This window comes from Coenobita brevimanus, chromosome 18, assembly GCF_032717465.1.
Source record: "Coenobita brevimanus isolate Jiangsu-jjx chromosome 18, ASM3271746v2, whole genome shotgun sequence".
Lineage (NCBI taxonomy): Eukaryota > Metazoa > Arthropoda > Malacostraca > Decapoda > Coenobitidae > Coenobita > Coenobita brevimanus.
In genome coordinates this window covers 40,645,066-40,717,154 of record NC_136971.1, presented here as the reverse complement: position 1 = coordinate 40,717,154, position 72,089 = coordinate 40,645,066, and the positions used below count along the sequence as shown (strand labels likewise).

The 72,089-nt window shown below is 43.9% G+C and overlaps 1 pseudogene; it reads left to right on the top strand.

Annotated features, from left to right (window-relative positions):
* The first annotated feature begins 12,935 nt into the window (after positions 1-12,935).
* On the top strand, positions 12,936-39,068 carry LOC145391487 (uridine-cytidine kinase-like 1; annotated as a pseudogene).
* Positions 39,069-72,089: the final 33,021 nt, after the last annotated feature.

Genomic DNA, 72,089 nt, shown 5'->3' with positions numbered 1-72,089 from the left:
CAGGTTAAAATCTCATACCAATCTTACGCCAGCAGGTTCTTACGCCAATTTTACATCCCTAGCGTTGAGACAGTTTAGATCTTATGCAAATCTCACCCTGACAGCTTTAAATCTCACACCGATCTTACGCCAATTTTACATCCCCAGGGTTCTACAAGGAGGGTTTGGGAGATGGAGTGGGAGGAAGGGGAGAGTCACACCCCTACTGGAAGCACGTACACTGTCAGAGAACGGCAAAGCAGGAGGTGGTGGCAGTCGTGTCCAGGTTTAGGCAGATATGGTGGGTGTGATAGGAAGTGTTAGGAGAAACACACTGAGGTGGTTTGGCCATGTGTAGAGGATGGAGAGTGAGAGACTGATGAGGAGAGTGTATGTGAGTGAGATGGAGGGGGGGAGAGGGAGGGGAGGCCAAGGATGAGATGGAGGGATGGAGTGGAGAGGTATATGAGAGAGGGGGGTGTGAGCTGGAAGCAGGGCAGTGAAATGGCGAGGGAGAGGACGACGTGGAGGCGATTTGTTTCTGGTCACCCTGTATGGGATTAAGGCATCTGGCACTAGATAGATAGATAGACATAAACCACACAGACCTTACACCTCTTACTATACTCCTTTCACATTAACTTGGCCCAGATTTTCATACTTATGTAGCTCAGTGGCAGAAAAAGTCATTGGTTTCTTGGCTAGCACTTCTTTGTGACTAGCACCATATTTGTATTGTATTGTTTATAAAGACTTCAACTGTCTATCCATCTATCTGTCTATCTGTGGAAGGGGAGAGGAGAGGGAGACCAAGGATGAGGTGGAGGGCTGGAGTGGGGATTTATGAGAGAGGGGGATGTCAGTTGGAGGGAGTGCAGCTAAATGACAGAGGATAAGGTGACGTGGAGGCGATTTATTTGTGGCTGCTCCTTACAGTATTAAGGTGTCTGGCAATAGATAGATAAATAGATAGATAGATAGTGGAATGTGTGGTATTTGCATTGGTCATCATTGTATTGTGAAGAAATAATGATGATGATGATGATGATGATGATGATGAAGATAACAATGATGATGATGATTTATTTTATTTTTGCCGCTCTCAAATTTTCTCTCTCTCTGGCCAGTGGTGTTGTGGTGGAGGCAGACACAAGAGCTGCTACAACTACCTTCTGTCAACAGTTGGGTGTGGGAAGAGCCGGAGATGTTACTGATGCTGCAACACAGCTGAGAAAGAGAGAGAGAGAGAGAGAGAGAGAGGCAGGAAGGAGTGAGGAAGGAAGAGAATGGGAAGGGAAAGGAAGAGAGAAAATGAATTGGAAGGAATGAGAGAGAGAGAGAGAGAGAGGGTGGGAAGGAGTGAGGAAGAGGATGAGAAGGAAAAGGTAGAGAAAATGAATTGGAAGGAATGACAGAGAGAGAGGCAGGAAGGAGTGAGGAAGGAAGAGGATGGGAAGAGAGAAAATTAATTGGAAAGAATGAGAGAGAGAGAGAGAGGCAGGAAGGAAGAGGATGGAAAGGGAAGGTAAGAGAGAAAACAAATTGGAAGAAATGAGAGAGAGAGAGAGGAGTGGTGAAGAAGGAAGAGGATAGGAAGGGAGAGAAAATGTGAGTTTGAGACAAAATTGAATTGGAAGGACTGAGAGAGAGAGAGAGAGTATACAAGAACTGTACTGTGTTTATATATTGCTGTTGATTCTGGTTGAACTAAACTTACAGAGTGAGAGACTAACTAGGAGAGTGTATGTGAATGAGGTGGAGGGGGGAGAGAGGGAGAGGAAGACTGGGGATGAGATTGAGTGATGGAGTAGAGAGGTATATGTGAGAGGGGGAGGTGTAGGTTGGGGGGATGGAGAGTGAGAGACTAACTAGGAGAGTATGTGAATGAGGTGGAGGGGGGGAGAGAGGCAGAGGAAGACTGAGGATGAGATTGAGTGATGTAGTAGAGAGGTATATGAGAGAGGGGGAGGTGTAGGTTGGGGGGATGGAGAGTGAGAGACTAACTAGGAGAGTGTATGTCAGAGACGTGGAGGGAGGGGAAGACTGAGGATGGGATGGAGTGATGGAGTAGAGAGGTATATGAGAGAGGGGTGTAAGTTGGGGGGAGGGCTGGGAAATAGCAGGGGACAGGGTGACATGGAGGACCAATTGTGGCCACCCCTTATGGAATTAAGACGTCTGGCTATAGGTAGGTGATAGACAGATAGATAGGTAGATAGACATACATGGATAGACAGATATGTAGATAGATAGGTAGATAGACAAACATGGATAGATAGATAGATAGATAAATACTTACCAATGTCTCACCTCCACAGGTATACAGATCTAGGCCTGCCGTCCAAGTTGGTTATAGAGACGGAACTGCTGTGTAATTTTCTGTGTCGCGTCACCACTGTTACAAGCAGGTCCCTTTTAACAACTTCCAACATGCCTTCTGTGTTACCCAGATGGTAAGTGGCTCCTAGCCTTGTCCTAGATTTTTATTGTTGTTATTTATTATTATTATTATTATTATTATCATCATATATTGTTATATATTATTATTATTATTTTTTTATTATTATTATTATATATTATTATTATATATTATTATTATTATTATTATTATTATATTATTCTTATACAGTGGAACCTCGGTCCTCAAACGTCTCACATGTCGAACAAATTGGACCTCGACCAAAAAAGTTAAGAAATTTTTGCTCCAGAGGTCGACCAAAATATCGGACCTCGACCAACCTGAACGTAGCTGAACGAAGGGAAGCTGGCCGACCGACAGTCACGCGTCCACCTTTGTTGTTCGTCAACGTGGTTGTCCTGCTGTGCTTCACATATTTTCTTGATTCAGTGCAGTATTAGCCCCTAATAATGGCTCCAAAGAAAGCAAGTTCATCCAGTACGGCTACTGGCAGTGAAAAGAGGAAAGTAGTGCCGAAAATAATTGAAGAAGTGGAAAAATTATTGCTTATCTTCATCAATGAGAAACAGTTAGCAGGAGACAGTGTTAGTGAGTATATAATTTGTGAAAAGGCAAGAGAAATATACAGTCACCTCGTAAAGGAAAGCACTGGTACCAGTGCTGAAACTTACAGTAAATAGGTAAGCATCTGGGGTCTTGGAACGGATTAAAATGATTTACATTATTTCTTATGGGGAAAATTAGTTCAGTCCTCGACCAATTCGGTCCTGGAACAGCCTTCCAGAACGGATTGTGTTCGAGGACCGAGGTTCTACTGTATATTATTATTATTGGTGGTAGGTGGGGACATCCACCATCCACTCACTCGATGTAGTGCTGCTTTTGGGTGTCTGCTTTTTCCTCTCCTCCATCCTTGTTTCCTTCCATCCCCTTTTGTCTTTCCTTCATTCTTTCCTTGTCCTTCTGCCTATGGGTGACTTTACACTCCCTCTTCTGTCTTTCTTTCCTTCATTCTTTCCTTGTCCTTCTGCCTGTGGGTCACTTTACACTCCCTCTTCTGTCTTTCTTTCCTTCATTCTTTCCTTGTCCTTCTGCCTATGGGTGACTTTACACTCCCTCTTCTGTCTTTCTTTCCTTCATTCTTTCCTCTTCCTTCTGCCTGTGGGTGACTTTACACTCCCTCTTCTGTCTTTCTTTCCTTCATTCTTTCCTCTTCCTTCTGCCTGTGGGTGACTCTACACTGAGTGACAAGCCAAATGGTTTCTTGTACACCAGGAAACCATTTACTACGCTGGGTGGTAACCATATAGCCAAATTTTGGCGCCTGGTGGTTTAGTGGGTAATTAAGGCGCTCCAGTCAGATTGAGCCGGTGAAGGTTTATATCCAAGGGGTGGTTGGGGTTTATTGCTCATGCAATGCCACTCAGGGATGAGTGAAGCTGGTCACTCTCATCTTAAATGTCAGGATCAACTTGCTAGCCCTGGACTCCTACATTCCTCATGGGACAATGTAGGATTGGATGATGGATGGATGGATGAATTATTATTGTTATGCTGTGTGTTTTAGGGTCGGCTTCCAGTCTCTCTAACGCCTAGTGTGTAGCTGGGTTCCCTTTCTAGACCGGAGCTTAGACAAATAAGAGAGAGGCAGGACACAAAAACTCATTGCAACAATCTTACACGTGTATTGACATTGTATATGTGGAACAGGTAGATGTCACGAGAACAGGAATCTGGGCAATTATAAGTTATATGTAGAGATTATGGGTAGTAGTATTGCACGGGATACTGTTGGGACAATATTGGGAATAAAGTGAACAGTGCACTAGTCAGCACTGGGTACTATTGGGACTATTGGGAATAAAGTGAACAGTGCACTAGTCAGCACTGGGGGCAGTGGGCAGAGAAACCACTAGTCAGCACTGGGGGCAGTGGGCAGAGAAACCACTAGTCAGCACTGGGGGCAGTGGGCAGAGAAACCACTAGTCAGCACTGGGGGCAGTGGGCAGACAAACCACTAGTCAGCACTGGGGCAGGGGGCAGACAAACCACTAGTCAGCACTGGGGCAGTGGGCAGAGAAACCACTAGTCAGCACTGGGGGCAGACAAACCACTAGTCAGCACTGGGGCAGTGGGCAGACAAACCACTAGTCATCACTGGGGCAGTGGGCAGACAAACCACTAGTCATCACTGGGGGCAGGGGGCAGACAAACCACTAGTCATCACTGGGGGCAGTGGGCAGAGAAACCACTAGTCATCACTGGGGCAGTGGGCAGAGAAACCACTAGTCAGCACTGGGGCAGTGGGCAGAGAAACCACTAGTCAGCACTGGGGCAGTGGGCAGAGAAACCACTAGTCAGCACTGGGGGCAGTGGGCAAAGAAACCACTAGTCAGCACTGGGGGCAGTGGGCAGAGAAACCACTAGTCAGCACTGGGGCAGTGGGCAGAGAAACCAATCACTGTCGCTTCGTGGGAAGTCTATATCGTGCTTAGTGTGGGCAGCGCACTTTATTGGTCTTAGGTGGGAGCTGTGCCATTGGGGGCCGAGTCACACGTGTATAGGTGGGCACTGCCATCACTGTTTGGCCGCTTACTCTAATTCACTGTTTCACTGTTAATCCACACCTTGGTTCTTGTAGCACCATATTGATCGTAGAGCTAGGCTACGTTACTGAAATCCAGATATACTAGTGTAGGCAGACACTACATTCACTGCTCGCCTGGGTTCAGTGATTCACTGTTAATTCACATGTTGGTTCTGGCAGCACCGATTGATCTTAGAGCTAGGCTACGTTACTGAAGGAGGAGGCCGTAGCACGGGCCGAACAGGGTAGTACTCCCGAGGGGAATGGGAATGCTGGTGATAGGGAGAGCTGGAGCTCCTGTTTCACTATCTATCTAACCATCCCCCTTTGCTGACCTTTTCAGTGTGACAGTAACATGGAGAGTAGACCAGCATACTCTCCCAAACATTTCCTCTAACTATCTATGCACTACACCACATGCACTTTACATTTCACACAACGTATCCCACTACGTTACAGGGGTTGGCGCCAGCAAGGGCATGCGGCCAGAAAACTTTGCCCCCGCTACCTAGTGGCGGACTTCTGGGGGGAGGCGTCGCGGGGGTTCCGCCGGCATAGATCATGGGTCCAGGGCGAGATGGGGCTCGGGCCTGTGCTAGAGGGTACAGGGCATTGCGGTTCCCAGGCTGCCACTTCCTCCCAATAGAGAGGGGCCCGAACCTGGGAGTAGCGTCCCAGGAGGCTGCCCTATCAGTGGGTGTATAATGGCGGGATAGTTGCAGTGCCAAGACACGCTTGGAGGGTGTCCCTGCAGCTGTCCTGGCAGGGTGCCCCGAGGCCACTACCACAGCCACTGGTAAGCTGGTGGGCTAGGGGTCCCAGATCCATTGCCTGGACCTGGGATTGTGCGGTGAGTGGGACCTGTGCTGTGTCTGTCCCCATTTATTAATACTGAAGATGACAAAACAAAAAAGGTTTCAAAGCAAGCCTGAGGACAGTAAATCACCCATGGGGATGAGGGTGGGTTCATGGAATGTGGGAAGTTTGAGGGGAAGAGCAGGGGAAGTCGTTGAGGCATTCAGTAAGAGGTGGGTGGACGTGGCGTGTTTGCAGGAAGTCCGGTACAGGGGTGGATCAGCCAGAAAGATTGTTGGGAAGGACTGTTGCTTTAAGTTGTTTTGGCAGGGGAGGACAGACGGATATGGAGGTGTTGGTGTGATGGTTGCGGAGAAATGGGTGGAATATGTTATGAATGTTTTGAGAGTAAGCGATAGGATATTGGTTGTGAAAATTCTGTTGGGAAGAAAGATAGCTGTGATTATATCGGCATATGCTCCACAGGCAGGATTGGATGAATCAGAGAAAGATAGATTTTGGGATGATTTAATACGTGTAGTGGGTGGTATGCGGGATGATGAGATAGTGATTTTGGGAGGGGACTTAAATGGTCATGTAGGTGAAGCAGCCCAAGGTTATGAAGGAGTGCATGGGGGATGTGCATATGGTCTAAGGAATGCAGAAGGGGAAAGGATACTCGAGTTTGGGGAGGCAACGGACATGATTGTGTGCAACATATATTTTAGGAAAAGAGACAGTAGGTTAATTACGTATGAGTCTGGGGGAAATAGCAGTCAGATAGATTATTTTCTGGTTAGGAGGGCTGATAGGAGGTTAGTGAGGGATGTTAAAGCTATAGGAAGTAAGGAGTGTGTGCAGCTGCACAAACTATTGATTTGTGATATGGTGCTTAAAGAACAAGTGATGAAAAAGAGGACTTATGTACCTAGGAGGAAAATATGGAAGCTGAAAAACCAAGTAGTAAGGGATGCCTTCTATAGTGAGTTGAGGAGAGTGGTGGCTGAACAAGGAGCTGTAGACAGAGGCGTTAATGAACAGTATAGAGCCCTCAAGAACAATTTCTTGAGAGTTACTGATGTAACATGCGGCTGGACAAGAGGACCACCAAGACATAAAGTAACTTAGTGGTGGGATGAGGGTGTAGAAGCTGCAATTAAGGAGAAAAGAAGGCTTTTCCGGGAATGGAAGAAGGGTGGTAGCAAAGAGGAATATTTGGCTGCCAAGCGTAGGGCTAGGAGAGAGGTATACAGGGCAAAGTCTGAGTCACAGAGACAATTACTTGATAACCTAAATCATGGGGAAAGGAAAAATATATTTAGGGTGGCAGGTCAGGTGAAGAGGGATAATCGGGATATCATAGGTGAGCAGTGTGTGAAGAACGATGAAGGAAGGGTAGTGGTGAACAGTGAGGATATTAAAGATGCATGGAGAGAGCATTATAACCGTTTGTTGAATGAGGAGTTTGACTGGGACAGGGAAGGTTTGGAGCCAGCAGATCCAGTGTCTGGCCCTTGGCCTTTGATTGATACTGCTACTGTGAGTGAGGCAATAGGCAGGATGAGGGTGGGGAAGGCAGCAGGTGTGTCTGGGTTGACTGCCGAAATGTTGAAGGCCTCAGGCGATATAGGGGTGAGTTTAGTCACTGACCTGATAAATAGGATTATTTATGAGTGTGTTGTCCCAGATGATTGGCTGAAGAGTGTAATTGTAAATGTGTATAAAGGGAAGGGTGATGCCCTGGAAAGAGGGAATTATAGAGGTATAAAGCTTTTAGATCAGATAATGAAGGTAATGGAGAGAGTTTTAGAAGGTATGATTAGAGAAAGAGTGAATATTGATGAGATGCAGTTTGGGTTTATGCCAGGTAGGGGGGACCACTGATGCCATATTCATTGTTCGACAGCTTCAGGAAAAATATATTGGTAGGAGAAGGGATCTTTATTTTGTTTTTGTTGATTTGGAAAAGGCCTTTGACAGAGTCCCTAGAGAGGTGGTGAAGTGGGCAATGAGAAAGCTTGGCTTGGAGGAGTGGCTGGTTAGGGTGGTTATGGCCATGTATGTGGGTGCTCACACCCAGGTGAGAGTGAATGGAGATTTGAGTGATGAGTTTTCCGTGAATGTTGGTGTGCATCAGGGGTCAGTCTTGAGTCCCATGTTGTTTATCATGGTACTTGAAGCCCTTTCACGTGACTTTAGAAACGGACTCCCGTGGGAGTTGTTGTATGCTGATGATTTGGTGTTGACTGCAGAGAATGAAAGGGAGGCGGAGGAAAGGTTTAGGAAGTGGAGAGATGGTATGGGGCAAAAGGGTTTAAGGGTAAATGCAGATAAAACAAAAGTGATGATATCTAGGGTTGGTGGCGGTACTGTCAAAGACGAGGGAGAGTGGCCATGTGCAGTTAGCCACAAGGGCGTGGGAAGTAATTCCATCTTGTGCGGTGTGTGTGATAAATGGGTGCATAAGAGATGTAGTGGTATCAGAGGTAGACTGCGAGATAATGCTGATTTTATGTGTACGGCGTGCCGGGGTGAGCAGGTGGAGATCGTCAGACGTGAAAGAATTGAACTTGCTGGTGAATCTCTTGAGTGTGTGGAAGAGTTTTGTTATTTAGGAGACATGTTGTGTGCTGGAGGTGGGGCTGGAGCTAGCTCTGTGGCTAGGGTGAGAAGTGGTTGGAAGAAGTTCAGGGAGCTCTTGCCTCTCCTGACATTGAGGGGGCTCTCCCTACGTGCTAAGGGGTCTTTGTATGCAGCGTGTGTTAGGAGTGTAATGCTGTATGGCAGTGAGACCTGGGCAGTGAAGGAGGAAGACATTCGCCGGCTCAGACGTACAGAAATGACAATGATTAGGTGGATGTGCAGTGCGTCCCTGCGTCCAAGGCCTGGAGGGGCTAGGTTTACGGTGGAAGAGTTGAGAGGTAGGATGGGACTGGAGTGTATTGGTGTTGTGGTGAAGAGAGGTAGATTGAGGTGGTTTGGACATGTGGAGAGGATGGGGGATGATAATTTGGTGAGGAAGGTGAGAAGTGTTAATATTGGGGGTGGGGTTATGAGGGGTAGACCGAGAAAGACATGGGACGAGGTCATTAAGTGTGACCTTAGGGTTAAGGGACTGAACAGGGAGGCTGCAATGGATCGTGCAGCATGGAGAGCCGCCATTAGGTGACCAAGGCCGACACATGCAAGCATGTTGGAGCCTTTAAAAACGAAAACGAAAACGAAAACGACGAACGAAAACTGAAATCCAGATATGCTTGTGTAGGCAGACACTACATTCACTATTCGGCCGGGTTCACTGTTTCACTGTTACCGTACACTACCATTTCACCTCTCGTTATGTTAACACTGACAGGTCTTAGTCTAGGCTTCCCTTACACAGAGTAGCTCACTGCCCAGCCCTAGTGTCACTGTATGACTGTCATGGCGCTTTCACTGTCACTCACTGTCAGGACTGGGTGTGGTGGCGGTGAGGGTAGAGGGGCGGCGGGGAACTCACAGCCCGGCTGCTGATGGGGGCTGAGTTCCACCAGGGGCCTCAGCATCCAGGGGCCACGGAATCACTCGTAGGGGTGTCCTCTCTCGTCCGGGGCTATGTGCAGCAAAGGGCCTACCACTGTCAGGGCTGGGAACTGGAGTACGGCCCTCAGGACTGGGGCCGAAGAGCTGCCTGAAGCACTCACTCAAGCACCTGATGTAGGATGAGGGTCTCCGGTGTCAGGGTGAGGAGATGTCCCGTCCGGGGGTCCTAGGGGCGATCTCGAGGTCCTGTTGGCTGTGGTCTCCAGCGGTCGGGGACATTGACAGGAGCTGGCTGCGGCGTCGACCTCCATTAGGGTCCGTCAGGCTGGGCACCTCGGGGACCGGCTGCACAGAGATGAGCCTGGTGGGAGCCACAGGGCCTCTCCAGCAGTCCTTGGGGCTGGGACCTTCCTCCTGAAGGTTGTCTTGCTGTGGGGGTGTGGCAGCACCTGACGGAGGAGGGGCTACTGGCCATCTCCTGCCATAGGGCCTGGCTGCTGGCCGTGGCCATTCAGGGGCGCGGCTGCAGGCCGTCACTGAAGCCTGGCTACTGACTGTGACCCATGCTGGGGAGCGGCTACAGGCTGTCTCTTGAAGGAGGAGTGAGCGGTTACTGGCCGTCTCAAGGGCACCTTCCGAGCGGCTACAGGCTGTCTCCTGACGAAGGCGGGAGTGGCTACAGACCGTCTCCTGATTGCCTCCCGAGCGGCTACAGGCCGTGTCCTGAAGGAGGTTTGAGCGGCTACAGGCTGTGTCCTGAAGGAAGTTTGAGCAGCTGCAGGCTGTGTCCTGAAGGAGGTTTGAGCAGCTGCAGGCTGTGTCCTGAAGGAGGTTTGAGCAGCTGCAGGCTGTGTCCTGAAGGAGGTTTGAGCGGCTACAGGCTGTGTCCTGAAGGAGGTTTGAGCGGCTACAGGCTGTGTCCTGAAGGAGGTTTGAGCGGCTACAGGCTGTGTCCTGAAGGAGGTTTGAGCGGCTACAGGCTGTCCTGAAGGAGGTTTGAGCGGCTACAGGCTGTGTCCTGAAGGAGGTTTGAGCGGCTACAGGCTGTGTCCTGAAGGAGGTTTGAGCGGCTACAGGCCGTGTCCTGAAGGAGGTTTGAGCGGTTACAGGCTGTGTCCTGAAGGAGGTTTGAGCGGCTACAGGCCGTGTCCTGAAGGAGGTTTGAGCGGCTACAGGCCGTGTCCTGAAGGAGGTTCGAGCGGCTACAGGCCGTCTCACAAAGGGTGCAGCTACAGGCCGTCACAGGGGTGCTGCCTTGGGTTATAGGAGTAGCTCCACCCTGGTCCTGTTGGGGGTCAGTTTGCCTGAAAGGTAGTCTCTTTTTCCTGCTGTGGTGGCGGCGGGTGAGTTCCGGTCATAGGGGTGCTCAGCCCGGGCAGACTTATGTCCCTGTCGCCAGAGGTTGGGTCGCACTCTATTTGCCCCTCTGTAGGCTCCTCCTGGGGGTGTTGAGATGTCCTCAGCAACGATGTCCGGCATTTTAATTTATTATCATTATTATTATTATAGTGGTAGGTGGTGGCGACCATCATCCACTCACTTGATGTAGTGCTGCCTACTTCTTCCTTAGCCTTTATCATTCGTTTTCTGTGTCTGCCCTCCTCTCTTCCTATTTCTCACCATCATCCACTCACTTGATGTAGTGCTGCCTACTTCTTCCTTAGCCTTTATCATTCTTTTTCTGTGCCTGCCCTCCTCTCTTCCTATTTCTCCCATCTTTCCTGTCACTTCTTATTGCTTTTCTTTCCTTTACAGGTGGCTTTACATTGAGTGACAAGCCAAATGGTTTCTTGTAAGCCAGGAAACCATTTACAACGCTGGGTGGTAACCATATAACCAAACCATACGTGCTCCCTACTTGTCAACAAGTGGGTTGGTGGAGGGTTAGTGCCCCTCCCCGTAAAACAATTAACTCAAATTCAAATGGCCACCCCTTACGGGATCATGGCGTCTGGCAATAGATAGATAGATAGAAGATAGATTATTGTTGTTTTTTCTCTTTATCATACCTCACCCTGTCCTAAGGTGATGATGATGATGATGATAGTGATGATGATGATGATGATGATGGTGATAATGATGATGATGATGATGATGGTGATGATGATGATAATGATGATGATAGTGATAATGATGATGACAGTGATGTAAATAATGATGATGATGATAGTGATGATGATGATGATGACGATGTAAATGATGATGATGATAGTGATAGTAGTGATGATGATGATGAACATGATAATGATGGTGATGATGATGATGATGTTGATAGTGATAATAGTGATGATGATAATGATGGTGATGATAATGATAATTTCTTAACAGATGTATGTTATGGTGAGGCTCTGTGGATTGCAGGAAGGACTAGGCAATTTAGATGTGTTAATTCTGCCTCCATCCTGCCTATGCCACGACCCTGACCATCCTGGGTTTAATAACATGTACCAGGTAAGGGAAGCAGTGTATTGTTTATGTATATCTGGCCTGGGTTTTATATGACAGTATAGACAAAGCAGCCTAAGGGATATATAGAAAGAGCTGTTTAGTAGATGCATTGATAGATAGATTGTAGGGTTAAAAATAGATAGATAGATAGATATACTGTACTGTTAGAACAATAGATAGATAGATAGATGTACTGTACTGTTAGAACAATAGATAGATTGATAGATATATTGTACTATTAGAAAAATAGACAGATAGATAGATATACAAAGCAGCCTAAGGGATGTATAGAAAGAGCTGTTTAGTACTGTACATGGATTGATAGATAGATTGTAGTGTTAAAAATAGATAGATTGATAGATATACTGTACTGTTAGAAAAACAGATAGATAGATAGATATACAAAGCAGCCTAAGGGATGTATAGAAAGAGCTGTTTAGTACATGGATTGATAGATAGATTGAAGTGTTAAAAATAGATAGATTGATAGATATACTGTACTGTTAGAAAAATAGATAGATAGATAGATATACAAAGCAGCCTAAGGAATGTATAGAAAGAGCTGTTTAGTACATGGATTGATAGATAGATATACTGTACTGTTAGAAAAATAGATAGATAGATAGATATACGGTACTGTTAGAAAAATAGATAGATAGATTGATAGATAGCAATACTTGGTGCATTTATATTCACTCGCTGATCAGAGCTACAGTGTAGATAGATAAATAGATTATAGTGTTAAAAAAATAGATAGATAGATAGATAGATGCACAGATAGATACACAGCACCATTTAATAGATACATTTTGGCCACAGATCAGTGCAAAGACAGAGTTGGAAAATCATCATTGTTTTGTTGCATTCACCACTTTCAAGCAGTAGATAGATAGATAGATAGATAGAGACAGCACCACGTAATAGATTCATTTTGCCCACAGATGAACACAGTAGATAGACATAGATAGATAGACAGACAGATAGATAGACTAATAGATACACAGCACCACCTAATAGACTCATTTGGGGAGGGGTAGACCAAGGATGAGTGGAGCAACATGAATGTAACATATTCAGGTGGGTGTGAAGAGAGGATGGAGAATGAGAGACTGACTAGGAGAGTGAGATGGAGAGTACAGTAGGGAGGGAGATGGGGAGGGGTAGACCGAGGATGAGTGGAGCAACATGAATGTAACATATTCAGGTGGGTGTGAGGAGAGGATGGAGAATGAGAGACTGACTAGGAGAGTGAGTGAGATGGAGAGTAGGGAGGGAGATGGGGAGGGGGAGACCAAGGATGAGTGGAGCAACATCTATCTATCTGTTGCCAGACGCCTCAATCCGGTTTGGGGTGGCCACAAACAAATCGCCTCCATGTCGCCCTGTCCCCCCGCCATTTCACTGCCCTGCTCCCATCTCACACCCCCCTCCCTCATATACCTCTCCACCCCATCCCTCCATTTCATCCTCTGCCTCCCCCTCCCTCTTCCCCCCTCCACCTCATTCACATACACTCTCTTCGTCAGTCTTTCACCCTCCATCCTCTCCACATGGCCAAACCACCTCAGTGTATTCCTACTAACGCTTCCTATCACATCCACATCCACACCACAATGCTTCTTTATATCCTCATTCGTCAGCCTGTCTCTCCACCTGACTCCACAGGCTCCTCTTAAATAACTCATTTCCACTGCTCTCACTCTTGACTTGTGTCCTTCCAACAATGTCCAAGCTTCACTTCCATACGTTAGAGTTGGTATCACAATACTGTCATGTAGTAACTTTTTCACTTCCATGCTCACTTCCCTGTTTCTTATCACTGCTTTCAAAGAACCAGCAACCTTTCTTCCCTGCTGTACCCTTTCAAGCACTTCACCCTCCAAACCTCCATCCTTACTCATCACACTACCCAAGTACTTAAACGTACTCACATTTTCCAATTCCTCACCTCTCTTTAGTAAAGGAATATTTTTATTAAGTGAAAGGGGTACACCATGCATCTATGAAATGATGATGATGATTATAATAACCTCTATTTTAAACTGTTATTATTATTTTTTTTTAATTGTGCATGGCCTAATGAGGGTAGTGATATATGTGGAGGATGACAGTTGGGTGTGGAAGGTGAGAAGTGTGAATGTTGGGATAGGATTGCAAGAGACAAAAAAAGACCTTGGACAAGGTCATAGACTGTGACCTCAGGCATAAGGAACTGGATAGGGAGGCAGCCAGAGATTGAACAGCGTGGAGAGAGCTACCATTAGGTGACCAAGGTCAGTGTATGTAAGCATGATGGAGAGTATAAATGACTTGGTATAAAATGGAATAGCAATGATGATGATGATGATGATGGTCAGATTCACATAATGCTATTATGTATTACATATGAAACTATTTATTTCTCCATGTATATTATTTTTGTTTTTACAGGATAGGCTATTTGGCTGTTTATATCTTTGGGCTGATGATAATGGTGTTGTTTCGTTTTTATTTTTATTTTTTTGGGGGGGAGGAAACAGGGTTAAAGTTGTGTACAATGATGATATATATATATATTTTTTTTTTCTAAGGTGTGTGTGGTGGCAGTGCTTCAGGAAAAACAACCGTTGCCCGGAAAATTATAGAAGAGCTTGATGTACCGTGGGTGACTTTACTCTCCTTTGATTCTTTCTATAAGGTGCGTGTTGAGAGAGAGTGGCAGTTTGGAAGCCAGGGTTTTTCTGGTGTTTTTTTTTTTTTACGTGATTCCATTGATTTTGGAAATGAGGCATTTACATAAGAAATGAGGATTAAAAGTTAAATATATTTTATTTTAAAAAGTAAGAAAAAAATTATTTTGGAAAAGTAGAAATTTACAGTATATTATGTCTGTATCTTTGTCTATCAGTCTATCTATCTGTCTGTCTGTCTGTCTACTTTCTATCTATCTCTATTTGTCTGTCTGTCCAGGTACTGTCAGAGAAGCAGCATGAAGAGGCAGCAAAGAATGAATACAACTTCAACCACCCTGATGCCTTTGATTTTGAACTGGTAGCAAAGACTTTGGTGCAGCTAAAGGAAGGCAAGAAGGTGGAAGTCCCAATATACAACTTTGTCACACACTCAAACCAAGACGGTGAGTTATACAGTGTGTTTTTATGGGGTTTAAGTCTGTGGGATGGTTGTGGTATGAATGTTGAAATTTCAGTATACAACTTTGTAACACATCCAGAAGAAACAGACACTTTGGTTAGGGTAAGAAGGTTGATTTACCGGTATTCAGATTTGTCACACATTCAAAGAAACAAAGATGGTAATCTGTATAGTTTTATATATATATATATATATATATATATATACTGTATATATATATATATATATATATATACGGTATATATATACCGTATATATGAATGGATGTGGTAAGAAGGTTTTTGTAGTTGTGGCACAGGCTCATCTGAAACCTGAAGCTGGTGGACTGCAGGCTGAAGTTGCCCTTTTAATGCAGTCTACATCTTCAGGGAATGGGAGAGAGTTAAGAGATATATACAGTACTGTCAGTGAGACTCTCAGCAGTGGACGTGTAAATCATAAGAACATCCAAAACAATCAAGGTTTTGAGCAACATGTCACACAGCAACCTTAAACTCTGTTGTAATGATGTCCCACAATTAATCCCAGACAGTAGCAACACCATCATGGATCATCTAAATGACAGTATGCTTATGGACATTACCATGTTTTCGTTTTTGAAGGCTCCAACATGCTTGCGTGCATCAGCCGTGGTCACCTAGCCTAATGGTAGCTCTCCATGCTGCCTGATCTCTGGCAGCATCCTTGTTTCAACCTGTAACCCTGAGGTCACACTCAGTGACCTCGTCCCAAGTCTTTGTCGGTCTGCCTCTCACAACCCTTCCACCAACATTAACACTTCTCACTTTCTGCACCCAGTTATCATCCCCCATCCATTTCACATGCCCAAACCATCTCAGTCTACCTCTCCTTATCATAACACCAATACACTACTGTCCCATCCCATCTCTTAACTCTTCCATCATAAACCTAGCCCCCCCCAGACCTTGCACTCAAGGACGCACAGCACATCCACCTAATCATTATCTTTTCTGTACGTTTGAGCCTGTGAATATCGTCTTCCTTTAGTGCTCAGGTCTCACTTCTACACCAAAAGCTTCCAGCATCTTACAGTACATTGGCAAGCCCATTTTGTTAAATATTATTATTTAATTCATAAAAACATGGAAAACTAACTATACAAACAAATCTTGAGCATTCATTAGTGAACTGATGATTTCAGAAGATGTGTTATACCATAGAATTATCACAGCTTCCTTGCCGTGGTGCGCCCATTTATTTCTCACCTGACTGCTGTCACTCCACCCCTCACTCGCCACTCAGCTGTTTTGCGGTTTATACAATAAATACACAGGAATTTGCAAGCACAGTAGTTTTATGCAACAAAACAAACCTTCATTTCTATCAGCTAGATTTTATCTTGTCTGCCAGCGCAAATGCATTCTAATATGAAGTTATACATCATCTTAGAATGCATTTGCACGGGCAGAGAAGTTCAATGTAGCTGTTAGAAATGAAGGTTTGTTTTGTTGGGTAAAATTACTGTGCTTGCAATTCATATGTATTGTATTATGTGCATAACAGCTGAGTGGCGAGTGAGGGGTGGAGTGAGGCAATCAGGTGAGAAATAAATGGGTGGGCCGTGGCCATATTCACAACTGTGAGCAAGGTAGTGTTGATAATGCCACTGTATAGCATTTCTTTCCAGATCATCAGTTCACCAATAAATGCTCAAGATTTATTAATTTAGTTATTTTTCCATGTTTTATGAAATACAGTATTTAACAAAATGGACTTACTGTGTGCATCTTGCACTACTGCAAGACACTGCCATCACATGTGTTAACGTCTATGGGTTTGTTTAGTGTGAGGTTATGTATCAAATGGAATCTATTAGTGTGGTCCTGGATACAAGGGGTATATACTGCAGTAATACAACCTGTGTACAGTACAGAAGGCTCTCGATATTCGATTAACCTTACTTCGATATTTTGTACTTCGATCGGACTCGCCCGCTCGTCAAAATTTGTGCTTGGATTTCAAAAGCCGTGCTTCGATCGCTCGGGCCGGGTTGCGAGTGCAAGTCGATGCTCATCTGTTCATCTGTCATGCCACCTACCGTCACTTGGTGAAGCTTGCCCTCTTTCAAACATTTGAAATCTTTTTTGTGACTTCAGTACCTGTTCTTCGCTCGCTGTCATCGAAGTTACAGTGGAAGCATCAACAGCTGTGGCCATGGTGATTGGGACAAGGACAAGGAAGCAGGTGCTCACTCAAGCAGGGTTGGGGCGAACACGAGTGATGGCAGCGAGGGTGGCAGGGGTGGCAGGCAGCAGTGACTCAACCACTGCCTTGGAACCAAGGTTTTGGAGCAATTCGCTGTCATTAATGAAGACAGCTATGGGTGATGCTAAAATATAATTCAAAGGCGACTACAGCAAGGAAGAAACTAGTTAATTATTGGCTAAAGGTGCAACAGGTAAATAATACCCAAAGCCTACGCTATTGAACATAGACTTTGATGGATCCCCCTGAAATATAGTTATTAAAGTATTGATTGATTAATAATAACTACACTGTTTATAGAATGACAGGGAATTATCCAGGGTACGAATTGTCCTGACGGTGAATCATTCATGTTTTGAAGGCGAATTGTCTGATGGGGAATTGGCTTGATGGCGAATTGTCTCGGAACCAGAACCAACGCTCTACCACATAAGCTTCATTCTTTCTATTTTAAAGTGAATGCAGCCTGTATTTCTTGCTTTTCTTGCTAACAGTAAGTAAATATGTACTAAATGTAAACACTTATACAGTATAGTTGTGTTATGATTTTGGGTGGATATAAGTGTATACGTAAAAGTTGGTTTAAGTTTGTCGACAACACGCCGGTCCCATTCATTTATTTTCCATAAGTTTATCAATTTGCACTTTGATAAATCGCATTTCGATCGGTTTTTTTGGTCCCAAAATCAATTGAAGATCGAGAGCCTTCTGTATAAGACTATATATCTGATTCATTCATTCATTCATTGCCAGATGCCATGTATCCCAAATGGGGTGACCAAGGGCTTAGAGTTAATTGTTTTACAGGGAGGGGCACTAATCCTCCACCAACCCCACTTGACACGTAGGGAGAACGTTATGCCAACAGCATCTGGTGTTCCCAGGCGGTCACCCATCCAAGTACTAACCAGACCCAACGTTGCTACCAGGAAAAATCAGTAACCAGGAAGGTAAATTTCCCAAGCTTCCTGGTTAACTGGGATTGCACTACACAGACTTCAGGAGGTTATTCTTGGGCTGATAATGGGGAGTTTGAATGATAAGTGGATGAATGTGTGGCCTATTTCACTTGGCATTCCGATTGTACTTCTCACTGTATTGTGCTTTACCACATCTCTGTTTTCAGATCCTACTGTACTCCATCCTTAGGTGGTGGTGGTGGTGGTGGTGATGAAAGTTACACCATATTGTAGCTGCCTCTTAGAAAACAGTGCTTGGAGCAAATGGTGATGATATATACTGCTCCAATAACTTAATGTTCATACGCTGTATTGTAACTCAAAAAACAATGTTTGGAGCAGATGATGGTGGTGGTGGTGGTGGTGGTGATATAAGGTGTATGGAGCAGATGGTGATGATGATATAAAGCTGTATGTAGCAGATGATGATGATGGTGGTGATATAAATGCAGTGATGGTGGTGGTGTTGGTGGTGATGATGTATCTATTTTTATTTAATTATTTATTTATTTTTTTTATTTTTTTTCAGAAAACCATGTATGGAGCCAATGTGATAATCTTTGAAGGCATCTTGGCGTTCTGCTCTCCGGATGTTTTGAAGGTAAGTATGGTGGTATGTAGTGCTTTCATCTTAACTTGGCCCAGATTTTTGTCCTTTTGCAGCTTATTCCACATAGCTTAGTGGCAGATAAAGACAATACTGTGGCTCTACATTCATTCATTCATTCATCATCCAATTCTCCATTGGCCCAAGAGGAGCATAGGAGCCCGGGGCTAGGCAAGTTGGTCCTGACATTTAAGATGAGAGTGACCAGCCTCACTCATCCCTGAGTGGCATTACATTAGCAATAAACCCCAACCACCCCTTGGATATAAACCTGCACAGGCTCAATCTGATTTGAGCACCTTAGTTACCCACTAAACCACCAGGTGCCATAATTTGGTTATATGGTTACCAACCAGCATAGTACAGTACATGGTTTCCTGGTGTACAGGAAACCATGTGGCTTGTCATTCAGTTTAGAGTCACCCATAGGCAGAAGGAAGAGGAAAGAATGAAGAAATGAAAGACAGAAGAGGAAGGATGGAAAGAAGGAAGGAAGAGGGGAAAGGGCGGGCACCCAAGAGCATCTCTACATCGAGTGAGTGGATGGTGAGTGCCCCCACCAACCAAAAATACTCACCATCCACTCACTTAATGTAGTGCTGCTTTGGGTGTCTGCCTGTTCCTCTCTTCCTTCCTTTCTCCCTCTTCTGTTTTTCTTTCCGTCATTCTCTTCTCTTCCTTCTGCCTACGGGTGACTTTACATTCCCTCTTCTGTCTTTCTTTCCTTCATTCATTCCTCTTCCTTCTGCCTATGGGTGACTACACTGAGTGACAAGCCAAATAGTTTCCTGTACACCAGCAATGCTGGGAACGCTACTAATAAAAAGTAGCGGTGCTCCCATTCCCGTTACTAGCTCGAAAAAGTAGTTGCTTTACTGGTTTGGCTACTTGATGTGAAATGTAGTGGCGCTTCCGCTACGTTGGATAAGAAAAAGGTACATGAAGGAAAGGTTAACAGAAATCTGTTATATAGCAATACAGTATATACTATTTTGATAATATTAGTCAGTCTGAGTGGTTATGTTGTGTACCAGTAATGTCAGTATATACTTATATTTAAAAAAAAAAAAATCATATACATGTCGGTGTCACTTTAATGAAGCTTAGAGCCGAAGGTACAGGAAAAAGCTATTTACTGCATAATATAACACACGTTCTTTTACATTGTTACCTAGTATACCTACTGAAAGTAACATACGTAAATTAAAGACAAAAAAAATGTGGCCAACCATTAATACATACTACAGTACAGTATATAGATTTATATTTTCAGTGATACCTATTTAATATATGTACGAAAACGAAAGAAAAAATGAACTGGGGCTTTCTTTTAAAGGCTATTTATACAACATCAATGTTTTTTCCATTACTTTAAGCTGTAAGTAACCTACTGTTACGAAACAATAACATAGTGAGTGAGAGTTAGTCTGAGAGCGGAAGTTAGAGACGGGGATAGTTAGAGGTGTGTGTGTGTGTGTGTGTGTGTGTGTGTGTGTGTGTGTTAGCTTTGCCTACATCTAGCTGACATCCTTATTTATCTTTACTTAATTTAAACAATTGATAATTAACTAGCAAATTCCTGTCTAATTATTGCACATAACTAATAAATAATAATTAATAAATTACTGATGTAATGTAGAACAAACATCATTAATTGACAGAACTGACAAAAGTATTATTTTTCGTCATTAATACAACCAAACTGTCAGCATATCTGTATGTACAGTACTCACCAACTCCAGACCTGTATTTGTCGCTTGAGTAGTGAGGAGCGCAGTAACGTGTGAGTACGGCCAAAAAGTAGCGGCGTTCTCAGTTCTGCTACTAGCCAAAACAAGTAATGGCATTACCACCATCGTTATTAAAATAGTAGTGGCTCTATTCCCAGTTTTGTACACCAGGAAACCATTTACTTCACTGGGTGGTAACCATATAACCAAATTTTGGCGCCTGGTGGTTTAGTGGGTAATTAAGGCACTCCAATCGGATTGAGCCAGTGCAGGTTTATATCCAAGGGGTGGTTGGGGTTTATTGCTCACGTAATGCCACTCAGGGATGAGTGAGGCTGGTCACTCTCATCTTAAATGTCAGGACCAACTTGCTTAGCCCCGGGCTCCTACATTCCTCATGGGGCAACACAGGATTCTGTGATGATGATTATGGTGATAATAATAATAATAATAATAACCTAATTTCTTTCAACAGTTACTAGACATGAAGGTATTTGTTGACACTGATTCAGATGAAAGACTGGTTCGCCGATTGCAGCGGGACATTGCAGAGCGAGGGAGAGAACTGGATGGTGTGTTGAAACAATACTTCAAGTTTGTCAAGCCTGCATTTGACTACTACATTGCCCCTTCTATGGTAAGGACCTCTGGATCTGTGGCACCTATGTAACAGTTTGTGGTGGTGGAGATGGGCACCTTTGTATGGTGACGCCAATGTAACTGGGTGGCACCACTGGCTGGTTATAGTAACATCTTTATCCGTCTTCCCCAAAAGAAGGGTGTTGGACTGCTGCAGACTACAATACACAGGGTTCATGTTCAGATGAGGCTGGGGTACAACAACAACAACAACAACATTCTTGTGATGTAGCAACTCAGAAGAGTACATGCAGTTTGTGGATCTAGCACTTGACTAATATGTATGTACAGTGTGTTGATACCTCTGTGATAAGGACCTCTAGATCTGTATGGTCTGTGTAGGACTCAGTTGCATGGTTAAGCATTATTTAAGTTACTAGATGTTGTCAATATATCTTTTTCCTTTTCATGTCAGGAAATATTATAATAATGATGAGGAGGAAGAGAAGTATGTTTGTATAACTTCCCTCACTCCAAATTTCATTGGTAATAGAAGTTGGGATGGTGGTGATAATAATGAACTGCCTGTTTTAGAGAGGGGTGGGAGAGAGGAGGGGGGGGGAAGAAGAATGATGATGATGATGATGATGAATGAGTTTGGGAGAGTGTGTAAGAAATTGAATCTAAAGGTGAATGTAAGGATGAGTAAAGTTATTGTCTTCAAGAGAAATGATGTCACTGACTGCACAGTAAGGTTGGTTGATGAGGAAGTGGAATATGTGAGTCCATTAATACTTGGGTAGTGTAATGAGTAAGGATGGAGGTTTGGAGGATGCAGTGCATGAGATGATGCAACAAGGAAGAAAGGCTGCTGGTTCTTTGAATGCAGTGATAAGAAATGGGGAAGTGAGCATTTAAGTAAAAAAGTTGCTTTAAGTAAATAAGTTGCTGCATGATAGTATTGTGATACCAACTCTAACGTATAGAAGTGAAGCTTGAACCTTGTTGGAGGGACACAAGTCAAGAGTGAGAGCAGTGGAAATAAGTTACTTGAGAGGAGCCTGTGGAGTCACATGGAGAGACAGGCTGACAAATGAGGAAGTGAAGGAACGTTGTAGCGTGGATGTGGATGTGATAGAAAGCATTAAGAGAAATACACTGAGGTAATTTGGCCATGTGGAGTGGATGGAGAGTGAGAGACTAACAAGGAGAGTGTATGTGAGTGAGGTGAAGGGGGGAAGAGGAAGGAGGAGGCCAAGGATGAGATGGAGGGATGGACTGTAGGGGTATGTGAGAGAGGGGTGTGAACTGGGGGGAGGGCAGTGAAATCAAAGGGAACAGAGTGGCATGGAGGTGCTTTGTTTGTGGCCACCCCTTACAGGATTAATGCATCTTGCAGTGGATAGATAGATAGATTATTATTATTATTAGTAGTAGTAGTATTACAGTATTATGTGGTAGGTGGGGGCACTCACTTGACGTTGTGCTACTTTGTGTGTCTGCCCTTTCCTCTCTTCCTTCCTTCCTCTTCTGTCTTTCCTTCATTCTTTCCCCTTCCTTCTGCCTGTGGGTGAGACTGCAGCGAGTGACAAGCCAAATGGTTTCCTGTACACCAGGAAACCATTTACTATGCTGGGTGATAGTCATATAACCAAATTATGGCACTTGGTGGTATAGTGAGTAATCACAGCGCTCCAGTCAGAATGAGCTGGTGTAGGTTTATATCCAGTGGGTGGCTGGGGTATATTGATCATGTAATGCCACTCAGGGATGAGTGAGGCTGGTCACTCATCTTAAATGTCAGGACCAACTTGCCTGGCCTGCACTCCTACACTCCTCATGGGGCAACATGGGATTGGATGATGGGTGGATGGATGGATTACAGTATTATGGTGGTACATTAATTACCTATACTGAAAGAGTAAGTGATGATGAAGTGTTAATGATGATAAATACTTTCTTAATGTTCTTAGTTGATGATCTATGTATAGGCATCTATCTATTGCCAGACACCTTAATCCCATACGGGATGGCCACAAACGAATTGCCTCCATGTCGCCATTTCACTGCCCTACTCTCAGTTTACACCCCCCTCCCTCGTATACCTCTCTACTCCATCAGTTGATGATGATTATTATTATTATACCATTATGGTGATACCTTAATTACCTATACAGAACGAGAGAGAGAGAGAGAATGATAATGATAAATAAATAATGATTATGGTTACTTTCCTCTTATTCTCAGGTCCATGCAGACATCATTGTGCCAAGAGGAGGTGAGAATGAAGTTGCCATAAATCTCATTGCTCAAAATGTCATGACACAACTACAACAGGTAATAATGATAATCCTAAACCCCTTTTTCCTCTGAATTGACTTAAAATTGCCATCTGCCCATCTTGAATTGACTAGACTTAAAAATTGCCATCTGCCCATCTTGAATTCACTAGACTTAAAATAGCCATCTGCCCATGTTGAATTTGACTAGACTTAAAATTGCCATCTGTCCATCTTGGATGCCGAGTTCAAACATTAGAATGACACTAGGATGTGATGCTGGTTGTATATTCTTCAGAGGGGCTTCAAGCTGCGAGAGAAGCTAGCAAACGCCAATTTTGGCATTGCAAGACCTAATTCCCTCCATCTCCTGCCATCAACGCCACAAATTCGTGGTCTGCACACGTTCATTCGCAATAAGGACACTCCCAGGGACGAATTCATCTTCTACTCCAAGAGGTTGATTCGTCTGGTGATAGAACACGCGCTGACTCTACTTCCATTTACGGTATGTCTTGGAGATAGATGGCTTTTGAAAACTCATCCTTTTCATTTTATCTTGGCCTAAAATTTCCATCTCTCCATCTTTACCTCCATTTACAGAAGGTCTTTTGTTTTTTCTCTTCAAGAAGCTGTGATCTGAGGAGAACTGTAATGAAGACCAATAGGTTTAGTCGTATCATTTATAAAGGTTCCAACATGCTTGCATATGTCAGCCTTGGTTACCTAATGGCAGTTTTCCATGCTTCTTGATCTCTGGCAGCCTCTCTGTTCAGTCCTTTATCCCAGAGGTCACGCTCTGTGACCTTGTCCCAGGTCTTTTTTGGTCCGCCCATCTCAGCCCTACCCCTGATATTCACACTCCTCACCTTCCACGCTCAGTTGTCATCATCCATCCTTCCAACATGCTGAGACCATCTCAGTCTACCCCACATCATCACCTCTCCTCAGTACATCACAATACACACTAGTCCCATCCTTCCTTTCAACTTGCCAATCGTAATCCAAGCTCCCACAGGCCTCACATTCAAGGATGCACTATGCACCCATCTGATCATTGATCATATCTGTACATTTGAGCCTCCAGATATCCTCTTCCTTTACTGCCCAGTTCATACTACCACAGAGCATTACACTTCTACCACATGCTGCATACACAGATCCCTTAGCAAGGAAGGAGAACCCTCTCAGAGTCAGGAGAGGCAACAGCTCCCTGAATTTCCTCCAGCCACTCCTTACTCTAGCCACAGAGCTAGCTCCAGCCACACCTCCAGAATATAACATGTCCCCTAAATTGGAGTGCCTTAATTACCCACTAAACCACCAGGCGCCATAATTTGGTTATATGGTCACCACTCAGCGTAGTAAATGGTTTCCTGGTGTACAGGAAACCATTTGGCTTGTCAGTAGTGTAAAGTCACCCATAGGCAGAAGGATGGGGAAAGAATGAAGGAAAGAAAGATTGAAGAGGGAGAGTAAATCACCCATAGGCAGAAGAAAGTAGAAAGAATGAAGAAAAGAACGACAGAAGAGGAAGGAAGTACGAGAGGAAAGGGCTGATAACCAAAGCAGCACTACATTGAGTGAGTGGATGGTGAGCACCCCCACCTACCAGGAATTACTATAGTTATTATTATTATTATTATTAGTGTAAGTATTAGTATTATTACGGGCAGACCTCAAGATGTGATACCCCTATACATGTACGTGAAACCCCGGCATAGCGATGGGGGTAGAAAAACCACCATACCCCACCTAACGCTGGCCAGACCCCAGTGTGGCAATGGGTTTTGTTTTTTTAAACTGATTTTGGTGGTATTTTAGACTAAAATTTTGTGTGAAGGTTGATTTGTAAACTGTTTTTTAGACTTAGATTAATGTGTTTTAGTCATAGGAATTAGTTGGAGATGATCAGGGAGGCTTTAGGAAGGGAAGAGGTTGTGTGGATCAGATATTCATTCGTAGATCTTTAGTGGAAAAGTTTCTAGAGAAGGGAAAGAAGTTGTGTGTGGCCTTCATGGATTTGGAGAAAGCATATGACAGGGTGGATAGACAAGGAATGTGGAAAGTGTTAAGAATATATGGAGTAGATGGGAAGTTGTTGAATGCTGTGAAGAGTATATATGATGGTGCGAAGGCTGCAGTGTGTGTGGATGGTGAACTGAGTGAATTTTTCTCTCTGAAGGTTGGGTTGAAACAGGGATGTGTCATGTCTCCATGGTTGTTCAATCTGTACATGGATGGGGTAATAAAAGAGGTACAAGGTAGGATAGTGGATGTTGGAGTGGCCCTGGTGAGAGAGGATAGCGTTTGGAAACTCCCTGTACTGTTGTTTGCAGTTGATACTGTGTTGTTAGGTGAAGATGAAGGGGAGCTGCAAGGCTTGGTGGATGAGTTTGGGAGAGTGTGTAAGAAACGGAATCTAAAGGTGAATGTAGGGAAGAGTAAAGTGATGGTCTTTGAGAGGTGAAGTCAGTGAATTTACAGTGAGGTCAGATGGTGAGGAAATGGAAAATGTGAGTACATTTAATTACTAGGGAGTGTGATGAGTAAGGATGGAAGTTTGGAGGGTGAAGTGCTTGAAAGGGTACAACAAGGAAGAAAGGTTGCTGGTTCCTTGAGAGCAGTGATAAGAAGCAGGGAAGTGAGCAAGGGAGTGAAAAAGTTACTACATGACAGTATTGTGATACCAACTCTAACGTATGGAAGTGAAGCTTGGACGTTATTGGAAGGACACAAGTCAAGAGTGAGAGCAGTGGAAATGAGTTATTTAAAAGGAGCCTGTGGAGTCACATGGAGAGACAGACTGACAAATGAAGATATAAAGGAGCGTTGTGGTGTGGATGTGGATGTGATAGGAAGCGTTAAGAGGAACACACTTAGGTGGTTTGGCCATATGGAGAGGATGGAGGGTGAGAGACTGATGAGGAGAGTGTATGTGAGTGAGGTGGAAGGGGGGAGAGGGAGGGGGAGGCTGAGGATGAGATGGAGAGATGGAGTGAAGAGGTATATGAGAGAGGGGGGTGTGAGTTGGGAGCAGGGCAGTGAAATGGCGGGGGACAGGGCGACATGGAGGCAGTTTATTTGTGGCCACCCCGTACGGGATTGAGGCATCTGGCAATAGATAGATAGATAGTTAGTCATAGGTGGGGTGAACATTGTCATATTGGGGTACAGTTTACCAAGTTTGATTTTTTCCAGCCTTATATTTGATGATTTTCATATTTTATTTTTGGGTTTAGGTAAGTTATAAACTGCTTTTAGGCTTAGTTTAGCTTGTTTTAAAGTTATTTGGAGGTTTAAGTTAGCTAGAAACTTGTTTTTGGACTCATTTGGATAGGTTTAGGACTTGGTTGAGGGGTAAACCCAAGACTTAAAAACACATTCCTATACTTTGCATGTTAAATACACCCTGAGATATGGTACCCTGCCTAGCAATGGGTTTTTACTGAACCAGTTGCATTGTTAAACCGGGGTATTCCTGTATAATTAAATCCCTTGTGAAAGAAAGTAATTCACCATAGAGATTTGTGGTATTTTGATGATGATGATTCTACTCCTTCTCCCCAGCAGGACGTGACTGTGGAAACACCCCAGGGAATCCCTTATGAAGGAAAACGAATTGCCACAGAAAAGATTTGTGGTGTTTCAATTTTACGGGCAGGGGAGACAATGGAAAACGCTTTGTGTGAGGTGTTGAAGGACGTTAGGATTGGCAAGATTCTCATCCAGACGAACCTTGACACAGGAGAGCCAGAGGTAAAATGATGTGGCGTTAGTTGGAACAGAATCCCCTTGGATAATGGTATCCATAGGCCAGTGGCAGAGCCTCAGGACAGCCTTGGCTTCCCCATGCATTTCTTGGCCCCCCTCACTGGCACCCCATCTGAAACTTATCTATTTAAATGTGTGCACATTGTGTAGCAATGGGCCACTTCCACCTTGGCCCACCAGTTTGAGAGGGTCTGGCTATGCCACTTTATTTTTTATTTTTTATTTTTTATTTTTAAGGACAACTTTACAAGGTGTAGGGGAGGTTTCAAATGTGATGGGTTAGATACATCATTCACTAACCCCTTCAATCCAGTGACAGTGTCAGTGTAATCAAGTGGCTTCTCTGCCTCATTATGGAGACATCCCTCAGCTGCCTCCCTATCCCTTAGCATGGTGAACTGCAGGAGAAGGTCAACTTCTGCATGTATTCCACTGACCTCATGTCAAGATGAGCATAGGGCCACAGCAACATTCATTGATTTACAGTATTATTGATATGCTTGTCTTGCTTTGGTTAGTTTTTCTGTGATCTCATTCTTTCAAGTCTCCTCTGGCTGTGTGGATACTACCTCATCCCTTCCTAGGATGGGAAAAGAGGTCTGGATAATGATGGTGAACATTCTTCCTACATGTGGTCAGTTTTTTAAGCTTAGGACAGAGCTTTAATAATGAGTAAATGAAGGCCACATCATACCTGTCAGATCTACAAGTGTGCCCTGCAGTGTAGTACATGTGGGAATGTCCGACAGTACCAACAGTGAAGCAAGATAATATGACTGAAGGAGTTAACTACAGTTGACCCCCCAACTTGGCTTATTGTCACAGTGATAATGATCATGATAATTAGTCTCCTGTTCTTATGCTTTATGTGTAAGGTTACTGAATAATGGTGGTGGTGGTGGTGGCTGTAATGATTTTTTAATCATGATGATGATCCAGACTTCGTCATGTTCTCAGAGGGAGTGAGGTAAAGTTCAGAGAGCAAGAAAAAACTGATAGGAGGAGCAGTTGATTAAAGTCAGCCCAGTTGAATGGGTCACACCTTTATTTACTCACCACTGAAGTTGCCAGAAGCATTATTGTAATAAAGGTACTTATTTTTGCATTTTGTACAGTATTTTTTCAGGAGGGGGAGGGGGGCTGTACTACCACAGACTTTCAAGAGACATTGAGATAGTGAGAGAGAGCGAGAGAATAGGTACAGTAATGGGCAAAACTAGGATAATGATGATGATGATAATAATCTGTCTTTAGCCAGACACTATAATCCTGGAAGGGGTGGTTACAGATGAACTGCCTCCATGTCACCCTGTCTTCCATCATCAGGCTGCCCTATCCCCATAACAACAGCAGTAATAGTAATAATAACAATTTTACTGTTTTTTTTTTGTTTTTTTTCCCCAGCTGTACTACCTCAGACTGCCAAAGGACATCAAGGACTATCACATCTTTTTAATGGACGCCACAGTAGCAACGGGAGCTGCTGGCATTATGGCCATAAGAGTGTGTTATTGGACCATGAAGTTGTAGAAGAACATATATCACTGTGTTCTCTGCTTATGACTGAACAGGGTGAGTTTTGTTGCTTTGTTGTGTGTGTGTGTGTGTGTGTGTGTGTGTGTGTGTGTGTGTGTGTGCGCTTGCCTTCATGCGGTCATGTGTGGGTTTGGTGTGGTGTGGTGTGGTATGCATGTCTGTGTGCATATGTGTGGGTGTGGTGATGATGAAAACTATCTGTGTAACTAAATACATTTGTATCTTCCCTTTCAGGTGTGCACAACATAGCATACGCATTTCCCAAGGTGAGAATTGTTACAACAGCCTTGGATCCCTGTGTCAATGAAAAGTTTTATATTGTGCCTGGCATTGGGAACTTTGGCGATCGTTATTTTGGCACGGAACCATCTGATCAGTGAGCTGTCAGCACTCTTTGGCATCAGACTGTCAGTCCAGTGTAGTATTAGCACTTTCAGGCTTTTGTGACAGCAGTAGATGTGTGCTTCAGTGAAGAGTTATAAACTGAACCTGGCTCTGGAAACATTGGAATTGCCACAGTGGGACCGAACCATTGGACTAGCGAGGTATTGACACTCTTGGGTTTGTGGGACTCAACTTTCAGTTGAATACAGTTGTGTAGAGTAGAAAATTAGCATTGTCCTATTCATGAGAGGGTTAAGGGTGACAGAATTACACTAGTAACCACATAACATTACCTGGTACCAGTTGGAAGACTATGATAGAAATGTCTCAGCCATGAGAGGGTTAACCCTGTCAGTCTGAGTCTTTGAAAGGAAGTTCACCTCCCCTGAGTCATTGTTTGATAACCAATGGAAATTGTATCTCGTATGAGGCCTGCAGCGTGGCACTTGCAGACCTTCGTTTGTGCCTCATATGTGGTCTGCAGCTCGACAAGAGTTAAAGGTGGCAGTACAACACTCTTTGAGCTGCATAAAAACACCTGGTACCAACTGGAAGACAATAATAGAGTTGTCCCACTCATGAGAGGGTTAATGGTGACAGTGCTGCACTTTTAGCCACATAAAATTACCTGGCATTAACTGGAAGACAAGACTAGAGTTGTCCTGACGTGAGAGGGAGTAAGTTATTTGGAGACAGCAGGACGCAGGTAGTTACCATTCTCATCTAGATAAAGTTGTCAGGAATAATGTACTTCACTAGAGTTATCCTGATCATGAGAAGGTTATGTTGAATGTGTCAACACTCAGGCAGGTAGGACTCACAGCATTGCTTTCATCCTTCCTAAAGTATTGGAAACTAGTGAGTGTTACCTTGGCATTGAACCAGGTGATCGGTGAAATATTGAAATGTGCGACATAAAGACTTCTGGAACAGAATATCTGAGTTGTTTGGAAGTAGCAAGAATAAACTAGAAAATGTCATTTGATTCAGGGGGAAAGGTTTTTATGTAAGGTTAGGATGATGATGACTGTGGTGTCGTTGCCTGTTATGGTGGTGGTGGTGGTGCCAAAGATAACATTGATGATGGTGGTGCTGATGATGATGATGGCAGTGAGAACAATAGTTATCTTGATGATGAGTGATTATACTGCTGATAGTGCCAAAGATGATGATGATGGTGCCAGTGTTGATGGTGATGATGATCCTTTTGTATGCTCATATATGTCTCTTCTGTATTTTATAATGAAGAAGAATCATTGTACAGTATAGATTTATCTCTTGTATAATTCAGCATTAAAAAACCCTTTCAATCCAGTGGCCTACTCTCTATTTCATTCTTGCAACCTCTTGTTAATTTTATTGTGAGATATTTTTGAGAGTGGAGGGGTTAGGTGCAGCCTTCACTCACCAAGCAGTATCTTGTGTGTGGCGGCGATGGCTCAGTCAGCTGGATTGGGCATGGGTGTGGCAGTTGAAACAGAAAATGAATAAATGATGCAGAATAAAAACTGATAACACTGGCTGACTCAACCATCCCTGTATCACCCAAGAAATTGCTTGGCAGTGGAAAAGGAGTTTATGGACCATCCTGTAGTTTGGAAGAAACTGTTATAGTCAGTTTTTATGTGATAGAGTTGGATCATTCCTACAACTTGAATGCTAAGTCATGGTTGTATGAAATAGGATGAGCCTTAGTTATGAGGCAGACTTGAGTCTCCTTGGTTACAAGTAAAATTATACACCAGACTAACTGTGCCTGGCCATCAACTAAGCTAAAAGAGGATACAGATCTTTGTCAGGTAAAAACATTTGGACAAAAGAACTGGTGGGGTTAGATATAGCCTTCAATAACTCCTTCACAGTTAAATATTCTGGGATAAAATTTTCAAACTGGAGGGGTTGGATCCAGCCTTAATTCACCCCTTCCCTTGGTGGTCCAGGGGTTAGAACACCCCAGTCAGAGTGACAGCTTTGCATAGATTCAGTCCCCAAGAGATGACTGGAGATTATTCAGTCATGTAGGGTTCGGTACTATTTATTAAGGCTCCAACATGCTTGCATGCATTGGCACTGGTCAGTTAATGATGCCTTTCCACAATGCTCAGTCTCTAGCAGGTTCTCTTCAGTCTCTCATCCCTGAGTTCACGCTCTATGACCTTGTTGCAGGTTTTTTTCAGTGTTGCTCGCATGTCCCTACCCTCAATATGCACACCTCTCATCCTCAACTCTCAGTTATCCTCCACCTTCTCCATATGTTTAAGCCATCTTACTCTACCCCTTCTCATCACATCACCAGTACATTCAAGTCTCATCCTTCTTCTCAACTCTTCATTCTCAACCTTAAACCCCTCCCCCCCAGCATGTCATTGAAGGATGCACTACACGTCCATCTAATCGTTATCCTGTAATATTGATCCCTTAAATGTAATGGAGTATTAGCATAGCCTCAGGCCCCAACATGTTGCTGTGTTTCTTCCTGCATCTTATATTCTGTAATGAAATTATCTGGAGTACTGGAGAGGGGTGCCTTCATGTGGTGGCACATATATAACCAGCTGGCCTCATTGCCTGCTAATGCAAATGTACCTCAATTTCCTCCCTATCCCCCAAAAGGAGAATGGTGGACTGCTGGGGCTGGCACCTTCACCCTGTAGTCCACTGGATTTATGTCCAGATGAGGCTGGGGCCACAACAACAAGAATAAACTAATAGAACAAGTCACTGGATTGAAGGTGTTAAGTATAGTCATTTATAAATCATATTTAGTTTTGTTATGTAATCCTTAATTTTGACTGCCTTGTGATTTTAGTTTAAATTATAATACTAGTTTTTATGAATGCCTGGTGGGTTAATGGGTTGAGGTGCTTCATCCAGATGTGGCCCATAAGAGTTCACATCCGAGGGCTGGTTGGGTTTATTGTTCACATAATGCCACTCACTTGAAGGCAACTGGTCACTCTTTACCATGAGTGTGTGGACCAAATCCCTCACCTCAGCCCTTACACTCCAGGTGGGAGAGTACCAGACATGATGGTCAATGAATGTGTTTGTTTTTGTTGTATAAGGTTTTATTCTGATCGTTAATGTGATATGATGATTGTTTTATTTTGCTGTTTTTATGATATTTTGGTTGTTTGTATGATACAGTATATATATATATATATATATATATATATATATATTATGCAGATAAGAAGGAAGGAAGCAAAGGCCAAAGCCTGCACATTTCTCAAGGAAAAAAAACAAAAAACAAGGTACCTGAGCCAAGAGTTCAGCTGGACCTATAAAGTCTGACACACACGCAAGATACTGTAATGTTGTACATCACATTCTTTGAGAGTCTGTATAACTTAAAATTGATTGATTATATGATTTTTTTTTGTTTCCCTGGTGTTAGGTAGATTTTTCCAAAGCTGATACTTAGGCATTAACAGAGATTGCAACCTGCACAGCACAGTACTGGGATGGGAATTTCAAATGTACATGTGGTGGACTGTGTCACAAATCAGATTACTTACAGGAAGGAGAGGAATGGAGGCTTTCCATGTCGTATTGTAAAAAAAAAAAAAAATAATAATTAAAAAAAAAAAAGTTAGCCATTTCTTCAAGAGGAGAGTTATTGTAAAGAACAGTACGTTTGCCCCTGTACTGTACTTACCATCACTGTATAATGGCAACAGGTTTACATTGCAGGCCACAGATGCTGCCCCCCCACAAGTTTCCCAGGAGTTGAGACAGCAAATTAGCACTCTTGTGGGGGAAGGAGCCTGAGTCAACCACTGCCTCACTATGTCCTTTGGCACCTGTTTCTTCCTCGGATGATCCAGGGAACTTTGCCGCCTCTAGCTAAGATCTCCGCCTGGCCAAGGGAAGGGTTCATATGGGCTCCTCGTTGCCAGAGCCCTTAACCCAACACCAAGAACTGAGAACCGACCATTTGCAGTTCGGGGCTTTTATGGTAATTCTGTTTATTTATTTATTTATTTATGTATTTTTTTACAAACCTGCCATACTTTCTCTTCAAATGTGCATTGATTGTGTAATGACAGATAGAATCAATACACTCCTGTTTAATCTTTTGGAAAGTAAAGGTTCTTTGGAAGTTAGACTTTGAGACTTGAGGGCACTGTGGTGTTACTGGGATGTGTGAGAAAACTAAAGATTTTGTGGATGTGCAAGAAAGCATAAAGAGAATTACTTTGAGATGGTTTGGCCATATACAGGGGATGGAGAATGAGATGCTGACCAGGAGAGTGTATGTGAATAAGGTTCCAGGGGGAGACTGAGAATTAGATGGAGGGAGAGGGTGGAGATGCAAGAGAGAAGGTGGTGTGAGTTGGAGAGAGGATAGCTAGATGACAGAGGATAGGGTGACATGGATGCAGTTCATTTGTGTCCACCTGTTATGGGATGCAGGCATCTTGTGACAGAGTGTTACAAATTATTCCATAAATCTCAGAAAGATGGACTTGGTCTGGTCAGAATTGCCACTGAGTTGAACTATGGGTGGTTGGAGCCATTTAAAGCAGGCTTTGGGAAAGTATGCCATGCCCCATATGTGCAAAGAAACACAGGTTTTTAAAAATGTTTCTCCAACTGCTTTTGTCTTTTGTCATAATGGCTTATAGAGAATGTAATGTAGTACTATATTTATCTATTTTTTAAAGGCTGATATGTACCTTACTGTAGCAGGTACATTGTCCTGAATATAAGTATTAATTGTAATGGTAGCTGCTGCAGTCTCAGGCTTATCCAGTATCTCAAACATGAACCAGGTGGATTGCAGGGTTAACACCTTCTGTAGTAGACATCTGCCATTATACTGTATTTATGTATTGCAGATACTGTATGTCCTGTTATTTTCCTTGGGCCACATGACACATCATGATAAATGTGCTTTGTGTTTACACTACAGCCAAATTTAGGGTAAAGCTGGTGGCATTTTTTTTTTTCTTTTTTTTTTTTTAATACGAGGAAGAAGAAACCAAAGGCTAGCAGCCCGCAAAACAATTCCTTCCAAGAAAAACATAAAAACAATACAAAAGAGAACCAGATTCAAGATCCGTTCATCTCGAGATGCCTGGACACACTGCGTCTGAAAGACTGGAGATCATAGGAAGTAGGAAATACAGACAGAGTGAGACAGTTCCAGAGTTGACCTGTTGCATACATGAAGGACTGGGAGTAACGGTTAACTCTTGCATTAAAGAGTTGGACAGAAAAGGGATGAGAGTTTGTTGCTAGACGGGTGCTATGCACCCGTCATAGAGGTGGAAGGATGCAAGCAGACAGAACAGTGTGGCAAAGAGACAGGTTGAAGGGAGCCAGTAAGAGGAGGAGAGTTAATGAGATGAAAAGCCTAATTATAGTGCTTAGCCACAGTGCTTATCTCTGTATCTTAAGCCACTGTGGCTGTGGTAGGTTATTCACTCTCTGCGATAGGATACAAGACTACTGCATCAGCCAGGTTACTAATTAACTCTTCCGGGTGTTATGCAAGCTGTGTAAATACTGTATAATGTCTTCCACTATATGGGTACCATTAGCAATTCCCTTGAGACAAGGCCGGTGTATCTGTGGAGGTGACCAGCTACCACAGTACATCATGACCAGCCTGGACAGGGATTGATTGAAGACCCAGAGTAGACAGAGCTGAAGCATGGACCAGTGAGCAATCCTGGCTCCCCCCAGAGCATCATGCTTCCAGTACCTCCCCCCCTCCCCTCCTGCATTTCCCAGCATTCTGTCTACCTTCAAGGGAATATATGACACTGAGGTTATGTCATGGTTCAGTCCCCCAGGCCTGCCATGATGCACCCAATAAGTCACTGTACCAAAGGGATTAAGATGCCTTTTTCCTGCAGTCCAGATGCCTGTCTCCTGTGGTCCATCCTTCTTCTACTGTGGGATAGGGAAGTAGTGGAGGGAGTTTTGTGTAGCCAGACAGTTAAGCTGCCTGGTTTTATCAGTGCCACCACATGAAGGCATCCCTTTCCAGCAACTATGAATTTATCAAATAATGCTGTACAGTATTTTAGGTTATCATAAAATCAGTTTCACTGGTATGACATGTAAGAGGACATGCTGGGATATGGCTATGCAGATATCCAGGTCAATATCTGCTCTGTATATCCAAAATGAACATCAAAATATTTGTCATCATCGTTGTCGCCCTGCCTCTTTTTTCCTACCCTCAGGTGGGGCAAGGCAAGGTGCAGAAAGGAAGGAAAATTAAGTGATAATGTGAGAACAGATGAACAGCATACAGTGTCCAGTTAAAAAAAAATTATAGTAGGAGAACAGACGAACACCAGGCCCAGTCAAAATGTTAATGAACAAATGAACACCATGCCCAGCTGAAAAAAATTGGGAGAATTAGTGAACAGCATCCCCAGCAAAATAGGCCACACACTCATTCATTCACCATTCAAGCTTGTGGAATCCCTGCTACACCTCACAGGCACACCTTTCACATGTAGCTTCATAGGCGTGTATCAGAGTCAGTGCCATGGTTGTAACATTTTTCATTTTGTACTTCAGGCCAAGTGGCGATGTACGTGTCAATTCTTCTCGGAACAACTAATGATGATATTGTGTGTTGCTGTGTATGGAGTAAGTTGTTTGAGCCACCCAAAGTTTGCTTAGTACTGAACTGAGTTTGTGCTATAGCCAGATGCCATAATCCCAAATGGGGAGACCACAGACTAATCGCTTCTATATTCCCGTCCCCAGCCACTTCAGTGCCCTCCCCCCAGCTCACACCCCCTTCTTTCATATAACTCTCCATTCCGTCTTTCCATCTCATCCTCAGTCTCCCCCTCCCCCCTCCACCTCCACCTCACACACATACTCTCTTCTCGTTAATCTCTCTCTCCATCCTCTCCACGTATTTGAACCACCTTAATGTAATTCTAATGCTGTCACATATAATCTCATAGTTTATACTCAGCATTTTGTGTGTGTGTGTGTGTGTGTGTGTGTGTGTGTGTGTGTCTGTCCCCAGTAGGCCTAATCCACACTGTCTTTATTTCACATTGCTCAGTGTGCACCAAGTCACTGTCACACTCAGCCTCAGGTACCATTAGTGTTGGCAAAAGCTAGAGGGAGTTCTGGCCACTGATACCATTGTCCCTTATTCATCTACATTGACTCAAGGCCAGGAATTTGAATCAGAATCTAGCTGCAGCATCTACCCTGTCATTATCAACTGCACTTTCTTTTTCTCTCTCTCTCTCTCTTGTGTCTTGAGTGATTTACTTTCCTTTTTAAAACCAGGGCTTGGGGAGTGGTCCATGCTGTTACTTTTAGGAGCAATACAAGATTAGCTGATGGATGTAAAGGGCATATTACTTTAGAATACAAAGAGATGAACAACAATGGCTCATATATCTAGTATATAAAAGGATTGAACAGTAATAGCTGTAGTGTTATACATATTTGTTCCACGTTAACTTGCGTATGACTGACGTACTTTTACTGTATGAATTGTTTTTCAGGAGGGTGAGAAAGTCAACATGGAGGTAACAGCTGCAGATGCTACCCTTGCCCTTCATCACCAGCAACACTGCCGTCACTGGCTGCATGATGCCACCAGCATTATCTTCTTCACCAGGTTTGTTAGGGCTGTCTGTCTTGTCTGCCTACCTACCTACATTTAGCTGTCCATAATCAGATAACTTATCGGGATGGCTGTTAACAGCTTGCCTCCTTTTCACCCAGTCTTCTGCCATCAGACTGCCCTTCCCCCACCTAACACTAATTTCATGCAGCCACAATTAGTATTCAAGTTGTGAGAATGACCCACATCTGTCAGGTGAAAATAAACCTAGTATGGTCAGATTGGCCATGTAATCTGGCCACACTTGGTCATTGTTTATGCTGGAAGGAGTTAGGGATTTTCAGGAGAAGAAATTGCTGTTCAGGTGTATCAGTGAAGAAGGCTGTCACTTCCACTGTACTCATTTTTACTCTTACATGGTCTTGAATTGACATCTTCTTGAATGTTTAGTTGTAGCAGTAGATTAATGCCAGAAAATGGTGCCAGTCACAAAAATAGCTAAAGAAACAATGTAGAGCAGTAACGTGGTCTTACTCTGCTCCTGACCTGTGAAATACAGCACAGAAGAATGAAGATCTGGGCCAAGTTAAGGTGAAGAAGGTCTTGTTAAATATGTGCCAGTCTCCTCCATTGGTAGTGTGAGTAACTAAGTCTCACAGGTGTAAGTGATAATTTTCTGAGAACAAGAAAGACATGTAAACACTTGCTTATATTTTGTTCAGCCCACAAAATTTCCTTCACTAATAGGTGCAGCTAAGGTACTGTTTGGTGGGATGATGCAGCCACATCAAAGTACAGTAGTTGGTAGGTTTTTATGTTAATTTTTTACCTGCATTTTAATTCCTAAAATAGAGGAACCAGGAATGAATATTAATAGTAAATAGGCAGATGTTTGCTTTTCTTATTGTATTATTGATTTAGTTTGTACAAAGGAAAAGGGGAAAAAGAAGTGTGTGGTAATCATAGGGGCATTTGTCTTCTTAGTGTAATAGGGAAAGTATATGGTAGGATACTTATTGACAGAGTTAGGGAAAGAACAGAGGAATTAGTTGGTGAAGAACAGGGAGGCTTTAGGAAGGGAAGAGGTTGTGTAGATCAGATATTCATTCTTAGATCTATAGTGGAAAAGTTTCTAGAGAAGGGAAAGAAGTTGTATGTGGCTTTCATGGATTTGGAGAAAGCATATGACAGGGTGGATTGTGGAAAGTATTAAGAATATATGGAGTAGATGGGAAGTTGTTGAATGCTGTGAAGAGTATGTATGATGGTGCTAAGGCTGCAGTGCATATGGATGATGAACTAAGTGAATTTTTCTCTTTGAAGGCTGGGTTAAAATAGGGATGTGTCATGTCTCCATGGTTGTTCAGTCTGTACATGGATGGGGTAATAAGAGAGATACAAGGTAGGGTATTGGATGTTGGAGTGGCCCTAGTGGGAGGGGGTTAGTGTTTGGAAACTCCCTGTACTGTTGTTTGCAGATGATACTGTCTTGTTGAGTGAAGACGAAAGGGAGCTGCAAGGCTTGGTGCATGAATTTGGGAGAGTGTGTAAGAAACGGAATCTAAAGGTGAATGTAGGGAAGAGGAAAGTGATGGTCTTTGAGAGAGGTGAAGTCAGTGAATGTACAGTGAGGTTGGATGGTGAGGAAATGGAAAATGTGAGTACGTTTAAGTACTTGGGTAGTGTGATGAGTAAGGATGGAGGTTTGGAGGGTGAAGTGCTTGAAAGGGTACAGCAGGGAAGAAAGGTTGCTGGTTCTTTGAAAGCAGTGATAAGGAACAGGGAAGTGAGCATGGAAGTGAAAAAGTTACTACATGACAGTATTGTGATACCAACTCTAACGTATGGAAGTGAAGCTTGGACGTTGTTGGAAGGACACAAGTCAAGAGTGAGAGCAGTGGAAATGAGTTATTTAAGAGAAGCCTGTGAAGTCACATGGAGAGACAGGCTGACAAATGAGGATATAAAGGAGCGTTATGGTGTGGATGTGGATGTGATAGCAAGCGTTAGGAGGAACTCACTGAGGTGATTTGGCCATGTGGAGAGGATGGAGGGTGAAAGACTGACGAAGAGAGTGTATGTGAGTGAGGTGGAGGGGGGTAGAGGGAGGGGGAGGCCGAGAATGAGATGGAGGGATGGAGTAGAGAGGTATATGAGAGAGGGGGGTGTGAGTTGGGGGCAGGGCAGTGAAATGGCGGGGGACAGGGCGACTTGGAGGTGATTTGCTTGTGGCCACCCCGTATGGGATTAAGGCATCTGGCAATAGATAGGTAGATAGATAGATTTAGGTTGTCATTGCATTTTGTGTTATGTGAATGCAGTGGAATGCAGGCTGAAATTATCCTCTTACAATTCACCATCTTACTTTCAGGGGATAGGGAAGGAGTTGAGGAACTTTTGATTAACCAGACAGCTTGGTTATATCAGTGTCATTGTTTGCAGACATTGTAGTAATAAGTCATATAAGCAAAGAACATTTTATATAACCTAAAAACAACTCTTCCACAGGTGTGTCCAGACGTTCTGCTGCTACGTACTGTTGTCCTTGGCTTAATCACATGCGACAGTGTACTGCCAACTCCAGAGTGGGTAGAGGCGCATGTCCCATCCTCTGTCCTCACGCACATACATCGTTGCGGCAACCAGACCACCCCAGGCTTAGACCATGAATCCATGCATCAGGTAGGGGACACATGGAGCTGGGGGCTGTACTGTATGTAGGTTGTTGGGAAGCAGTTTTGTTCCACTGAGAGAAATATTTCCCTATGTAATACCTAGACAGCCATACAGCAAACCTTTGATATCTCCGAGTTAGCAGCCTAGACTGATTTAACCTTCAAGATATACTGACCTACTTGCATTACCTGTGTGTTGTCTTGTTGTCGCCTACCTCCAGCATGCTGCTGCATCAATGCTCTGCTTTGTTAATGCATTTCAACCAGTGATAACTAACCAGATTAGACCTCAGCTCCACCCCACCATCTCCCTGAAAGGGTTCCTGACTCAGGTCATGGAGCTGAAATGTCTTTCAAGAAAAACTCAATAAGAAAAACTCCTTCTAATGTTTGATGAACTCACTGCTTGTGCCCCTTACACAGATGTTAAGGGTAAGGGAACTCAATAAGAAAAACTCCTTCTTTTGTTTGATGAAATCATTGCTTGTGCCTCTTACACAGATGTTAAGGGTAAGGGAACTCAATAAGAAAAACTCCTTCTTTTGTTTGATGAAATCATTGCTTGTGCCTCTTACACAGATGTTAAGGGTAAGGGAACTCAATAAGGAAAGCTCCTTCTTTTGTTTGATGAAATCATTGCTTGTGCCTCTTACATAGATGTATCAGGTAAGGGAGGAAAGTTCTCCACTGTTGATAACCCATCAATGGACACCCCTCAGGGATGCAGAGATATTTAGGATTTTACTGTACTGTACAGTATAGTTTTTACAATATGTGTTGTGATGGAATGGGTATTGTAATTGTACAGTGGTATGTAATTATGTTTAGTGCTGTGCCATCCCAGTCTGTGATTGAGTAGACCCATCAACCACAGGCAACTGCCCTCGCAGGGCCATCCTATTCAGTGGGCTGGCAGGAGGTTTGGTTCCTGGATAGACACTGCATTTACATCACCCAATTAACATGGGCACCATAATAGGCTTTACATCACCCTGATTTTTGGTAGATGGTTACCACCCACCATTGTAAATGGTTCCCTGAGTAACAGGAAACCATTTGGCTTGTCACTCGGTGTAGAGCCACGTAAAGTGGAAGGAAGAGTAATAAATAGTGGTGGCAGGGATGAGAGAAATAGGAAGAGAGAAGAACCTACTCAGAAAAAGAATGATAGACATTAGGAAAGAAGTAGACAGCACTTCATCGAGTGAGTGATTGATGGTCACCCCCACCTACTACCATGTTTAGTGTAATGTAATCAAATAGCAGCAGTGTTTATGCGGTGTACAAAATGAACTATATTTAACATTATGTATCAGATGAAATGTATGCAGTGTTGTTTGTGTGTTTGTGTTTGGCTGTAGGTATTTGTATATGATTTACCCTGTGGTTGCACTGACAGGCCCACCACAACATCCTGGCAGGGGCTGGTCTGGTGCTGGGCCTTAGGTTGGCTGCATCCAGTAATAACCAGGCCTCTGATGTACTGGGGAAATACACCACTATGTTCACAAACTTCACTAAGAGGTAAATTTCACTTGCTACTGGTATTTATTTAATTATATCTGAGCGAATTTGGAGGAAGGAGGAGGCAAGGTAGGCCAAGAGGAAGGTAGAGGGATATCGTGGATGAGCGTGTGAGGAAGAGAGGTATGAAAGTCGGTGAGGCTATGGGACTGACAGATATCGAGCTGCATGGATGAATGTTGTGAGAAGTGCATGATCAGGGATTTGGCACCCTTTTTTAACGTGACAGCGTCGGATTGACTCTGTCAGATATGTTTATGTGAAGCTACAGAATGTGGTGAATGTTTTTGGCACATCAGATAGAGCCAGGATTCTGGGGTCTTGAATGATGAGTGAATGAAAGTGTGGCTCATTGGAGAGGGCAAACTTGGGCTGTCTGGACATTGCTACTCCTCGCCCTGCCCTAGGGTGCAAAAGGAGGTCCAGATGATGATTGTGATGATGATGCATTGCTTTACACTTTCTTTGACACTTCAGTTTACTTATTTAATGTGATGGCTGAATAAGAGTTGGGATGAACTGATGTAGTTATTTATTTATTTGTCATACACTATATCTTTGCCAACACTTCCAGAGCTGTGTACTTAGTGAGGTCATTGGCTGCTCTGCTCAGCTGGTGCATGTGCTAGTTGGTGGAACAGCACCCTCATCATCGGCAGCATCAACCAGTATGTCATCCTGGTCATCAGCCAAACTATCTTCACCATCATCCAGGTCACTGGGGTCATCTGAAGGCTGCAGCAATGAGAGGAGAGGAGAAAAATGAAAATGGGTTCACTCCAGTGCTTACGACAATTGTATACAAGCACCTGTCTGTTGGAATGCCTCAGGCCATACCCAACTGGCTGGCAGCACTACAGGTAATATTTATTATATTGTGTCAGTGTAATGCACAAAGCCTGCACCAGCACCACACAACACATGTAGCAGTGTCCTCAAGCACATCTGAAATGTGAACCCAGTGAACTGTGGCCTCCTCCTGCAACTCACCATCCACTTTTCTGGGGATAGGGCTGAAACTGAGGAATGTTTGTCAAACCTGGCAGTGGAGCTGACCAGTACACCACATGAAGGCATCTCATTTTATATACTTTACCAAGTTTGAATTGTTTGTAAAATGGCTTTTGTGCTACATCTGTCTTCACTCAGTGTTAACAAACACTTCATAATCAAGTCATTTAGACTGAATATCAGATTAAAAGAAACTAAAACATTTTTGTTAATAGTAAATTTATGGAGGCTTATTCATGCTGTTATTCGGGTAGGGAGTAGGACCATTATAAATACTTGCCAGTGTATCACCTCAGACACTGAAACAATTGGGACAAGATTAAGATATCAGGTATCCTGGAGTTTGGTAACATGTTAGGAATAATTTTCTGTGAACTGGTGGGTTAACCAAGGGCATAAATTACTAGCAATGTGGGGAGGATGAAGAACTGGCCAGGAAAGTGTGTGCATGAGGTGGAGGGGTAGACCAGGGATAAGATGGGAGAATGAAGTGGAAAGATAAATGAGAGAGGGGGATTTAAGTTGGAGGGAGGGCAGCCAAAGGACAGGGCAATGTGGAAGCAGTTTGTTTCTGGTCACCCCATACAGGATTGAGGCTTCTGGCAATAGTGATATAAATTATTCCTATGTATTGCCAGCAGCAGTAATCCTTTAAGGGTTACTTCACTCGTGTATATAGTTGTATGCAGTCAGTAGCCAGAGTCAGGAGTTTGAGGATGTGGTTGCAATTCCAATAGCTTTTCTTGGGGATCTTTATGCGTTCATTACAATAGATATGCATTATTGTAAGTCATATGTTAATTTTGTTTGTGTGTTTTAGATATAACTAACCTTTACTTTTGTTTCAAATTGCCTTATATGGTACAGATAGTACTATAGGTGTAAGTTGGTGGTGGTTAAACACCCAGTACCTATTTTTCCCCATAGGTTATGTACTCTTTCATAAGAACTGATTTCGATAAACGTAACTGCTCATACCATCAGGATCTCTTATGTATTAGGGTTTTGTATGTGTAACTATATTGTCATATTGAGTAGTGCATGTGTGGATGGTAGAGAAAAAGTTAAGTGGTACCTCTAATACGTATACAGTAAGTGTAGGCGTTACAGTAGGAGTTAAGAAGTGCTAAAGGGTATATGATTAACCAGTTTGTATTTATAAGGTGGAACCATTACTTCAGATTGTTAGGTGATGTGTTAATGACTGTGGCATATGTCACTGGGTATGCTCTTTGATTGTTATACTCTCTCTGGTGGGGAGGAAGGGGGATCCTACCTCATCCCGTTTCTGTGTTGGGAATTGGGGGAGAAATGTTGAGATGCTTTGTATGAACAAGCAGTTCTAGTGGTGTGTCTGGCCTCCAGTTTGTTATATTTACCCAAGCAGAATATAGTCATCTGTATACAGCAGGATTATACAGTACTGAAAATCAGTGTAATTGCAGAGAAGGAGTTAAAGTGACATGTTATCCCACAGGGCATTTGGCAAGTATCAGAGCTGAGCCAGCAAGCAGGATTGTTAGTGTGGCATCGAAACTGATCAGCCAAGCTGGCCACTTCCTCCACCCAGTCACTCCTCATCCCCTGGCCTCTCCATCATCCACTGTGGAGGGGCAGCAGCAACACACAAGGCCTGCCCATCATCCACTGTGGAGGGACAGCAGCAGCAACACCCAAAGCCTCTAAGTATTGCCCGACCAAGCACTGCCTCTTGGTAATCACCTCCAGTCACTCACCAATACCTGGATGATGCAAGGTTAGTCATATCTGCCTGTGTTTGCTGTCACTGTATGCAATTACCTTTGTTTGTCTGTGTCCAGCTGTGTATTTATCACAAAGTAACAAACCTCCACTGATACCTGGATGATGCAGTGTTTGTCAGGTGGATTTATATTACTGACAAATCTGGCATGTAATTTTTGGCATAGTTTTTATTATTATATAATTGCCTCATGAGAAGCATAGGAGCCCTGGGCTAGGCAAGTTGGCCCTGATATTTAAGATGAGAGTGACCAGCCTCACTCATCTGAGTGGCATTACGTGAGCAGTAAACCCCAACCACTCCTTGGATATAAACCAGCACAGGCTCAGTCTGAGTGGAGCGCCTTCATCACCCACTAAACCACCAAGTGTCATAATTTGGTTATATGGTTACACCGCCCAGCATAGTAAATGGTTTCCTGATGTACAGGAAGCTATCTAATGAAATTATGGCACCTGGTGGTGTAGTAGGTAAATAAGGTGCTCCAATCGGATTGAGCAGGTGCAGGTTTATATCCAAGGGGTGGTTGGGGTTTATTGCTCATGTAATGCCACTCAGGGATGAGTGAGGCTGGTCACTCTTATCCTAAATGTCCGAACCAACTTGCCTAACCCTGGGCTCCTGCACTTCTCATGGGGGTACACGGGATTAGATGATGGGTAGATGGATAGATAGGGGAATCTGGGGGACACTTAACCCAGCCAAAAATTATATAAATTATCTTTTCTTTATTGGTGTATATATATTATTTATTTTATTTTATTTTTTACCTCCAGCCAAGATTTCAAGAGACGTAACTGGAGGAGTTAAATATGGCTTTCAGACACCTCATCACTGGAGGTTCATATAATGCTGAAGTAAGTAATCTGGCAAGAATGAGTCTACGGTATATTTAAAGAAACTGCCAAAGTTTAAGCTTTTGTGCTTTGGACATAAACCTTTCAGTATGACAATGTATTTTATATTTTTAAAATTCATTCTGCTAACAGTTTTATTGAACTGAGGTGAGATGAACTTCTCATAGCCAAGACACTGCTAGTACTCTCTTCAGAGTAAAATAGTTAATATAAATTGTCCGTGGATAATGAAAATAAATATTTTATAAGACATCATACTGAAAGGGTCAGGTATAATGTTTTATTGGTACCCACTTAATGAAAAAATTTTATTACTGCTCTTAGGATTGAAACTTCTTTAGTGGTAACTTTTCAATAAACAGTTTTCATTACTCTTCCTCCCTTAGTGCCAGCCTCTTACTCCTCCTCTCAGAATGCCAGCCTCCTGTCTCTTTCTCTTTCTCATCCTTCAGTGTTAGTATTTTCCTTCTCCCCTTTTTTCTCAGTGCCAGCCCTGTTTCTTCCCCCTCCCCCCCTACCACCACCACCATCACCCTCTGTCTGTCACAGAGCCTTCTCCTCCCCCCTCCCCTCTTTCATTTGCAACCTTCTCCTCTCCCTCCTTTCTCAGTGCCCTTCCCCCTTCTTTCTCAGTGCCCTTCCCTTACTCTCCCCCTACCCCTTTCTCAGTGCCCTTCCCTTAGTCTTCCTTTCCCCCCCCCCCACCTCATTTGTAGCCTCCTACTCCTCCCCCTCATTTCTTTGCTCACCCCTTATTTTCTCTCTATCTCTCTGTGCCAGCTCCTTATTCCTCCTCCATTTTATCTGTGTCAGCCTCTTCCTCTTTCTCTCCTCTCCATCTCAGTGTCAGCCTCTTCCTCCTCTGTTCTGTGTGTGTGCCAGCTCCATACTCCTAATCCTTTCCTTCTATCACATTGTCAGCCCCTTCCTCCTCCATTCTCCTCTCTCAATGCCAGCTCCCCCTCCCCCTTTTCTCATAGTGCCAGCCCCTTCCTTCCTCTTCATTCTGGTCATCTTCTCTCTCAGTTCCAGCCTCTTCCTCTTCCCTTCACCCCCTCACTGCCAACACTTTCCTTACTGAAGAAAGAGCAACTGGTCACTTGCCTCATAATCCAGCCTGGACTAAGTAGACCCAGACACCCTTGCTCCTGATGGGGCACTGAAGGGTTGTATAATGGATGGAAGAGCAATTTTTAACAATATGATTATTCTTTTTTAACCCATTTTGTTCCAAAAGTTATCCTACCAATCAAGAGTTATTCATTTGATCCCATTCACAACAGAGGTGTGAGGGCAAGTGATCAGCTACTTTAAGGGTGAGACGGACTGCCAGGTGACACCTACGTGTGCCTTCATAGTAACCCTTTTTGATCTTCCTACAGCCATTGATACTGAAGGTAATTAATGTATTGAAGTTTACAGTTGTTTTTATTTTATGTAAAATACATTTAATGTCCACTTGATTAAAAATTATCTTATTCCTTCTTCATCAATTGTCTTGTTTTGAAAGTTGTAAAATTCATAGTAATGGTGATTGTTTTTATCAGAAAGCGCCCACCATCCACTCACTCAATGTAGTGCTGCTCTCTGGTGTCTGCCCTGTCCTCTCCTCCATCCTTGTTTCCTTCCATCTTCTTCTGTCTTTTTTTCCTTCATTTTTTCCTCATTCTTATGCCTACGGGTGACTTTACACTCCCTCTTCTGTCTTTCATTCCTTCATTCTTTCCTCTCCCTTCTGCCTGTGGGTGACTCTACACTGAGTGACAAGCCAAATGGTTTCCTGTACACCAGGAAACCATTTACTATGCTGGGTGGTAACCATATAACCAAATTTTGGCACCTGGTGGTTTAGTGGGTATTGTGCTCCAGTTGGATTGAACCGGTGAAGGTTTATATCCAAGGGGTGGTTGGGGTTTATTGCTCATGTAATGCCACTCAGGGATGAGTGAGGCAGGTCACTCTCATCTTAAATGTCAGGACCAACTGCCTAGCCCCGGGCTTCTACGCTCCTCATGGGGCAACGTAGGATTGGATGATGGATGGATGAAAAATAATATTTATAATAGTGGAAGGAATCATCCTCACTCCCTTTTGTCTATCTCTTCCCCACTCAGTGTAGTCCCCCCACCCACTGATGATAATAATAATAATAATTATTATTAAAATAATTATAGTGGAAGGATGGGGAGCAGTCATCCCATCTCCCTTTTGACTCTTCCTCCACTCAGCATAGTCCCTTCCACCCAGCCCCACTTATAATACTACTTATAATAGTAGTGCAAGGTGGGGGTGCAGTCATCCTCTCTCCCTTCCTCCCTTTTCTTTATCCACTCCCCTCTCCCCCTCCCACTTGATAGTGACCCCCCTCTCTTCCCCCATTCAGTGTCTCTGCTTGATATAGTCCCCCATCCCCCCTCTCTATTTGATGTAGTCCCCATCTCCTCTCTGTACTTGTGGTCCCCATCCTCATCCCCCCTCCTTATTTGCTGTAGTCTCCATCTGTCCTTATTTGCTGTAGTCCCCATCCCTCCTCCTCATTTGCTGTAGTCCCCATCCCTCCTCCTTATTTGATGTAGTCCCCATCCCTCCTCCTCATTTGATGTAGTCCCCATCCCCCCTCCTTATTTGATGTAGTCCCCATCCCTCCTCCTCATTTGATGTAGTCCCCATCCCTCCTCCTTATTTGCTGTAGTCCCCATCCCTTCTTCTTATTTGCTGTAGTCCCCATCCCTCCTCTCTCTGCTTGATGTTGTCCCCATCTCCTCCTGACTCCTTGATGCAGTGTCTCTCTCTCATGTAGTGCCCCTGAGTGACAAGTGAAATGGTTTGCTATATGCCATGTCATTTGCTATCCTGGTGGTGGTTTAGTGGGTTGAGGTGCTGCAGCTGGATGGAGGCTGTAATGGTTTCATCTGAGGGGTGGGCAAGTGAGGCTGGTAACCGTTGTCTCGTTGGCACCGAGTAGCTCCAGCTGCCTGTGTAATTGGGTACAAAATTGCATTAGTTGTTGTATCAGCATAACCCCTAGTTCTGTATTCTTATCAGTTAAGGAAGCTGCCTAGCATCTTTTCCTTACCTAATTATTTTTGGATAGGGCTGGTTAGTATCAATTTGTATGTCATTTATGCTGAGTACGGAGGTATTGTAATGATTTAAATGACACAAGAGGATAGAAAGGAGTAATAAGCAGAATAATCATTTAGGAAAGATACAAGGGAGTTTCTTTAACTGAGGAGACTATGGGCCTAAGTCACCCCCCCCCCCAATCCTGCCACTCACCCAGAGTCTTTCTTTCCTTCATTCTTTCCTCTTCTGCCTATGGGTAACTCTACACTGAGTGACAAGCCAAATGGTTTCCTGTACACCAGGAAACCATTTACTATGCTGGGTGGTAACCATATAACCAAATTATGGCGCCTGGTGGTTTAGTGAGTAGTTAAGGCGCTTCAGTCGGATTGATCCAGTGCAGGTTTACATCCAAGGGATGGTTGGGGTTTAATGCTGATGTAATGCTACTCAGGGATAAGTGAGGCTGGTCACTCTCATCTTAAATGTCAGGACCAACGTGCCTAGCCCCAGGCTCCTATGCTCCTCATGGGACAACATAGGATTGGATGATGGATGGATTATTTATTTATTATTTGTTTAATAATCATCATTACTACCCTAACTTCACTAAAAGAGATTGGGTTAGGTAGGATCCAGAAACAGAAAGGCTCCACCCTGCATAGGAAATGGTTTCCTGGTGTACAGGAAACCATTTGGCTTGTCACTCAGTGTAGAATCACCCATAGACAGAAGGAAGATGAAAGAATGAAGGAATGAAAGACAGAAAATGAAGGAAGGAAGACAGGAATAGGCAGTCACCCTAGAGCAGCACAACATTGTGTGAGTGGATGGTGAGCGCCCCCACCAACCATGATAATATTTCTTATTGTGCTGACTAAAAAATGAAAAAAAAAAAAGTTGGGTGTGATGTAGGATTGGGCTGGGGCAAAAAACTATGTCCCATGTTGTCATCAGTTATGGAAACTTCCTAATACTGTATCTCTTCCTAAGCAGTTATTTTGCTTATTACTCTAGTAACAGTTTCTCTCTCCCTACCAGGCTGCAGCAGTCCACTGTTCCTGTTGTCCAAGCTCCATAAATCACAGCTTCCATCATCCGTCAGAACATCACTTGCCGAAGTTGTATTTATTGACCATAGGTAGACAGCGGTCATGCACTTACTGTACTGTAGGTGTGTGCTGTACATATAAATGGTTGTATATTGATTGAACTGGACTATAATAATTATGTGCAGGACATTTTAAATTGAAGGTTTTGTGTGTGGGCAGGACTATCGATGCTGCATTTTTGGGGGGTAAATATAAATTGGAGCAGATGGGGGATGTGGAAGGTGTGTGCAAAATATTCACAGAAGAAATATGTGCAGCATGTGATGTGGTGTGTGTGTGAAGAGAAGACGGAGGTGGGTGCAAGGAACAGCATGGTGGACTGAAGAGGTGAGACAGGCTGTGGCACAAAAGAAGAAAGCATACAATGAATGGATGAGAAATAGGGGCGTGGAAGAAGTTGAGAGGTGGAAGAGAGAGTTATATGTAGAAAGGAAGAGAGAGGTGAAAAGATTAGTATGAAGAAAGTGGATGAGGAATTTGGAAGGAATTTGTAGTGTAAAGTGGAGGGACTGTAAGAAAATGTTCTAGAAAGAGGTGAAGAGAGTAAGACAGGGTGGAAGTGAAGTTAGGAGGGGAGTGAAAGAAAAATGGTAGATTACTAGTGGAGAAGGGAGAAAAAGTGAGCAGCTGGAGAGAACACTTTAAGGAATTGTTGAACATACAGGATGGAAGTAATGCGAGTATAAGTGGTTGGGGAATGGCTGGGAGAAGGAGGGAGGTGAGAAGACAGGAAGAAATCAGTAGGATAGAAGTTGTGGAAGCAATGAAGAAAGTTAAATCGGGGAAAGCCCCAGGAATTGATGGAGTGTGTGGTGAAATGCTGAAGCATGGGAGAGAGATAGTAGTAGAATGGATGTGGAAGATGTGCAGATTGGCCTGGGAGGAAGGTAGAGTCTCGGAGGATTGGAAGTCGGGTATAATTATTCCCTTGTACAAAGGAAAAGGGGAAAAAGAAGTGTGTGGTAATCATAGGGGCATTTTTCTTCTTAGTGTAACAGGAAAAGTGTATGGTAGGATACTTATTGACAGAGTTAGAGAAAGAACAGAGGAATTAGTTGGAGAAGAACAGGGAGGCTTTAGGAAGGGAAGAGGTTGTATAGATCAGATATTCATTCTTAGGTCTTTAGTGGAAAAGAGTCTAGAGAAGGGAGAGAAGTTATATGTCTTCATGGATTTGGAGAAAGCATATGACTGGGTGGATAGACAAGGATTGTGGAAAGTGTTAAGAATATATGGAGTAGATGGGAAGTTGTTGAATGCTGTGACGAGTATGTATGATGGTGCTAAGGCTGCAGTGCGTGTGGATGGTAAACTAAGTGAATTTTTCTCTTTGAAGGTTGGGTTGAAACAGGGATGTGTCATGTCTCCGTGGTTGTTCAATCTGTTCATGGATGAGGTAATAAAAGAGGTACAAGGTAGGGTAGTGGATGTTGGAGTGGCCCTGGTGAGAGAGGATAGTGTTTGGAAACTCCCTGTACTGTTGTTTGCAGATGATACTGTGTTATTGAGTGAAGATGAAGGGGAGCTGCAAGGCTTTGTGGATGAGTTTGGGAGAGTGTGTAAGAAATGGAATCTAAAGGTGAATGTAGGGAAGAGTAAAGTGATGGTCTTTGAGAGAGGTGAAGTACAATGAATGTACTGTGAGGTTGGATGGTGAGGAAATGGAAAATGTGAGTACGTTTAGGTACTTGGGTAGTGTGATGAGTAAGGATGGAAGTTTGGAGGGTGAAGTGCTTGAAAGGGTGCAACAAGGAAGAAAGGTTGCTGGTTCCTTGAAAGCAGTGATAAGAAACGGAAATGAAAAAGTTACTACATGACAGTATTGTGATACCAACTCTGACGTATGGAAGTGAAGCTTGGACGTTGTTGGAAGGACACAAGTCAATAGTGAGAGCAGTGGAAATGAGTTATTTAAGAGGAGCCTGTGGAGTCACATGGAGAGACAGGCTGACAAATGAGGATATAAAGGAGTGTTGTGGTGTGGATGTGCATGTGGTAGGAAGCGTTATGAGGAACATACTGAGGTGGTTTGGCCATGTGGAGAGAATGAAGGGTGAGAGACTGATGGGGAGAGTGTATGTGAGTGAGGTGGAAGGGGAGGCCGAGGATGAGATAGAGGGATGGGGTGGAGGTATATGAGAGAGGGGTGTGTGAATTGGGAGCAGGGCAGTGAAATGGCGGAGGACAAGGCGACGTGGAGGCGATTTGTGGCCACCCCGTATGGGATTGAGGCGTCTGGCAATAGATAGATTTTTTTTTTTTTTTTTTAAATCCCAGGTTAGGCCTGTAATACATATAAAAAGAACAAATGTGCTCAAAGCTTAACATGTTTCTTAGACACACATGAGTAGAGCTGGATCAGTGGACCTTTTTCTAAATGTTCCATTATGTCAATTTCTATTAAACTCTGCATCAGGTAGACAATTTTCTAAAGCTATTACTAGCAGTTAATTCATATTAAGTGACTGATGTGTGCAGGCAAAAAATTAAAGTAGCTTTTAAGTACTGTACTTCACATTAAACTTGTACAGAGGTCATTCAGTATGGGGCATAAAATGTTTGCTTTTAGAGACAACACTGCAAAAGCCAGTCAGTTTGCCATTAGTTTCTTGTGATGGCCTGAATAAGTTAATATAAAATGGATCCACTAAAGCTTCAAAGAATGTCAGAATAATAGTTTGTCTGAATGCACAAGTAATATTACTATATTATTTTTACTCTAACTTGGCCTAAAATTCTTTGTACAGTAGTTGTAACGAGATTACCTGGAATATTGTGCTAGACATGAGGAAGTGCTATGAAAATGATGTGTTTCTGGCATTGAACTACAAGAAATTGTGCTACAGAATTATGAAAATTGGGCCAAGTTAAGGTGAAGAGAGTATATCCATGTACCATATACTGTATGTATAGTAAATGAATGTCATTTTGTAAAAATAAACTCTTATATGTACATTTTAAAAATCTTGTTTCAGTTGCCTGTCAATACCCTTTACCTTAACTTGGCCTAAATTTCAGTCTTTCATTCTTGTGCTAAGTACTGTGGAGTACAGCCCTGTGTGGTGTTGGTATTGTCAATCAGTTATAACATTGTTCTGTATCACTGTATAATGTCAGTAGTAGTGTATAATGTAACACTAAAGCTGCCACTATTCAAGCTGGCAGCAAAATAATAACAACAGCAGCATAGGGAAAAACATCAAAACTTAGAGAGTTTACACTCAAGAATATATATACTGTATATTTTGAGGCCAAAGAATTACCAGTATATTGCAGTGGCATCTTTAGTATTACAAATTGTAGAAACAGTACACAGCTGCCCCACACACTGTTTAGTCAGACCTTTACCCTATGTTCAAAGTTTACCCTCTACACCTTATGCAGGAGAGAGAGGCAGGGTAAATAGAAGGCGAGATAGGATGGGGTTGTGTGTGTGTGTGAGAGAGAGAGAGAGAGATGGGTGCAAACAACAAGGGGAAATGGGATGTGTGTGTGTGAGAGAGGAGAGAAGGGTACAAAATTAACAAGGGGAAATGGGATGTGTGTGTGTGTGTGTGTGTGTGTGTTAAAGGGGAGATGTATTATAAAGGAATATGAGAGAGAGAGGGGGTACATAAAGGAAAGATGGGATGTGAGAGAGGGGGGGATGTACGTATAAGGGGAGATGGGGTGTGAGAGAGAGGGGGGGGGAATGTACGTATAAGGGGAGATGGGGTGAGAGAGAGAGGGGGTACATATAAGGAGAGAGAGTATTAAGGGGAGACAGGTGTGATAAGGGGAGATGGAATGTCACAGAGAGAGCATTACAGGTTGGGGGGGGGGATTCGTTCCTCAATTTATGGCCCAGAAAAAATACAAAATGCTTTCCGTGCACTTAGTAGTAGTGGTAGTAGTAGTAGTTCATCTGAAATGTGAACCCAGTGGACTGCAGGCTGGAATTATTGTGTAATGGTGATTATTATTTTCCCACCAATCACCAGTAATTTATCACTAACTTGTCTCAGATGTCCTGCCCATATCCCATACCCCCGTCATCCTCCTCATTATCATCCCCCCCCCCCTTCTCCTAGCCATGTCGTCTTCCCTTTATCATTATCGAGATTGGCTGGAAAAGTAAGTTACACAATTTCAGCCTGCAGTCCACTGGGTTGTTTAACATTTCAGATGAACTTGTGACTAGAACTACTACTACTACCACCACTACAACCATCCAGTCTGATATTTTGATATGGCGTGGCGGAGTCCACAGAAGCATCTTTACCTTTTATTCTGGGTTATGAATTGTGAACCCCCCCCCCTCCCTGACTCTCTCTCTCCATTAACATTTTCCCTTCATTATTTACATGCTTTTTCACAGCCCTGAACCTCATATACAATGTACCTTGAATGTAACGTGTTGAACACTGGAGTACAAAATAAAGTGGTGGCAATACTACCTACCCTGTTTCCTGTATCCTCTGTAGTGTGTACAAGACAATACTTACCAGGCCCAGGGATGAACAGGGGGGAATGACGCCTTGGTGTTCACCACTGGTACAATTAGTTCATATATTTTCTACCAGATGGCACCACTGGTACAATTAGTTCACATATTTTCTACCAGATGGCACCACTGGTACAATTAGTTCACATATTTCCCACCAGATGGCAGCACCAGTCTTGTCAGGAACAGCAAAACATAAGCCCCCTTCCCTGCGCAACCAAAGATAGTTCAAAGAATGACCAATAGATGGCAGCACTAACAATGGTGCTGCCATCTATTGGTCATTCGTTGAACTATCTTTGGTTGCACAGGGAAGGGGTCTTATGTTTCGCTGTTCCTGACAAGACTGGTGCTGCCATCTGGCGGCAAAAATTGGAAGCTTGTACCACTGCTGAACACCCGGGCCTTATGATGCCCTGCTGCTCAATCCCGGAGCTCACCAAATTTATTTTTCGCTCTCGCATATTTTGGAATTAAAACACATAGAAGACGACTTTATTTGCAAAGGCGAAAATATTAGTCAAAAAATACTACATAAAAAAGGAAAAACAAAACCGCGTGGAAGAGGAGAGACGAGGAAGAGTGATTAGGAAGACGAAGATTAGGAGGAGGCGAGGATTAGGAGGGGGAAGATGATTAGGAGGGGGAAGAGGATTAGGTGGGGGAAAAGGATTAGGAGGGGGCAAGAATTAGGAGGGGAAAGAGGCTTGGGAAGGGGAAGAGGATTAGGAGGGGAAAGAGGATTAGGAGGGGGACGAGGATGAGGGGGAAGAGAGGGGATGAGAAGGAGGAGGGGGGATGAGGGGGAGGAGGGGGGATGAGAAGGAGGAGGGGGGATGAGGGGGAGGAAAAGGGGACAGAGAGGAGATGAGGAGGAAGAGGAGAGGGGATGAGGGGGAGAGGACGGGGAGGGGATTAGGAGGGAGAGGAGAGGACGAGGAGGAGGAAGGGACGAGAGAGGGGGACGAGAGGGGACGAGGATGAGGGGGAGAAGTTTTAGGGGTGGAAGAGGAAAGAAGGACGAGGGGCAGAAGGGGAGGATGAAGAGGTTGAGGGGGGTGGGGGTGAGGAGGGTGAGGAAAGTGGGGAGGAGGATGAGGGGATGGGGAGAGGAGGATGAGGAGGGGGGGTGGGGAAGAGGAGGAGGGGAAAGATGAGGATGAGAGGGATGGGGGAGAGGATGAGGGGGTGAGCGAGAGGATGAGGGGGGTGGGGGAAGATAATGAAGAGGAGGGTGGGGGAGAGGAAGAGGATGAGGGGCGTGGGGGAGAGGAGGAGGAGGGGCGTGGGGGAGAGGAGGAGGAGGGGCGTGGAGGAGAAGATGAGGATGAGGGGGTGGGGAAGAGGAGGAGGAAAAGGGAGGGTGGGGAAGAGGAGGAGGAGGAGGAGGGGCGTGGGGGAGAGGAGAAGGAGGGGGATGGGGGAGAGGAGGATGAGCGGGTGAGGGAAGAGAAGGATAAGGGGGGTGGGGGAAGAGGAGGATGAAGGGGGTGGGGGAAGAGGAGGATGGGGGAAGAGGATGAGTGGGTGAGGGGGAGGGGAGGAGGGGGAGAACGATGACAAGGTGGAGAAGAGGAGAGAAGGGGGAAAGAAGAGACGGAGGGGGTGATGATGATGATGATGATGATGAGGAGGAGGAGGAGGAGGAGGAGAAGGAGGGACGACGAGGAGGTTGGCACTGAGGGAGAGGTGAGATGAGGAGAAGGGGGAAGGAGGACGAGGTGATGGGCAAGGGGGGAAGAAGGGAAGGGGGAGGGAGGAAGAGGAGGAGGAGATGGGGAGGGGGGAAGATGAGAAGAGGAAGGGGGGGAGGAAGTTGGCACTGAGAGATGGAGGAAGAGGTGGAGGAGGAAGGTTGGCACTGAGGAAGAGGAGGAGGAGGAAGGTTGGCACTGAGGGAGAGGAGGAGGAGGAGGTTGGCACTGAGGGAGAGGAGGAGGAGGAGGTTGGCACTGAGGGAGAGGAGGAGGAGGAGGAGGAGGATGGCACTGAGGGAGAGGAGGAGGAGGAGGAGGAGGAGGATGGCACTGAGAGAGAGGAAGAGAAGCAGGTTGGCACTGAGGAGGAGGGGGAGGAGGTTGGCACTGAGAGAGAGGAAGAGAAGCAGGTTGGCACTGAGGAGGAGGGGGAGGAGGAGGAGGAGGTTGGCACTGAAGGAGAGGAGGAGGAGGAGGAGGATGGCACTGAGGGAGAGGAGGAGGAGGACGAGGATGGCACTGAGGGAGAGGAGGAGGAGGAGGTTGGCACTGAGAGATGGAGGAAGAGAAGGAGGAGGAGGAGGAGGAGGTTGGCACTGAGGGAGAGGAGGAGGAGGAGGATGGCACTGAGGGAGAGGAGGAGGAGGAGGATGGCACTGAGGGAGAGGAGGAGGAGGAGGATGGCACTGAGGGAGAGGAGGAGGAGGAGGATGGCACTGAGGGAGAGGAGGAGGAGGAGGTTGGCACTGAGGGAGAGGAGGAGGAGGAGGATGGCACTGAGGGAGAGGAGGAGGAGGAGGATGGCACTGAGGGAGAGGAGGAGGAGGAGGATGGCACTGAGGGAGAGGAGGAGAAGGAGGTTGGCACTGAGGGAGAGGAGGAGGAGGAGGAGGAGGTTGGCACTGAGGGAGAGGAGGAGAAGGAGGTTGGCACTGAGGGAGAGGAGGAGAAGGAGGTTGGCACTGAGGGAGAGGAGGAGAAGGAGGTTGGCACTGAGGGAGAGGAGGAGGAGGAGGAGGAGGTTGGCACTGAGGGAGAGGAGGAGGAGGAGGAGGTTGGCACTGAGGGAGAGGAGGAGGAGGAGGTTGGCACTGAGGGAGAGGAGGAGGAGGAGGAGGAGGATGGCACTGAGGGAGAGGAGGAGGAGGAGGATGGCACTGAGGGAGAGGAGGAGGAGGAGGAGGAGGATGGCACTGAGGGAGAGGAGGAGGAGGAGGTTGGCACTGAGGGAGAGGAGGAGGAGGAGGATGGCACTGAGGGAGAGGAGGAGGAGGAGGTTGGCACTGAGGGAGAGGAGGAGGAGGAGGATGGCACTGAGGGAGAGGAGGAGGAGGAGGTTGGCACTGAGGGGGAGGAGGAGAAGGAGGTTGGCACTGAGGGAGAGGAGGAGGAGGAGGAGGATGGCACTGAGGGAGAGGAGGAGGAGGAGGTTGGCACTGAGGGAGAGGAGGAGGAGGAGGATGGCACTGAGGGAGAGGAGGAGAAGGAGGTTGGCACTGAGGGAGAGGAGGAGGAGGAGGAGGATGGCACTGAGGGAGAGGAGGAGGAGGAGGAGGATGGCACTGAGGGAGAGGAGGAGGAGGAGGTTGGCACTGAGGGAGAGGAGGAGGAGGAGGAGGATGGCACTGAGGGAGAGGAGGAGGAGGAGGTTGGCACTGAGGGAGAGGAGGAGGAGGAGGATGGCACTGAGGGAGAGGAGGAGGAGGAGGAGGATGGCACTGAGGGGGGGAGGTGGATGAGGAGGTTGGCACTGAGGGGGAGGGAGGAGGCAACTCACCTGGAGGTGTCTTGTGTTGCGGAGGGGCTCATTCTGCTGGTGTGGTCGTGGGTGTGGCAGTGGGGGTGCTGAAATGAGCCAATAGTAAATTATATACCTATTAACTGGACACACACACACACACACACACACACACACACACACACACACACACACACACACACAAATATTATACTGGATACTGTTTATATCCCATAATGTATTTTGTTACCTCACTCTTCCTACCAGCACACCATGTTATTACACACACACACACACACACATGTACAGCTTAACATAATACTGCATACTGTTTATATCTCATAATGTTACCTCACTCTTCCTACCAGCACACCATGTTATTCCATTTCAGGAGTGGTGCATCAGTGAAGGGGTTCAGGCAGACTGTATGCCACTCCTTCAGGGCCAAAAGTCTATCCTAAACTATATAAAGTCATATGGAAACAGCAACACCAAAATATCTGACGGCACCATTACGTGAGAGAGACAAATGAGAAGTGATGGAGCGAGGTGGTGTTGCTGTGGAGGTGGTAAGCACATTAAAAGATGTACTGTGGTAAGCACATTAAAAGATGTACTGTGGGAAGCACATTAAAAGATGTACTGTGGGAAGCACATTAAAAGATGTACTGTGGGAAGCACATTAAAAGATGTACTGTGGGAAGCACATTAAAAGATGTACTGTGGGAAGCACATTAAAAGATGTACTGTGGAAAGCACATTAAAAGATGTACTGTGGGAAGCACATTAAAAGATGTACTGTGGGAAGCACATTAAAAGATGTACTGTGGGAAGCACATTAAAAGATGTACTGTGGGAAGCACATTAAAAGATGTACTGCAGGAAGCACATTACAAGATGTACTGTGGGAAGCACATTAAAAGATGTACTGTGGGAAGCACATTAACAGATGTACTGTGGGAAGCACATTAAAAGATGTACTGTGGGAAGCACATTAAAAGATGTACTGCAGGAAGCACATTACAAGATGTACTGTGGGAAGCACATTAAAAGATGTACTGTGGGAAGCACATTAACAGATGTACTGTGGGAAGCACATTAAAAGATGTACTGTGGGAAGCACATTAAAAGATGTACTGTACTATGAGATGGTCTGGCCAAGTGGAGAGGAGGGAGGAAAGACACTGACTACAATTGTGTGTCAGCGAGGTGACACGGGAGGCTGAGGGAATGGACGACCCAGGATGAGACGGAGGGATGGCATACAGACGCAGCCGAGGGAGGGATGTGTGAGTTGGAGAGAGGTTAGTCAGATGGCGGACGACAACGCGTTTGTAGCCAACCCTGACGGGACCCAAGCGTGTAGCGATAGATAGATAATTAGACATAAATAGATGTAGACATAGACAAACATAGAAAGAGACATGCCAGGAGATACAGGCAAAATAATATATAGTGTGACGGGAGTCCAACCCAGGCTGCTGTAAGCTTATATCAATACAGATAAATATTACAAGCACTGCTATAACCCATCATTCATTTTACTCCTGCTACCTTCACACGATTTTACTTGTTGCTGGGGCTGGTCTTCTCTAGGCTTTCGTAGCACATTTTACGAAGTAATTTATTCCAGTATTATATGTTAGCCTTCTTGTGTATGTTATTTATCTCATTTGGCAGCAATTTTTGTATTAACATTACAAAAAGATAATGAGGCATAATGAGCAGAGTACATCAGTATGGATGAAGTGTTACAAAATAATTATATTACACCAAAAACATTACAGTACATGCTATATGTTATTATAGTATAGATATAGTTCGCGTCAGTAACGTAGAAGATGCCACTGAGGTGTAATGTGCAGAATAAATAGCTAAGGAAAACGTGTTACGAATCTCCAGGGCCACTAGGAATACGAGGGTGAGTCTGCGTTGCCATGGACACCACTGGTCTTACCCCTCACAACAGCGACCTTCCTACCATCCTCACTCCGCGATGACCAGCATAAAAATGACGCTATTTCCACTATTTTATCGCGTAGGACAGTTTCCTTGGTGCAGACGGGTGGCTGTACCGATATTACAATACCTACATAGCTTAGTTCTCGCCTGTATAGTCGAATAATTGTATTTAAAGCTAAAATGATGTGCATACCAATGTTACCAACAGTAAAAGTACCCTTGGCCTCTGATGTCCGTTCCAGATTAAAGGGATATTATAAAGACTGCTAGTTTCTCTTACATATTTCGTCCTTGCTGTCTTAGCGGTCATAATTCAAAACCATTCTGTGAGATATTCGTGTCTCTCTGTTAACTGAATTACTGACATGCAACTTCCGGAGACACCCTGTGATCTGGCAACTGTGTGGGGTGATGCGAGGCTGCCATGGCTGTAGCACCGTAGTCGTAAATGATCTTAACCATTTCTTACGATAAATATTCCTTTACGGAAGTAAATCGGTATCAGAAATCGGTGTGTATGGAGGTATTTCCAGCTAAATATTCAGCCTGGTTTGGTGGTGAAGTGTTTGGGGGATATACCAGTGAAAACAAAAGGCTCCTGTACACAGGTAAAGGTGAGAAATGTTATGAATATTACGTCATATTTAGTTAGAACTTAATGTGTCACGTCAGCTAATGTGGTGCTAATGTGCACTTGATGTCTGCCTTAACTTCACTACATAACTACACCCAAATTGGCAAGTTTCTCAGTCACATCAGTTGATAATAATAATACAAAATAGATCAACGGCGCTAAGGTAAAATTAGTTTAATTCTGACGTCATTTTTAGGGTGTTGTTGGTGAGAGTGTCAAGTTGTAACACTAAGAAGAGAAACCCTTGCAAGTAACTAATTGGCTGATCTAAGTTTGTCTCTTGTATCATTATTAGGTCATTCTGGAGGCTGGTAGTCCGCCTGAAGATGGTACACACTGGCCTCTTGGCCTATACAAGCAATAGCACAAAATTATCTCTTAAATGAAAGAAATCGCCAAGATATCACTCTTGTAATTTCTGTGTTGCGTTGGTCTCCCTGGCCCAACATGGATGCCAAAGACTGCAGATTCTAGCTTCATAATTTCAGCAGCAAGATCCACAACAGGGGTTGTTTTTTAACGCTGCTTGAGGTGTTTGTCGCTGATAATATATGGTAATTAACCGTACTGATGTGCTGTTGTGGCTGTGTGTGTGAAAATAAAGTCATAGGAGAGTGTAGTTCAAACACGCAGGTTATCTAACCTCGTTGAACTGAATCAATGAATCAGCTCCACCAAAGACATGTGTCAGTTCAACCAACACCTCGAGGTCTCACAACACCACGCAGTTCCCAGATCCAGGTGTGCTAGCCATTTACCAAATTTGATTTTATTATAATAGGAGTAGTTATACAATTAAGGGAAATGGCATAAAAATAGTCGTTATTGAAAATATTAAACTTTCATGAACCCTAAGTTGACTAAAAACAAGAAGCCTCAGTAATTTTGCTATGAGTTAAGATTGACTCGGCAGGCTACTGGTCTTATTATACTTGAGAACACTGTGTAGCATATTATTTTGCTGTAAATAATCTTTATCCGCAACGTGTGCAATAAATAAGTGGTGTAAGTATTGTACTATCCATACACCCACCCTCCTGCCCCAAAGAAACAGTCCATAAAGATAAAATAATGGAAATATCGTCATTTTTATGTTGGCCACCGAGGAGAGAGGATGACATGGAGGTCGCCCCTGTTGGGGCCGAGTGGTTTCCATGGCAACGCAGACTCAACTCTCACATTAAAAATATTTGCTGTTTTGGGAGTGTATGGGTAGGGGTAGGTGTAGATGGGAGCTGACTGGTGTATGTCAGTGTGGGTGGGGGAAGATGGGTGTCAGTGGGTGTTGGAGTGCTGGGATGGGCATTGGTGGATGTGGGTGTTTGTGGGTAAGTGTGAGTGGTTGTTGGTGGGCGTGGATGCAGGCTGGTGTGAATTGGTGTAGGTAGGTGTAAGTGTGTGTAGCTGGGTACAGTTGCATATGGACGCGTGTAGGGAGTGTAGATGGATGAAGGTAGGTGTAGGTTAGTATGGGGGGTATAGGTTGGTGTGGGAGGGCATAGGTGGATGTAGGTTGGCGTGGGTAGTTATAGGCTGTAGGTGGGTACGGGTGTGGAATGGTGGGTATGGCTGGGTGTAGTTGGGAGTGGGTGTGCAGGCGTGTTTACAGAGTGGGGTGTTTGGGGGACGAAGGAGAGGGAGCCCAGGAACAAAGTATAAATGACAAACTGACTAGGAGTGTACTAAAGCGAGGTGGTTGTGGAAAAAATGAAAAGAAGAGTAAGAACGAGATGGAGAGATATGATGAGAGAGAACTGATGAGAGGGAGGTGGTGAGCCGTGGGAAGCAGGGTCGTTACTGAGTAGGGACAAAAGCTTCTGAAAGTCGTTCAGCCGAGGCCACTGCTGACAGTATGCAACATCAGACCAGTGGCGTAGCAAGTCATCACAGTTGGGAGGGCCAAGGTGGGGCCATGTCCTAATCTGGGGGCCAAGGTGGGGCCATGTCCTAATTTTTTTTTTTCTGGGGGGGGGGGGGTAAGGTGGGGCCATCACCTACACCCAACCTCACCGACATAACAGCCATCCACACCCACTTACTGTATATGCATCCCCACCCATCCAAGTGCAACCTCAGTCACCCACAAATGCCCTAACCCACTCAATCCCACCAACACTATATCATACCTACGTACACTCAACATATACCACCTACACCCACCTAATCTCACCCACAATTACCTACACCCATTTACTACACAACCATTCACTCTAAACCTCACCAACCTACACCCATCCACTCTTACGTACACCATCCAACACCGACTTAAAAAACCCTACACTTATCCACTCCCACCTACACCCACCCTCTTCCCTCCCGCCTCTTCCTTAGCAATATATTTCTCGTATTTTAACTAATTATTCTCTTCTATGACAGAAATAAATGGAGAGAAATTGTGAATGAATAAGTGATGACGCAGCCCTGAGGGGATATTCTCCCGCATTTGGTCTGATCAGCTAGTCAGGTCAGGTGCGGGTAAGGGGATGGATCTGTTATGATGTGGCAGGGGTAAACCAGTTCTGCTGTCGGGCCCTGCTGCGGATGTCACTGATTGCATTGCGCAGTTGACCCTTGTGCGGTGTGATGCGGTGAGGATCTGTCCGTTCTCCCCTTTGGAGCTAAGATGCGAATGAATGTGTTTGAATGGATGAGTAAATGGAGAGTGAGTCGTCCTGTCTCGGCTACCTCCCTTTTCTTGGGGGAAGCAGCCTAGGTATATAGATAGAGATAGAGATGACATTAATATCATTTTGATACTGGAATCATTTGTACTGATATAATCTAAGCAGATGCTGGAGTGTGATGAGCAGAACAAATCGCTATAGAAATGTAAAGCAATAATACAGTCCAGCGTCTGCGTTGCCATGGCGACCATTTGTTTCCCCGTCCACAGGAGCTCCCTTCCCAGCCACCCTCTAGCCTCGGTGGCCGACATAAAAATGACGCTATTTCCACTATTTTATCGCGTAGGACTGTTTCCTTGGTGCAGACGGGTGGCTGTACCGATATTACAATACCTACATAGCTTAGTTCTCGCCTGTATAGTCGAATAATTGTATTTAAAGCTAAAATGATGTGCATACCAATGTTACCAACAGTAAAAGTACCCTTGGCCTCTGATGTCCGTTCCAGATTAAAGGGATATTATAAAGACTGCTAGTTTCTCTTACATATTTCGTCCTTGCTGTCTTAGCGGTCATAATTCAAAACCATTCTGTGAGATATTCGTGTCTCTCTGTTAACTGAATTACTGACATGCAACTTCCGGAGACACCCTGTGATCTGGCAACTGTGTGGGGTGATGCGAGGCTGCCATGGCTGTAGCACCGTAGTCGTAAATGATCTTAACCATTTCTTACGATAAATATTCCTTTACGGAAGTAAATCGGTATCAGAAATCGGTGTGTATGGAGGTATTTCCAGCTAAATATTCAGCCTGGTTTGGTGGTGAAGTGTTTGAGGGATATACCAGTGAAAACAAAAGGCTCCTGTACACAGGTAAAGGTGAGAAATGTTATGAATATTACGTCATATTTTGTTAGAACTTAATGTGTCAGGTCAGCTAATGTGGTGCTAATGTGCACTTTATGTCTGCCTTAACTTCACTACATAACTACACCCAAATTGGCAAGTTTCTCAGTCACATCAGTTGATAATAATAATACAAAATAGTTCAACGGCGCTAAGGTAAAATTAGTTTAATTCTGACGTCATTTTTAGGGTGTTGTTGGTGAGAGTGTCAAGTTGTAACACTAAGAAGAGAAACCCTTGCAAGTAACTAATTGGCTGATCTAAGTTTGTCTCTTGTATCATTATTAGGTCATTCTGGAGGCTGGTAGTCCGCCTGAAGATGGTACACACTGGCCTCTTGGCCTATACAAGCAATAGCACAAAATTATCTCTTAAATGAAAGAAATCGCCAAGATATCACTCTTGTAATTTCTGTGTTGCGTTGGTCTCCTGGCCCAACATGGATGCCAAAGACTGCAGATTCTAGCTTCATAATTTCAGCAGCAAGATCCACAACAGGGGTTGTTTTTTAACGCTGCTTGAGGTGTTTGTCGCTGATAATATATGGTAATTAACCGTACTGATGTGCTGTTGTGGCTGTGTGTGTGAAAATAAAGTCATAGGAGAGTGTAGTTCAAACACGCAGGTTATCTAACCTCGTTGAACTGAATCAATGAATCAGCTCCACCAAAGACATGTGTCAGTTCAACCAACACCTCGAGGTCTCACAACACCACGCAGTTCCCAGATCCAGGTGTGCTAGCCATTTACCAAATTTGATTTTATTATAATAGGAGTAGTTATACAATTAAGGGAAATGGCATAAAAACAGTCGTTATTGAAAATATTAAACTTTCATGAACCCTAAGTTGACTAAAAACAAGAAGCCTCAGTAATTTTGCTATGAGTTAAGATTGACTCGGCAGGCTACTGGTCTTATTATACTTGAGAACACTGTGTAGCATATTATTTTGCTGTAAATAATCTTTATCCGCAACGTCTGCAATAAATAAGTGGTGTAAGTATTGTACTATCCATACACCCACCCTCCTGCCCCAAAGAAACAGCCGTAAAAGATAAAATAATGGAAATATCGTCATTTTTATGTTGGCCACCGACGAGACAGGATGACAGGGAGGTTCATCCTGTTGGCGGGAAAACGAGTGGTTTCCATGGCAACGCAGACTGAACTGGCACATTAAAAATATCTGCTGTTTTGGGAGTGTGTGGCTTAGTGGTAAAGAGTAGTAACATAATACTTCAATGTTTTACGTATTACTTTGACAATAGTGTGCTTGATTTACGACATAAGTGGCTTAGTGGTAAAGACAGTAACATAATAATTCAATGTTTTACGACATAAGTGGCTTAGTGGTAAAGACAGTAACATAATAATTCAATGTTTTACGACATAAGTGGCTTAGTGGTAAAGACAGTAACATAATAATTCAATGTTTGACGACATAAGTGGCTTAATGGTAAAGACAGTAACATAATAATTCAATGGTTTACGACATAAGTGGCTTAGTGGTAAAGACAGTAACATAATAATTCAATGTTTTACGACATAAGTGGCTTAGTGGTAAAGACAGTAACATAATAATTCAATGGTTTACGACATAAGTGGCTGTGTGGTAAAGACAGTAACATAATAATGTTTGACGCATTACTTTGACAATATAAGCCTTCAATATCCCTTAAACCACAAACCTGAGTTGCTTTCCTTTGCTTGTCAGACCGATGTGGGATGACAGTATTGCTGTTTAACTTGGCACCACTGTAACACCAATACTTTTGCCTTTAATATACTTATTTAGGTATAAACGCGATACATAAATGATGCCAGTGTTGTAATGACCCTGTACCCACTCCTCTGTACCGAACACACACACATGGATGTTACATTGGTGGAAATATCATCATTTTTATGTGGGCCACCGAGGAGACAGGATGAGGGGCACATCTCTCTCTCTCTCTCTCAGGGGTTCCTAAATGGGTGGGGTGGGGGGGGTGGATTTGGATATTCTATTGGTGCTTAAACAGATAAAGCCACAATGGCCAAAGTGTCCTTCCTGATGTGCTGTTCGTTATATAAAGGGTATATTTACTGATCAAATGCTTTGGATTTTAGTCTGGGCTTATTAGGATTTTTTTTTTTTTCTGAGATGTCAGATAATACATAATCGTTACATAAAAGTACATGTACAACATTCCTGAGCCTTTATAAAAATGTCTATAACACCGTTAGATTCCCTGCCGTTACCCTTTACAAAACACCGCTAAATGCAGCCACACAACTGTACAACTGAATTACTGAAAATAACTGCCACGGAATAGTCCCCCCCCCCCCCCCGAAGAAGCACTGCTGACAGGGACGGTGGTGTTGGCGGGAAAGCCTATGGTGTCCATGGCAACGCAGACTGACGCTGGTACTCCAACTGGCTTTATTTCGTAACACCTCTACCTTGGCAACTTATTCTGCACTCCACACCTCAGCATCTTTATGCATGTTACTGATGTAAACTATATTTATATTAAAACCATATAATTAATGTGTACGGCAATGTTAAGGTCCTATAGGCAGAATAAATCGCTAAAGGATGGGTGTTACGGCACCTGCTATGCCACCTTAGCTAATTACTCATCATATTACACCTGGTTAATGTGTGTGTGTGTGTGTGTGTGTGAGAGAGAGAGAGAGAGAGAGAGAGAGAGAGAGATGAAATCTGGAAGTGAATGTACAGCAGGAAAGAGTAAAAATTCTTGTTTGAGAGGAATGACGTGATGAAGTGTTTGTGATGCTGCAGGATTAGGGAATGCATTATGTGTGTGTGTGTGTGTGTGTGTGTGTGTGTGTGTGTGTGTGTGTGTGTGTGTGTGTGTGTGTGTGTGTGTGTGTGTGCCTTTAATACACTGCTACCTCACCTGCAGGTCCTTGTGTGTTGCGGAGACGGCTCAGGCTGCTGGTGTGGGCGTGGGGATGGCAGTGAGTGTGCTGAAATGAGACAGAGGAAATAAGCATGTATACCTATTAATTAAACATGGAGTTAATTATCGCATGCGTGTATACTGGCACTTAATTCAATAGCCTCACAGTACACACACACACACACACACACTTACAAACCACCTATACACTACACGCACATACTAAACATGCACAATACACATAAACGCACATCAACACATACACAATACACTATCTATCTATCTATATACCTAGGCTGCTTCCCCCAAGGAAAGGGAGGTAGCCGAGACAGGATGACTCACTCTCCATTTACTCATCCATTCAAACACATTCATTCGCATCTTAGCCCCAAAGGGGAGAACGGACAGATCCTCACCGCACCACACCGCACAAGGGTCAACTGGGCAATGCAATCAGTGACATCCGCAGCAGGGCCCGACAGCAGAACTGGTTTACCCCTGCCACATCATAACAGACCCATCCCCTTACCCGCACCTGACCTGACTAGCTGATCAGACCAAATGCGGGAGAATATCCCCTCAGGGCTGCGTCATCACTTATTCATTCACAATTTCTCTCCATTTATTTCTGTCACGCACAGCCACTCTTCCTTGCTCAACAGACATCCCTCTCGCATCCAGCGCTCTCTTCACACTGTCCATCCATCCTATTCATGGTCTTCCTCTCAGCCTTACACCTCTCACATCAGATCCAGTTATCTTTTTCACCAATCGCTCATTATCCATTCTCTCCATATGCCCAAACCATTGCAACACCCTCTGCTCAACTCTGCCAGCCATCTCCCGAACAACTCCAGTTCTCCTTCGCATTTCATCATTTCGCACCCGATCCATACGCGTCACTCCACACATACTCCTCAGACATCTCATCTCCATTACATTCAAACTTTTCCTCTCTGCTACACCCATATTCCATGTTTCAGCCCCATATAATGCAGTCGGTACCACAACACCCTCATACAGCCTTCTCTTTACATCCATTCTAAGCGAACGACATTTAAACACTTTTTTCATTCCTCCCAGCACCTTTCCTACTTCATTTTATTCTAAACTTCACTTCTGCATCTATTCTTCCATCCACAGCAACATGTGACCCTAGATATTTAAAACAATCTACCTCCTCAAGCAACTCACCATTCAAAACTATATTCATCCCCCTACCATCTATCAACCTCGTACACTTCATCACTTTACTCTTATTCTCATTTACTTTCAATTTCCTCCTTTCACACACCCTTCCAAACTCCTCTACCAACTGTCTCAATCTCTCCTCTGAATCAGTCACCAGTGCAGTATCATCTGCAAACAGCAGCTGCTTCAGATTCCACTCTCCTCCATCAACATTTACCAGACTCAGACCACCTAAAACTCTTGCATTCACCTCCCTTACAACACCATCCATGTAAATATTAAACAACCAAGGCGACATCACACATCCCTGTCGCAGCCCCACTCTCACGGGAAACCAATCACTCACAGCATTTCCCACTCTTACACACGCTCTACTATTTACATAAAAACTTTTCACCCCTTTTAGTAACCTACCATCAAGTCCATACAATCTTAAAACAGTCCACAAAGCCTCCCCTTCAATTCTATCATACGCTTTCTCTAAATCCATAAATGCCCAAAACACATCCTTGCCTTTCGCTAAATACTTTTCACACACTTGTCTCACAGCAAACACCTGATCAACGCATCCCCTCCCTCTCCTAAAGCCACACTGCTCATCACTAATCACTCCCTCTGTACCCTCTCTAACTCTCATAATTAACACTCTACCATACACCTTACCTACAACACTCAACAGACTTATACCCCTAAAGCTAGTACATTCATACTTATCACCCTTGCCTTTATACAACGGGACCACACAAGCACTTGCCCAGTCAATTGGCACCATACCTTTCTCAAAGCACACATTCAACAATCTTACTAACCAGTCAACAATAGTCACTCCACCACCCTTCAGGCATTCCACAGCACACCCATCCATACCTGCAGCTTTCCCTGTTTTCATCTCCTTTACTGCCTTCTCCACTTCCTCCTTCGTGATCAAAGAATCATTCAACTCTCCCAACACATTTATTCCTTGCACCCTTCCATCCGCCACGATCTCAGCCACCCTTTCCTCCTCTACATTTAACAATCTTTCAAAATACTCTGCCCATCTCTTCCTTACTGCATCCATCTCAATTAACATCCTTCCATCCTCTGATTTTACTCGTTCTTCCTTCCCAGACTCTCCCTTTCGCACCCTTTTCACCTCCTTCCAAAACATTTTCTTATTCTGCTGAAAATTCTCTGTCAGCCGCCTACCCCACCTCTCATCTGCTGCCACTTTAGCATCACGCACAGCCCTTCTCGCTCTATTCCTCTTCTCCTTATACCTTTCATATGACATCTCATCCTTCATCTGCAGCCACACTTCATATGCACGTCTCTTCTCAGCCACAGCCATACTTACTTCCTCGCACCACCATTCACTTCCTTTTCTTACACCACCACCCACACGTCTCACACCACACACCTCTTCTGCATGCCCCACCACAGCACTCTTAAACAGCTGCCATTCCTCCTCCACGCTGCCATTTTCCCGATCTTTCACTGCGTTCCACTCATCTTTCAATTTCTCCTGATACTCTATCTTTTCTCTCTTTTATCCAACTCACTCACTTTCAAAACCTCCCTGCCACACCTAACCCTCCTAGCTCTCACCCATGTCTTACCTACTCTTAACTTTCCCTCCACCAGGTAGTGGTCAGACATACCTCCACCCTCCCCTCTCAGAACTCTCACATCCAACAATCTTCCTATTACATTCCTAGACACAACCACATAGTCCATCAAGGCTCTATCAACAACCCTTCCACCCTCCTGTCTCACCCATGTATACTTATAAATATCTTTCTTCTCAAACAGCGTATTCCCAATCACCATCTCTCGCTCAACACACATCGCTATCATTCGTTCCCCATTTTCATTTCTTCCAGGCACACCATGCATACCAACTACACCTTCAACTGCTACATTTCCCACTCTAGCATTCAGATCTCCCATCATTACCACATTCACATTCGCTTCAAAACTCTGCAGACACTCATCAACATCATACAATACACACAACACATAATTACACACACACACACACACACACACACACACACACACACACACACACACACACACACACACACACACTCAACACAATTACACACACACACACACACACACATCATCCAGGTGTAATATGATGAGTACTTAGCTAAGGTGGCATAGTAGGCTTCGTAACACCCATCCTTTAGTGATTTATTCTGCCTACAACACACACACACACACACACACACACAATAGCATACATACTCTTAACATCTAGAACTACTACTACTTCACTTAGCAATGTATACGCTTGTCCAATGTATTTATGTATAGATATATATAAGCTATAATTACATGTACTGTATATAGTATTACTAAACAAGGCAATGTTAACGTGTTATAACAAGAATAAATCGCTACAGCATGGGTGTTACGAAGCCTACTTGATTGATTGATGGCCCAGGTTGTCTGTCTTTCACGGCTTATTTCACAAAAGTTCGGCGCCAGAAAAAGACAATACTGTGGCTGTACATCCTGGCCACAGCACTTCTTCGTGACTCGCATCATATTTTAATGCTGACCTACTGTTATAACTCAGCGTCAAGGCGGACAGATGGCAAGTTTAGGTCAAGTTTGAGTAGAAGGAGTATATTATTATTATTATTATTATTATTCCTGCCACCTCCATATGATTTTACTCAGCTTGATGTGACAAGAGAGAATTCTATAGAGAACACAGGAGACTCCGCAACACCTGCTCCTTAGCGAATAATTTTTCATATTACACCCTAACATTTATCCTTCCCATCACTAACATCAAACAGTTTTCATCGATAACATAAACAGGGAGACTGAAGTGTAATGAGCAGAGTAAATCGCCAAGGTAGGGGTGTTACGAAATAAATGTTGGAATAAGACAGTGATTCTGTGTCACCATGGAGATCACCTCTCCTTGCTGGTATGAGAGAGAGAGAGAGAGAGAGGCCTTTCTTCCCATATACACGTTGCTGTAGCAGTGACTTATAATACGTACAATTGTGTGTTGTATTTATCACTGTAATATTCACTCTTAGTTCCGTTGTGAAGGGTTTGGTGGCGTTGCGAATAGCGATCAAAATATTACGTCCAAGAATCCTATACGGCACTAAGGCCTGGGATGATTTATAACTATGGCCCGTGGGTGTTGTGAGAGCGTCAGGCTGGCATTTATAAAGGATCCTAACTAATCTACAGCATAAACTCAACGCCATAAGTTATCTAGTATGACAGGTGGTTTGTTTGTCATATTTTGTCACTGTAATATTGACTAATTAGTTTGTAAAGTGTTTGTTAGTTGCCTGAGTGATGCTAAGCGTCTATACAGGCAGTTATATACACAGTTTATGTTTAGAACAGTTTATAAATACAGCACAGGTTTTGGCTGAACTAAATCAGCGGGTTTGCCTAATGTGCTGTTAGTGTAGATAGGTTTTCTGTTTTAATCACACTACATAACTACCCAATAAATTGCCTCCTTCCTGCATACATAATTAACAGTAATAGCACAGAAATAAATCAAGGCAGCTAAAATACTATTACCATTAAAACAGTAAGTTGCATTGCTTGGTGATGCTGTAGTAAAGACTGTCAGGTTTGGATACCAAGAACAGAAACAGCAGGTATAAGTTGACCTGAGCCTTTCCAATCACTTGACCTGGTATATTTTGTACAGTCAAACTTAGCCTGACATCTGGCCTGTCTTGTCCTACCCTAACAAATGTTCTGTTCTCACACAGCATCAGTCTTGGCCTATCCTCTCCTATTTTCCCTTTCTGCACTACACCCTCCTTTCATCCACCACACCAACCACTTCACACCAACCATGCTTCGAACCTGCCAGTGCTCCAGCATTTTCCTAAATACTGGGGTTTAATTTACCCAACTGATGGTGCAATTAATGTTGTTACATGGCATGTGTTCACTTGGGTTCAGCCAGACAGCCGCATCAATGATAACTGCAGCTTAAACACACATTACCTGACGTGAAGGAAGCAGTTCAACCCAAACCTTGAACCTTTTCCAGCACAGACTGACACACAACAGTTGCCACATCAGCACTGCATTACCTGTTGACCAGCTGTGGATTTAACCACCAGGATAATAAGAAAATAAAGGAGATATACCATAGGAAATATAGTTACTTGTAATATTAACACCATACAAACCATCACTTTACTACAAACTAGGAAGTAAAGCTGTTTTTATTTGTCTTAAGAGTGTAGCTGAGATGGTACGTTTCCTCCTAGTATTGGCAATACTGAAAGAATAATATTTTTGGCTTAAATGACATTGTTCAGGTACACAGGCGACACATAAGTGATCCAGTGTTGTAATAACCATATACACACCCGCCTGTACCAAAAACACACAGCTGGAAGGAGAAATTATTGAAATATCGTCATTTTTATGCTGGTCACCGTGGAGTGAGGATGAGAGCGACATCCCTCCTCTCTCTCTCGTAACCCAGAAAGGAGAGATGAAGTTGACGGGAAAGCAAATATCTCCATGGCAACGCAGACTCCCGGTCTTATTGCAACTGACACTTGAGAATTCCTAACACATCTTGCTTACCTATTTATTCTGCATATTAGACCTAGTTCATGAGTTTGGAAGTTAGTGTGTGAAACAAAATGTGAAACTAAATTATAGCAACGACTAAAATTACCGTCTTTGAGAGGAATGATGCCAATGATGCTATACTCATTGTACATTACTTTGTCCAAAAACTGCCATCATTGTACTCTGAATTGTGACTAGTTGCCAGGGATTAACACTGGTATATGATGCCAGTCGCGAATAAGTGCTATGGAACGGCTGAAGAGAACACAGGCTGCACCTAAAAATGCCGTCTCTCCATCATGAATGCCGAGCTGTAATAATTATAGTTCCCCACCAAAGTATGATGCTGGTCACGACGTGCACCGATAGGGATGTAGAGCAAAGCAGTTTTTTTTCTGCCACTGAGCTATGTGAAATAAGCTACAGCCAACACCTGGGCTAAGTTAAGGTGAAAAAAAATGTCAAGCTAGTCACGAAGAAGTGCTATGAGTGATGTACAGCCACAGCATTGTCTTTTTCTGCCAATCAGCTGAGTGAATTAAGCTGCAAAACGACGACAATTTGGGCCATGTTAAGGTGAAAGAACTACAGGCAATGTGTTATTCTCTGCACAAGGCCAACCCATCTCAGAGTACTAGGAACATAGTATTGACGCAGGAGAGAAACTGATTGCAATACTGCTAAATCATGTATGTATGTATGCATATGCGTATGTATGTATGTATGTATGAATGTACAGTATGTATGTATGTACGATGTATGTGTATGTACGTATGTATGATGTATGTATGTGTATTTATGAACGTACAGTATGTGTGTGTACATATGTATGTATTATGTATGTATATGTGTATGCATG